Genomic DNA, 68,326 nt, shown 5'->3' with positions numbered 1-68,326 from the left:
CTCGAGACTCAAAGAACCAGTTTTCAGTCGCCGGCAAAGAAATCCAGCAACTTCTGGGTGTCAAACTGCTCGTTTTTCACTTTCGATCAAAAACCCTAAGGTTAGGCTCTTGGTTTGGTGAATCTGTCCTCCTATTTTAGATCTAGGGTTCACAATTGGCGAGTCCACTTTTTCACGCAAGGGTCCGACCCAGATTTCGTGTCCGCACCCGGTCGCGTCGTGTCGACACAGGTACGGCTGGGTGTTTGGCCGAGTCCGAGCTTCGCAGTAGAAAACTACAGAAATGTAGTACTCTTTATTTTTGCAGGTGGGAATTTGTCAGATTTGTGATAATGATTGTAGATTATGTTAACTGTTGTGCTGTTAATGTTGTCATTATTGGCCCTCCAATATCCAAGGGCGTGTTGCACAACTGATTCTGTTAACTGCTGTGAGAAAATTTTAACTTCTAGAAGATCATATTTTTATGTGATGAGTGAATGCAGGCAACTGATCTTGAGGTATCAGGATAATACAGTGTAACCCAAGAGAGGGATTTGGGCAATCGGTTGATTTTACTGAGGGAATCCTAAATTGTAATATCATATTCTGAATCTGGGGTAATTGGGACTAGGAGAAATGTACCATGTGCCCTAATATGATTGCTGATTGCTATCGTGACTAATAGTGAGATCAGCTGAGGTAATCAAATTTGAAATCTTGGGCATGAAAGAGGAAATTGAAAGATGATTAGAAAAGGTAGATTGTGCAAGAAAGAAGGAAGTAGAAGGGATAAGAAAAGATTGAAATGTTAGTAAAATATAGAAGAAGTTGCGTTCTAGTAGCCTGAAAATAATTAAGGCTGCTCTTTGATACTAATTTGGGCTTTATAGTTATTTATGTTATCTACTTTTTTATCTATCTACTTGAGCTGTCAGTCTGTCACAATCATTAATTTTTAGATGCATTTTGAACATGCATGCTGCCTATATGTTGAAGTTGTAATGTAAATTTCAGATGTTAACTATGTTCTTACAAACATAGAAATTATATTACAAGTACCATGTCCCAACCTGTGTCCAAAAATCCAAATTTATTCAAACCCCTAGTCCCCTCCCATGTCCCAATGTTTATGGGTCATGGTGAGTCTAACACCATACATACCCGCATCAATTACATTGTTCAAAATAGAGGGCAGATTATCTGTGAGGGCTTAAAAGCATTTCTTTTTGAAGTCGGATCATAACGAGGCTGGAGCCAAACAAACCTTGATAGGCCATGGGGACATGGGGTGATGGAATTTTGTACTATGGAATGGTAAAGTTAGTTTTGAGGTGGATATTTTTTGTGTGACTAACACCTCACTATTGCAGAAATCAAGGTTATGCTGATGAGGCCGCTGTTATGCTAACTGAAGATGCCATGTGTAAATCCGGAACTGGAACTGAGTTTGATGTTGGTGGTCATGGTAAAAATATTCTAGAGAAAGATGGAGCAGATCTTGGGTCGGGAGCACCTGCATGTGAGATGGACTCAGTACAAGTAAAGGCTAATTCTCAAGTAGTGAAAGGTCGTCAAAGTCAGAGTGGTCCACTCGTGCCTGGAAATGTGGTAGGACAGACATCCACAGAAAGGGGTCGTTTTTGCGAAAGGTTGGTTTCAATTTCTTCTAAAATATTGATGGTGATGCCTTTCATAAGGAAAGGGAAAGGAGAAACATGTAAATAGTTTATTTGCTACTTCGCTTCAACACGAAGCATAAAGCGTAAATACTTATCTTGATGTATTTCCTCCATTCTTTTTCAATGCAACGTTTAAAATTTTACACAATTCACACTTACTATTTTGATAATCTTTTGTGATTTATACGTTAAGAAAAATATAGTCATGTAGGATCTTGCTAGATTTGTCTCGTTATAAGATTTCAAAATGTCAAGTTTTTATAACTTTTACAATATTAAAGGTATAAAATGTGCATTGGCGAGCGTGATTATTCCCAATGTTGCAATTAAAAAAAAAATAGTAAGTGTGAATTGTGTAAAATTTTAAATGTTACAATATTCCCTCTATTTCGTTTCGATGTTTTGCTTTAATTCTTTGATTTCAGCTATTTACAATTTGAGGGAATATTTTAAATTATTCCTGATATGTATTATAAGAATAAAAAATATTCATGTAGGGTCTTGTTTGATTTCTCTCAATGTGTGCTTTAAAAGTAACTTTTTTTTTTTATTATTATAATTTTTACTAATCTTTGAGATGTAGATAGGCAAAGATGTGCATCAACTTACGTGTATTTGTTTTGTGTAATCGTAATATTATGTTAATGCCGAAGCAACTTTTTTTTGAAGTTTTTAACTTTTCATTTAGAAGGGGTTTGATCTATTTTTCTCTGAAAACCTGGGGCCTTGTATATCTTACCAGGCAAATTCCATCAAGACATCATCTGTGAACATACATGTTTCATTGCCAAAAATACTTGACTACTAACATTCATTTACTTGTATATAAAAGTAAAACAGCATTGCGTATTAAAGGGTCAATATCTATTTAAAGACGAAAAAAATAAAAATAAATTTCCCTCCCCTCACTTCTTCCTGCCTAAGGCACCTCTTATCACTTCCCCTACCTTCCCCATTGTCATTGGAAGACCAGTACTGCGTCCCATCAGTGCCGTTAACTAATTAATAGGCTTCTTAAGATAGAGTTAAAGGAGTGAAAAGAGAACTTTATTTGATGATGGAGATGATTATAATTGAGAGATCAAAGAGATAGAGAAATGAGTTTCAGGGGTTTGTTTCTCAATGGCATTGACTTTTTTCTGTTAGTGTGGGTAATTTGTCTGTTAAACAACCACCTTCAGGGTACCAGAATGTATTCAATAGGGGCATTTTGACTTTTTTTGTAAAATCTATAGGGTACAAATGGGAAATTCCCCTTAAATTTATCCTCTTGCTAATCCACAAATTGTATCCATCTTTTCCCTCCTATGAGCTGTATGTTCATACAACCTTTGTACGTTTCAAAAATTGTTTCAGCAGTGTAATTGTGCTGCATGTTAGTTCATATTCCATTTTTTTTTTTTATTTTAAGTTTTGCAGATTTGAAACTCTGGAATATTGGTTTTGATCAACAGGCCTGAGAATGAAAGTCAATATATAGCGGAGAAAAGTAACCGTGGTTCACGCAGAGCACCAAGCTTTAGTGGCCCACTTATGTTACCAACACGAGCTTCAGCAAATAGCTTGTCAGCACCGATTAAACCTTCAGGAGGTGACACATATCTTATAAGCTTGCATTTTTTTGTTAAGGAAATGTTTTGCTGGCATTTTTGTGCTGTAATCAATATCTGCATTTATTTTCCTGCAAGTTTGAAATATTTGTGGCTCCAGGATACAGAGAATCTTTAGAAGAAAAATCGAAGGCGAATTTGGTTCAAATAAAGGGCCGCTTCTCCGTAACATCAGAAAGTTTAGATGTTGTTAAGGTTAGGATCCACAATGATGCATGGTCTCTTTTTAAATGTGTTTGCTTCTGACACTTATTATTTGTTAGGATATGACATCATCTTCTTCTGCTCGGAGATCATCACAGGTAAGTTCACTCCATTGTATGACAATTTTTATGACATTGATGTGATGCCTACCTAATTTTTACCCCTCCTTTCCAGGGATCGCCTTTGAGAAAGTCAGCAAGTGTTGGCGATTGGATTTCTGAATCAAAGCAGACCGTAAGTCTCATATATTTGTATCCTGATATTTTATGATATTTTTTCTATTGCTTTCGAGTTTTTCAAGAAAATATGTATCAGCTATGCGTGCTTTTATGAATACTTTAGTATACGTTTTCTTGTCCATTGCTGACTATTTTTGTTTAAAAAACACAAATATATGAACAAAATAATTGGAGGTAGAGTTCTATTAATATTGCTTTTTTAGATGATATTGGTTTTGAATTATTTTACAATTATATGGCTTAGTAAACACTTAAGCTTAATTTGATGGACCTTAGAAATAACAGTCAATCTCAGTATAAGCTGTATCTGAAGCTTAATTCTAGATTTTTAAACATGATGACCTAGATCTGTTGTTTTCTGTTCTGTTTTCCATTATTAATCATTTGTTTTTGTTGAAATATTGTCAGATAACCCGTCAACCTTCTGGAGACATAAACAGTGCTAATGTGTCTGCATCGCTTCTCTTGCCTCACCTTCAAAATCTCTTTCAACAGACTGCAATCCAGCAGGTAGAGGATGAAAGTGCCCTGATTTTTAATCTATCATTAGTATTACACTATTACCTCCATTCTATAATTTTGGATGCATGTGATGATTACCACAGTTACCACTTCATCTCATGTCTTTGTACTGGTTTAATTTTTTCAGACTTATTGTACATTGGTATTACCTCCATTTTTTGGTTGTTTGTTCCATTTGACTTTTTCTACAGTTTCTATTTCAAGCATTTGCGTATCTTATAAAATATTATAAAAAGTTGATATTTTGAAACTACAAATCTAGCTGAATCTATCAATATCCCAAGTGAATCTGTCATTTCTTTAATTCTTCGAAGAAAACCCATGGTCTAACCTTCTTTCTGTATAAGTGGAATATATTAATTGGGACAAACAAAAAAGAATGGAGGATAGTTAATTTTGTGTAACGCTCATTAACTTGTATATTTTTAATCAAAGCACTCTTATAGAATATTCTTTGTATATAAAAAAAAAAAAAAAAAAAAAAAAAATCAGAAAAGCTCTCTTTCTTTTTTCTTGCTTTGGGGGTAGAATCATCATAAAATCTACTCTGTACTAAGAGCTCAACCATTGTTTATCTATTTATTTGTACTTGAAAGCTGAAAAGGCACTGAAACTTGTTTTTTGAATAATGATCAGGATCTGATATCAAGCTTGTTAAATAGCTTGCAATCAACTGAAGTTGAAGGTGAGTGCAAATTATGCCAGATGCTTCTTGTATAACTACGTATTGGCTATTGTGTGAGGCCCTCTTAATCTGTTTTCTTGTAGGTTGTCAAAATGGAAGGCCTCCAACAGTGCCACTATCAGGAAGTCCAGAAAATGGAAGTGTAAGTTTTGAGAGCTATTTTATTGTTACCCAAACTTCCAGACTTTTGGTGGAGCAAATTTTATTCAATTATGTTGGAACCTATGTTAATTATAAATAATGTAACCCGTGCTTTATAGTTTGCTTTCATATCCTTTTCATGCTGTTACAAATACTACATCTGTTCCTTTTTTAATGTTTCGCTTTCTGTTTGCATCCATTCCTTTTTGTTTGGTACACATGTACATCCCTATTTTGGCAAAGTTTTCCCCCTTACCTCTCCTGCATCATTCTCTTTCCTATTTGTGCCTGCACAAACTGCACTCAAGTACTCGACAGTAATTTATTTCCTACTTTTTCTTGCATTAAGCCCACTTACAACACTCTCTTTCCTACTTTATACTACACATGCCCCCTCACCTAAAGTAGTGATGTTTTTCCATAAGATGTAGCACAAATCACTTAAGAGCAATCTCATGCTGTTCCTTACTGTATATTTGTATGTCTGGAGATCAAGTAGCCACTCTGATATGATATTTGTTGACTAGAATGAGATGTTGCATCTCTCCTTCTACCTGGGACAGCATGTATCTAGCAATTATGAAGCTGTTATGTTATTAAATTATCTATGTGCAGCATAAATTTCTAGGATCTTTGATATCTAAACAAAAAATTTCTTTGCCTTGTGTTATCATTGTTAGTTTCTAATATCATATTGTTTACAGGCTGAGACAGTCGCTTCAGAAAGGGAACGATTACTTCTTAATAAGATATCGGACCTTCAAGCCAGGTTGAGTGACCTCTTACGAATTTCATTGTTTATAATGTCATTGTCCTCCTCTTATATATATTTTCAGAAGGCTTTTTTGTATCTGCCTTATTCGACATGTTGTGCAGGATGGCTAGTTTGTCTGAAGAATTAAATGCCGAGAAACACAAATATGTGCTGGTAAGTTATATTTTGTTTGTAGTTTACCCTTCAATTTTGTTTGTCGAATTTGGGATTAGCTGGGTGTGATATTAGTATATAACTACTCCCTCCGCGTTTAAATAAATGAAACGTTTTCTTTTTGCAGCCGTATTTAAATAAATGAATCGTTTTCTTTTTTAGTAACTTCTCTCTATTTTTTTTAATAATATTCTCTTTACTTTCTAATAATTTTTTACTAACTAATGGTCCCCACAAAACCCCTTACTTTTCTCTCTCTCCTCAAACTTATACCGCACTACCTATTATTTTAATAAGTTTAACTAACTTTCCTAAAACTCCGTAAAAGTCAAAACGTTTCATTTATTTAAACACGGAGGGAGTAGTATTTTAAAATTACCCTCAATCTATTCCTTCAAGATCTTCTTAGATAGTAGATATTGTAGATAAGATACCTAGGAACGGAGGGAGTATGGTGGACTCCTTGTACCTTTTGGGTTTTGGGATAGGATAGTGAAAGTGGATTAGAGTTGATAGTCCAAACTAGGTTTCAAGTAGCGAGGCAAGCAAGAGTTAGGGGGAGTAAAGCTACCAAATACAGGTGCAACTACAGTCAGAGGCTTCATGGAATGGAAAGAAGATCTTTGTGGAACATGAGTGACACCCAAAAGGGAACGTATAGTATGCATGAGGCCATGTAATTTGCTCTCACTCTGTAATTTTTACTTCCTCTACTCCAAAAATTAATTGACATGTTTTCCTTTTTTGGGAGGTTTCTTTTTAGCTGACATGGTATTTTCAGCAAGTTTTGTATGGTAAAACTTCAATATCACCCCTCACTCCTTAATTCCTTTTTCTTACAGCCATTATCATGGCTTATTTCCTCTCTCTTCCCTGATAGACACAATTACCCATTTTCTATGTCCTTCCATCTCCACTGGATTTCTGTCTATTCTCTCTGTACCTGACTTCCCTCTTCCCCTCGTCACTGATATTCTCTCTCTTCTTCTTTGAAGAAGCATTTTCTGGTGGTTAGGGCGAAAATTTAGATCAAGAAGACTGAAAGCACCCAATCTTTTCCAAAACTTGGGACCAAAGTGACTGATCTTTGTGTTCTCTACCTCTACCACCACTGTTGTTTCTTCCACTTCCAACATAGAGAATAAAAGCTCACCAAGGCTTTGAGCATCAAAGCCTATAATTATTGAATATAGCCCTTTACAAATGCAATGTGTGCTTGAGTTTTAATTTTTTTATATTTATTTTGGCATGATCAATAGCAAGCTTTACTACCAAAAAAATACCCTAACAAAGAATCTAAGATGATGATATGTATCCCTTACTTTTAAAAAGTTTGAGATAACTCTTATGAATAGTGTTGGGATAATTTATACCCCCCTAAAATGATTATTGGCTTATTTGCCCTCATTAATGATAATTGCCTCTTTGGTTACTTTGGAGCAGATTATGTTAGGTTAAGAGTGTGCAGAAAGGGTTGTACACTGTTCGTTGAAAATATGAGTTTTTATGTATTGATTAATAAAAAAAACTTCAGTAGTTGTGCTTATAATTGTTTGTTATTCAATTTTTTTTTAAAGGTTATAGAGAAACAACTGAAAAGTACTTCATTATATAGATAATGCCTCCTTTCCCTGTTCAAGTGGCCATGGCTTTCAAAGATGACTGTATTCGCTTTGGTGTGGTGATTTTGTTACCACAAATATGGCCTTCTGTATTTACTGGTTGTCTGTCCTTGTGAGTTGCAATTGATGTTGTCAGTTGGAGCTTTACTTTTCACAAAACATGTACTTTTGACCCCCTCTGTCGATTCAGCCTGTATTCCTCGTGCATATTGATGCTTTTAAAAAAATCATACATTCATACCTAGACGTGGTTTGTGATATTGTTCTTTATTATGCTATCTTAAGCCTGGACTAATTTTATTTTAAACCTTAGCATTCTTTTCGAGTGATGATTTTGGAGACGACTGATAGTTGGTTGGGCTCATTGTCCAAATTATTATGCTAGAGAAACCAGAAATTTGGAAAGTGACAACTATTTTTCAGTGTTTGCATTACTTATTTATGGCATTGTCTATTTCCTCTGGTTCGTGGTCTCTGGGCTGTGACTGGGTGAGAACTGAGAAGTCCTAGGCTTTACTGAATAATGAAAATGTGCCCCCTTTACTCTCCATATTGCTTCTTCTCCAGAATCCAGGAGTTTTATTCTTGCTGGTCTAATCATTCTGAATTGGTTACAACTCAGTTTCTCCTATTGTTTAATTTTTTACCTGATGAAATAGCCAAATCTCATATTTGGCTCATTGCTCTGGCCTGGGCAGTAACTGAGTGAGAAGTCCCTAGGTTGTGATGATTCAACTGAGTGGCGGAATTGTCATGCAATTGCTGCTAATATTTATTTAAGTACCTTGGGAAACAGCTGTTGAATCGCTATCTGTATCTTTCAGCTCATTGCTCTATTGTAGTTGTAATTATACTGAAAGGTTTATATAATGCAGACTTGCAGAGTGCTTCTTTGACTGAATGTAATTGATCGCTCCATGGAACATCCTAATCTTATTAATTAATGGTGTATGCTTGTTTGCATTTCAGTTGCAACAACAGCTATCTGCAGTCTCCAGTCAAGAAGACGAAGACAGTATCGAAGTGGATACTTGAGGAAGCAACGTTAGTTTCTTGTACAGTGCGAGTATAGTGTATATTCAGGTAATAGGTCTTGAGCGCACAAACCTATCCTTTGGCATGCTACAAGAGTAACTCAAGCTGGTGCCTTGTTTTGGTGAATATAAAGAGAAAATAGCTGCCGGTCCTCCTATCTGGGTCTGGTTTCCATCCTTAGCTTAAGTGTTGTATCCGAGCTGCTTTTCGCAGATCCCTTGGCTTCTTGGAAAAAGAATGATGACGACGACAAATGATGATAACTAAAATTGTATTCTTGATTTATTTGTTCAAGGGATCTACAAGAAGCTGATTCTGTTGAGTCTCAGTCTGAGAGGAGTGTGTATAGGCTGTTTCAAATACTCGGGGTTTGGCATTGATTTGTATTTTATTAAAATTCTATTTATTTTTTCTTCAATGGTTTGAGTAGAGCACCATATTGAATGCCTAGGAAATTAGAATAAGTTTTATGTGTATATTTTATATGGAAATTCTACCTACACCATTGTAGTTTTTTTTGACAATTCTATTTGGTACCAGAGAGAGAGATAGAGCCAGATACCCCCTTCCAATTTAACATTCCAGTAACTTTTCAAATAAGTGCAAAGTTGGAATGACAAACCGCCACCACCACCCTCAGTGGCAGGCTGGCAGCCACCATACCGCTTTTTGCTACTCCCTTATAGATTTACCCTCACCTCAAAAAGCTCTGCAAAACCCTTTTTCTTCCACCATTGTTCAACTCTACCCGAACACTAGTCGATTTTTCCCTGCAAATCCATTTTCCAAATTAACACTGCATAGCCTCCCTATTGTAACAAATTTCCCCTCTACTCAATCCTAAGAAGCAGGTTCTGTATGTTAATGGTGGGTGCCGGTGGTTCCTTCAGTTCTTCCATTGATGCTTGTTGGCTTCCTGGTATATAGGTATAAGCTTTTGAGATTGGTCCTTTGGGAGTTGTGTAATGGTCTTTACTTTCTACATGATCAATGTTATTATACTTTGAGGTGACTTTTTGACCGCTTCCATGGTTATCAACTTCCATGTTCCTCATCTGTAAGACATTAATCTTGCACATTCAGCACCTCGTTTGCAAAAAGCCAAAAACTACATAAATTTGGCAATTAAAAGTAGCCTCTTGGTTTGCAACTTTGTTTTAGGACTAAAACAAGGCAAAGAAAGGTCAAGCCAAGGAATAACATCTTAGTACATGGTAATGAGGGGTGAAGTTAAAGCATGAATGGTAGAATGAGATGGTTCTTGGGGTCCTCGAGGAACCTTAGAAAGTAACTCGATGCCTAATTTTGATTCGCCTGAACATGGTCTTTAAATGTAAAATTTGAAGGTTGTGATAAATAATCGGATCATTTCTAAAGATTTCAGACTAAGGGTAAGAGACTTAATTGATGGCAGGTCATACATTTTAAGGTCATTTAATGTTGTTAGAAACCATATGTAGTCAGTAATTGGTTACATACGACTTGGAGTAGCTTTAACTTAATGAAAGGAGGCGTGTTCAAATAAAAATTATCTTATAAAATTAAAGGCAAAGCAATACTCTAATATATTCCTAACTTGATTAATTAATAAGGTAAAGTGGATGTTTTCAACAACCCAAATGAAATGATGTTATACTCTTATAGGTTCTTGTGGGGTTTATGAGAATTGAAAAACACCTCATTCTCTTTTCTTTTAGTGCTTGCAAAAATCGAAAATTTACCAAAACTAAAGGGTATAATCCATACATTCGAGCCAATTTTGAATTTTTTTTCAAAGTTGTGAATATAGGATTGCCCACTGTGATGGTGAAAGTTTGTTAGGAACAGTAACATGCCTGTCGATATATATATAAAACCCGGTAATGAGCTTGGTTCAATGATATTTCTTTTTGTTCCCTTAATGTGCTGGAAGACAAGAATGTAATTGTGTATTATAGAGCAAATTTTTTTGCTAAAGGTAAAGATTTAGTATGAATTTTATGCATGTACAAGAATATTTTTTTAATAATTATAATTTCTGCAATAACTAGAGGCATCGCTCGAGTTCAAAACTAGTTTATGTCAAAATGCTAGTCACATGCCATATACGGATTTACGTTATTATTGAATCACTTAAATTCTATTTATTTTCTTTGTCTCATTTTAATTGACAAATTTCCTTTATTGGATGTCACAAAATATACTCCCTCCGTTTTTTTTTTATTTGCATCACTTGTATTTACACGGAGTTTTAGGAGAAAGAATTAGATATAATATAATAATGTGAGTGGATGAATAATTTATTATGGTAAAAGTAATATGAGGACCATGAAAGTAAAAGTATGTGAGAGAGAGTAATGGGGACCATGGGAGAGAGAAATGATAAATTATTTGAGTTGGGTTTAAGGTAAGAGAGAGAAATAATAAAATATAGTATAAAGTTACTATATATAGAAGTGATGCAAATAAAAAAAATGCATAAAAAGAAAGTGATGCAAATATAAAAAAACGAAGGGAGTAATATATTTTTTTTCAAAACAGCAATTTGATAGCATGACAATTGTTGATTTGATTTTAATATATTCAATTCGGTTAATCAATATCTCAGTGGACTATATTTCTTATAATTCATAGACATTGGTCAAAATGAGAAGTGTTAAGTCAAAATGTATCACCTAATTTTCCGCTATATAGCAGAAATTATTTTGTTTTCCAAAAAAGAAAAATAAACATTAAAAAAACCCCAAGTAATCAAATTCTCCGGCAACCGTCGAAAATGAAATATGAATTCAGAACCCTCCTGAGTCCTGAGCATCCTAGGCAGCTCCAAACTCCAAACAAATGATCCCTCTCATCCTCACTCTCTCTCCTCCTTCTTCACTTTCTCTCTCCTCTCCCTTTCTTCCTCCTTCCGCTCTTCCTACACTCAACCATGGCGGACTTTTGCTCACTCAGGTATTTATCTCTTCATTCTCCATTAACACTTTTTACAGAAATATCACCAACTTTTAAAATGGATTTTCTGAATTTTCTTGCAGAAGAAGAAGCAGCAGCTATTGAAGCTGAGAAGAAGAGGAATATGTAGGGCAGAGCTACAGCAAGATGCGCCTTTTGCAATTGCTATCGGCGCGTGTGTGTTGAATTCATTGCTATTTTCTGACACCGCCGTTTCTTCGCCGGAGGATGAAGACGCCGCCGTCAGCTCCACCGATGCTAGGTTTACTGTTATGACTATCATTGGTTTCATCCCTTACTTCAATTGGTTGGTAAGCTCTTTTTTTCTATATTTTTTTGTGTAATTTTCTGCAAATTTTGGGAGCTTTAATGTTCATTTTAATGGCTGATAATGTGAAATTGAATGTTGATAGAGTTGGATTTTTGCGTTGATGGATACTAGAAAGCGGCGCTATGCTGTTTATGCACTTGTATATTTAGCCCCTTACTTCAGGTTTGTTTCCTTACTTGGTATTTAAATTAGTGCAGCTCGTTCGCTTTTAAATTGCTTGTTCCGAATTTAGTTGTCATGTTACTAGTTCATATTTCGGATAACACTATTTATCAACATTATGGATGGAGGGAATAATAAAAGTATTTGATATTTTATGTTTGGCTTGGCTTTGGAAATCATTTTCCCAACATTTATATGAGCTTATTGTGTTATTGCTAAATTAAGTTTGTAAGAAATGGTTTTTTCATCATAGTTTTCTAGTTTACTAATGAGTAGTAGTAGCAATGGTGTTAAACTATATTAGTTGGCCAGTTAACTTAGAACCTCATTAAGAGTAATACACCCACTTATAACTATGTTCTCCAAGGTTACACTAGCCTCTCTGAAATTTTGCTCTGAAAACAATAGGTTAAAAGAATTATCTGGTGCAATTTTCTTAAACCGACCTCTTGCTCCATGAATGAGTTGAGGTTATATTGGCCTATTTTCATCAAGGACAAGTGAAGAAAAATTGTGAATGTTCTAATCTGATGATTATTTCGGGGTTTGTAGCCAATGTAAATATGTACTTCGTATAAAATTGGAATAGTGTCTCACAAGTGTCCAGAATTTTTGCTACAGAACCTATGTGCTCTCATGCTATAAAGTAGACTATCTAGTATTAATCTTTTGAGGACCAAATATCACAATATAGTAAATATTGTGGCCATGATTGTTTATGCATTTCCTTATATTCTAGACCTTGATTGTAAATATATGAAAACTGTTAGCTTTGTAGCCTTTGTTGTATTTGATACTTCATACATTCTTACAATCATAAGGGCATGTGTTCTTATGTACATAAATTTTCTCTTTGCAACTTAACTGGACCAACCTCTCACTATCTCCAGAGGAGAGTTGGCTGCCAATTGCAAGCATTGTTCTCTGTGTTATCCATATACAGGTATTTTGTGATTGTCTAAGTGTAGTTAGTAACAGTTGCTTTCTCCTGTTGACCTATGTCAACAATTCTGGCATATCTGTTTTTATGCTTAAAAAGTTAGAATCCACAATAACATCACCCTTCCACAGCCCTTCCCACTTTTTCCATTTTGCAAAGTTCTGTTTTGTAATTTATATTTTCTGAATTCATTGCTGGTATATTGAGTGAGAACAGGAGTGTGCCCATATTGTAGTCACTTACCTTGAGTAAGAATGCTTTGGTTATTGCAGTACTAGCATGGTTCTAATTTTTAAATTTCTTTACTAATCGACCAATGTCTCCATTCACAGTTAGAAGCAAGTATCAGAAGTGGTGATCTTGATGGTTTCAACTTCTTTAATAAGGCAGCAAAGAGTCGTGGTTTGGCCAAGAAACATGATCATATTAAGCATCCCGAAGAAATGCAAGAGGAGGTGGCTACTGATATTCTCACTCTCTCCAACCCTGAAGCTCTATTAATGGTGTTATTTATTTATTTTTAATTATGTTGGGTGTCTCCAAAGCGATTTCTTATAATTCTTAATGTTTATTCTTACTTCTGACATTTATTTTAGGCAAGAGGACAAGGAAGCATGAAGTTACCATTGGGTCAGCAGTCTAGGGATGAGATTAGAAAATGGAGAGTCACTAGAAAGCCTCCCCAAGATATCGAACGTGTGGGTGATGATGCTGGTGATCAAGATGATAGAATGCAACACTAAGGAAAAATGGATGATTAGGGATAACACACAAACTTCTTCCATAAATAAATATGAGCAGGTGATCTGAAGACTGTCCGACTGGGTAGGTGCAATCTCATGTGCATCAAGACATAAGACTAAGAGAATAGGTTGCCGATATTGAGTAGTGGTAACAGGCATGTGCTTTTTATGTGCAGGCATTTTCGGAGAACTATGTAGATGCTATTTTCTTGTATATTTAAGTCACATTTCTGTAGGAAAATACGTATTTTTCATGAATATGGCTCATAGTTTCTTCCTGTGATAGTTTTCTGCTGTCATATCATTGTATAAGTAAAATGTTTACTGAAAGATAAATTTGGTCCTTGCTTTCTGGGCTTTGACATGATCTTTTGTTATTAACTCTTTTAACTGTAAATAACAATTTTATCATAGCAGATAGAAGTCTGTCTAAAATATAGGCCTAATTGCAGGACATAAAGATGAATTAGGCAGGTGCAAGCACCTTGAATTGCTTCTTGCTGTGCTTGTGGAAAATGATTAGATTCCAAAGCATAATAATAATTGGCTGCTGTCAAATATTGACAACATCCATCTGCTATCTGGCTTCTGTGCAACAACAAAAATGCAGATGAATGTGAATTCAAAATTTCTTTTGCCATTCATGGCTTCTGCTCATATACTACAAGTTTCGATGGTTTGGACATTAATAATCAAATATTCTCAAATGCTGAAGATCTACAGCCTCTGAAAAATAATGTGCTGTTGCGGGTGACATGAAGTATAACATTGTCAAGTCATTTGATTTGTTCCTCAGACCTAATCTTTCTTAAGAGGAAATGGACTTACAAACCTGGATTTAAAGCAGAAATCCAAACTAACAGCAGCAAAAGTGAAAATAAACAGATCCTGGAACACAAAGAACGCGCCATCCGCAGCATGTGATAGGAAACTTGCCGAGTTGAACTCTAAAGGGGATCCTCCACTCAATGTAGCAAGACCTGGCATAAGAGGAACAAAATTCTGAGACTTCCTTGAAAATCTTATCATCCACACTAGTAAATACTAAACATGTCAAGTAAGTACCTTTGACTACAGCAAAAGCTCCAGCTGCTCCGGTTTTAAGATGAGTATCATCGATATCTCTTCTCACTGCATACCGGAAAGTGACACCAAACAATGCACAACTAGCAAAGGTGACTCCTAATTGAAGCAACAACTGAGGACTGTATGTCACCCTAGAGAGATAAATTGGGACAGCAGCAAGGGTTCCAACCAATGCACATACTGAAGCTGCTTTCACTGATTCCAACCTCTCCTCATATCGGGTAACCTCACCCTTCTCCCCCAAAGCTCGTTCCGCTTCTTCAACCATTGCTTTTGCTTCTAATACCTCCTTCTGACACTCTGCAACCTTAAAACAGTTACACTGTCACAAAAGAGTACAGCAAAATTTCGCAAGCAGTACAGTCTGCGCAGAAATGTCAGGTAACTCAGGTTCATAACAGTTATATTCATTCATATTGACAGATTCTTTCCTGACAAAATTTTCAACTAATGAATAATCAAAGCAATGCAGCAGTAAATATAAAAGAGTGAGACCTCAGCTGCTCGAGTTTCGAGTTGATCAATGTATTTCCTCATTTGTTGAGCTTCAAGCTCTTGCCTTTGAATATCAGCAAGTTCTTTCCTAGCAAGCTGTACTCTTTCAGTAGCCTTATTAAGTTTATCCAACATTTCCTTGTTCTCTTCTCTATCAAGCAATTCTTCAACTCTTTTGTCCACTATATTAGATAAGGCATTCTTCAAGCTGCTGCCGCCGTTTCCACCACCATCCTCCTGGTTTCCCGGGGTGGAACCCGCCGTAATCTTTGACTTAAATGGCGTATCGCCACCGGTAAATTGTCTGCTTAAGCTTAGAAAACTCGGTATGTTTCGCCGGAAACTATGCAATGAAGCTTTAGAAAGAGAGAGACTGAGCTTTGGGTGTAGAGCACCTGGCAAAGCCATCCCGGTTATCTTTGATTTTTGACGCCAAATGAGCGCAAACTTATCTTGTGTGGATTGAATGACTGATTAATAGTTTCACCAATTTGTTTCCGGCGTTTGGGTTTGAAATGAAGATGTGGTGATTACCCTCTTATCCAAAATAATTGCTACAACAATTTTGAGTTACATAACCATTTTAAAAATAAAAAGGAATTGTTAAAATTACTCCCATTATATTGGTTTTGGTAATTCATGTTTGATGTGTTTTAATAATGGAAAATTTGTTAAAAACCATCTTATAAAAGACAAATTTTGTTAAAAATCATCTTATAAACTTTTTTTTGTCAAAGCATATCTATTTAAAATTTTTTTTTGTAGAGTCCCACCACTCTCCGGTTTCCGACCTTTGACTGTATATCCCGGCGTTGACTTGCACGTGCAAGTCATGTGACCTCCCCTTTCTTATTTTTTCCCCTTTTCCTTCCATTCTTTCCTCTGTCTGCTTCTCAATTCTCATTCCGTTTTCCCAATTGAAACTTCACCATTGAAGCTCAGATAACCAGCTCAGATCTTGCTCATGAAAATCGCATCAAAAGCAAACGGAGAAGCAATTCAGGCAAGTAATCCCACTTCTCCACCTTAATTCCAGAAGACAAAAATTGATGAAATTTAGATTCACACAAATCAATTGTTCTTTGAAGAGAAAGTAGTAATCTGGATTTCAATTGTTAAACATCAAGTACAAATTGGGTTTACCAGCATTAGAAGTAGATAAATATTGGGATAGAGAAGAGCCATTTCGCTTGTTAGGGTTCCGGCGACGAGCAGAGGAGCAAGAAATTGGGATGACGGAGCTTTTGGGTTGCCATTGATGTTGTAGTTGAGGTTGGAGTATGGAGTATGAGACTGAGAGGGAGGTTGGGGTAATGGCGGAGTGAGGTTGCGGAGTTTGCCGCCATTGGAGGTGGAGGAGAGAGAATGCGAAGATCGGTTAGTTGTTGCTGTGGTGTGGGAAAGACGTCAAAGGGAAAGAAAAGGGGGAGCTTAGTAGAAGTCAACGCCGGAAACTCAGTCAATGGTCGGAATCCGGGGAGTGGCGGGACTTAACAAATTATTTTTTTTAAAACAGGTGTGATTTGACAAAAAAAAATTATAAGATGGTTTTTAACAAAATCTGTTTTTTATAAAGATGGTTTTTAACAAATTTCCTTTAATAATTGTTTGAAAATTTCAAACTTTTAATAATCAAAGCTGTTATAAACTATAAAATCTATACTATATATTAAAGGAAAATTTGTCTGGGACAACCTTGTAAATTTTTTTTGGCAAAGTCAGATCTTAATTAAAAAAAAATTTTGTTAAGGCAGACCGACCCCCACTTTCAGGCCATTGACCACCGAATTCCGACGTTGACTAACACGTGCTCCTTATTTCTTCTAATTACACCCCTTTTCCCTCCAATTTTCTCACATAAAAACCCCTCTTACTCTCAATTGAATCAAGATCTGAAATTTTCCCCCAATTTCGAATTCCACTTGGGCATTCAACAATTCAAAGCTCGCAAAGTGAATCTTCTTTCTCAATCAGGTGAGTAATTCCATAACACTTGTTCACTTTTGTGAAAGTTAAAATTCTAGGGTTTTGATTTGGGGTTTGTTTGTTGTTTAATTTCCAAGAAATTGGTACCCAATATGGCTCGATTTGAAGAGAAGAGATGTGGATATGGGTTTCCAGTTGCTAGAAGACTTCATGGACCCATGGAGAAAATTTGTTGCTTGCAACTTCTTCAACCACGAAACAGGGCAAAGAGGTTGTAATACATTTGAATGGGTGGACGAGGATATACTAGATTGGCAGAGAGATGTAACTAATGTGCTTATAGCAGAAAAGCATAGGCTTTCCACTAATCAACAAATTTTATATATTCCAAGTTGAAGATAAGATGATGGAGGTCTTTATATTCCTTAGTATAACTATATAAGTATGTGTCATAAAATAAAATAAAAGTATAACTATATAAGTAACTAACATATGAGCGAGATCAAACATAATTTATCATGAATACAAAATATGATTTATTAGTACTCATGTGAAGAAATAACCCTAAAATGCAATAATTTAGGCTAATAAATCACAATTAGTCTCCTTGTCTCAAATTTGTAATAATTGATCATTTAAATACTTATTACTTTTGAGTTTTGACATTTATAATTTAAAAAATCAATCGTTACATAATTAAAGTAATGAATGAAATTTGAAAGTTTTATATATAACTAGTTTTTGGCCCGGGCAATGCCCCGGGTCATTATATGTATATTATAAATGAGGTTTATAACAAAAATTATGTGATAAAATACAAATATAGATTAAATTAGTTACATTTGTTATAAATAAAGTAGTCTAGTACAAATAGTATAAAAATATTTAAGTAAGATAAAAAAGATAATTTCACAAACAATGGAACAATATTGGTGTCTCGTGATATAATTCATTGACTTGAAAACGAATTTTCGGCGCCACCAAGGTGCTCAATTGTATTTGTCGGCACGTTTCCTAAGTTTTAACACACCACTTCCACACAAAGTCACTTTTGGGTGGAATGTTTGAGTCAAGTAGCTTATGCCCAATAGAGAATGTGTATAGACTACTGTGTGGATGTATATTTGAAATGTAAAAATCAGAAAAAAAAAAAAAAAAAAAAAACCTTCTTCTATTTATAGAGAAACATGAAAGAACATAGAAAAAGAATCCCAAACATCAAAGGAGTTTGGGAGGTGAATAATCACCTTAAACATCCTATTAAATGGGGGGTTATGAGAGTTACTTATCAAGATAATAATGGTGGTGATTAATCATCTTAAACATCCTCATAAATTGGGGGTCATAAGTTTGAACACTGATGCTAACAATTCATTATTTTTTTAATAAATTGTAGTAATTGTATGACATGGCGCCACATCATCTGCCTAGTCATGATGACACATGACGGGTTCATGTCTTCTCATTGAGTTTTAATATATATATATATATATATATATATATATAAATAATAGTACTCCGTACTTCATAGTAAATGAAAGATTGAGAGTTTAAATCAATTAAAGAAAATTATTTTTTTTCATATCATAAACTCTATTTAAACACCTAACAAATAGGAAAAAAGAATTGTAATTTAAATTTAACATACAAAAATAAAATTTGTTTTTTTAAACAAAATCATCCAAAAATAATAAAAAATGTAGTAAAATTAGTTTAATCAAATTCTTAAAGATAAACCTAGATCTTTTCCTTTCAAGGCGAAAAAACATATTTTATTAAGTTTAAAAAAAAAAAAAAAAAAAAAAAAAGCTACAGTATCTTTTCCAATCTTCTGAGTTATGAGCTTCTGATTCACTAATTTATTCATACTCACTCTTCACAGTGAGCGAGTCAGTCAACTCCTTTCTGAAACAATGTCAACTATCATCTCCCCTTATTCTTCTCTCCTAACTCTCCACCCTTCTTCCAATTCCAAATCTCAACCCCAATTTCAATCCCTAACTTTCTCCAATTTCTCCCCTTCAATCACATCCCAAAGTCACCCCCAATTCGCCCCATTTCCAAAAACCCTAACCCTAACTCAACCCCCAAAACCCCGACTCTCCGCTATCTCCGCCACCGCAAACGACGCCGCTAAACCCACCGAAACCCTTAAAACCCGCCTCAAAAATGGTGAAACCCTCTACGGTCTCTTCCTCTGCTCCTTCTCTCCCACCCTCGCCGAAATCGCAGGCCTCGCCGGCTACGACTTCGTCGTCGTCGACATGGAACACGGCTACGGCGGCATCCCCGAGGCACTAACTTGTATCCGTTCCCTCGCCGCCACCGGAACTCCGGCGATTCTTCGGTTACCGGAATCCACCGCAGCTTGGGCCAAAAAGGCCCTTGATTTGGGGCCACAAGGTATAATGTTCCCAATGATTGAATCCCCAAAAGAGGCCCAAAAGGCCGTCTCATACTGCAGGTACCCGCCCAATGGAGTCCGTGGGGCGGCCCATTCAATAGTTCGGGCTTCCGGGTACGGAATCGACGCGGGGTATTTAGGTAATTGTGAAGATGAGTTGCTGATCATGTGCCAGGTGGAATGCGAGGATGCGATTGAGAAAATCTCGAAGATCGCAGCCGTTGAAGGGGTGGATTGCATTCAGATGGGACCGTTGGATTTGAGTGCGAGTATGGGGTATTTGTGGGACCCAGGGAATAAGAAGGTGAGGGAGAAGTTAAGGAAGGCTGAGAAGGAAGTGTTGGAGGGTAAAATTGGAAATGAGAAAAATGGTGGGGCCTACTTGGCGGGGTTTGCTATGCCGCATGATAGTCCAGTGGAGTTGAAGTCACGTGGGTATCACATGGTGTCGGGTGCAGTGGATATACTGTTGTTTAGGAAAGCTGCGGTGGAAGATGTTAGGAAGTTTAAGATTAGTTTGGAGATTGGTGATGGTTCGTCTGATGATGATGATCCAACGGCTGAGGGTGTCGATGCTGATGATAAGTATTGGAGTGAGTGATTTTAGTTTAATTTAATAACACTGTTATTTTTCTTGACTGTCAATTGTTTTTGATTGAGGGAGTAAAATAATGAGTTTGTTCAAGGTTAAAATGTCATTGTATTAGATTAGTGGAGTAGTAGCTTTAGCTTAATTGGACAAGTTGTAAGTAATTGGAACATGGCAAAATAAAGTCCGATTTTTTGGGTTACTCTTTCTGTTTCTATTTGTTACCGTATGTATTGTTTATATCTATTATATGCATACGGACATTTTTTTTAAGACACAATGTAATTTGGAAGAAAAACTGTTGAGATTAGATGATAAGCCCATCTTTGAGATGGGTTATCATGATTCCAAATAATAAACACTAATTTCATCTTCGTTGAGGTTATTTTTTATGCTCATTTGTAATTTGATCTTGATGGAGTTTAAAAATTGAAAGATAGTCCTATTCAGTTGGCAGTTACCAATTGGAAATTCTGTTGTTTTAGAGTGAAGGTTGTTATCAAGTAGTGTCATGTCTTACATTTTGTCCAACACGAAATTTGTCATCTTGATAGCAAATGAAAACAACATTTTCCTAATTCATATCACCAAGTTGTGCCAAGTGCCAGTACCATAATTTTCTTTGTAGTTGCATATGACATACAATGTACATTTTTCAGAGTGCTTACCTGTAACCTCAATTTTCACAATAACATAATGCATGCTTTGAAATTAACATCACTTTCAAGCTCCTTGAGTGATATTAGTAGGATTACCTCCAGAACTCTATCCACAAAACAACTAGTAGTAAGAATGGCTACTTCAGTTTCTCCTCAAATTCCCTCCATCAAATCGCGTCTTAGAAAGGGGGATTGCCTGTATGGTCTCTTCTTTGATAGCTTCTCTCCGACTATTGCTCAAATTTCTGGCCATGCTGGTTATGATTTTGTTGTCATTGACATGGAGCACGGCTATGGTGGGATATCGGAGGCGCTTTCTTGCCTCAACGCCCTTGCTGCTTCTCAAACTCCAGCTATCCTCAGATTGCCTGAGTGCTCCGCCATGTGGGCTAAGAAGGCTCTTGATTTAGGTCCGCAAGGGCTCATGTTCCCTATGATTCACACCCCCGAGCTGGCCCTAGAGGCAGTCTCTTACTGTCGCTATCCACGGGCTGGTATCCGAGGAGTGGCACATCCCATCACTCGAGCTTCCAAGTATGGTCTTGACCCAACATACCTGGACTGGTGCGAGGAGGAGCTGCTCATCATGTGCCAGGTTGAGTCAGAGGAGGCTGTGACTAAAATCCAGGAGATCGCGGCCATTGATGGGATGGATTGCATCATGCTTGGGCCAACTGATCTGAGTGCTAACTTGGGTTACATTCGAGACCCTGGTAACGAAAATGCTGTGAAGATGGTTCGGACAGTGGAGAATGCAGTGTTAGGCATGAAGCCTAAGGGTGACAAAAGGGTTTATCTAGCTGGGTTTGCAATGCCGCATGATGAACCTAGTGAGCTCAAGAAGCGTGGGTATCATATGGTTTGTGGCGCGGTTGATATCTTACTCTATAGGGATGCTGCTGTAAAGGATGTTCTCAAGTTCAAAACTGCAGTCTAGATGAATACCAATCCGAGTATGTACTACTGTAGTAGCTAATAAAACTAATGAACTACCAGGAATACCAATTTTACAGTTATTGCTTTTGTTCATTGGATTGTATGTATGTAAAAGTTAATTGTAGTAAGGTGTAATATAAATGTTTTACACACCACAGTCTTACCTGCAAAACTGAATTGAACTGACATGCGAGAGGAGATCCCTTACCAATTGTTCTCGCGAATATATTTACAATTGAAAAAGTATGGATCCAGTTGAGGCTGAGTTTGATATGAGCATGCACAATTAACAAAGTGACTACGTGAGCTGCCTCAATGATGTTCCGGAGAAACCCTCATCAACACTTAGATTAGTGTCAAGAGTTCAAGAGTAAGTATAAAGGAGCCCATATTAACAATGTTTGTACTCTGTTATTGTATGCAAAGAAGTGCTCATAATAGACTTTTAACAGGCTCTAGTAATAATTTGACTTGAATGTTAGGTCTTTTAATAATTTCCTTACATTCATTACGCTTTAAAGCTTGCCATGAGAAAAGGGACCTTGGAATTTCATTGTACCTTGCTAAAATGTACAATGGTTTCAAGAATCAATATACTATGTTGAGGATTTTCACCATACAATCGGTTCGGTTGCACTTTACAAGAAACAACCGACAGACCGAGATAATTTTTTTCCATGTTCTCACAACAGTCACAAGTAATACGAAGTGTACTCCATACTTTGTAAGTTAGTACAGTGGTGGATCCAGAATATTCAAAATGGGGGTTCAGTTTTTTTTTTTAAATTATGTAATCCAAATGGATCACGTTGATTAATATAAATTGTTTCGGCAAAAAATGAGCAAACCGGGCCTTAAAGGGCTGCTTGTGGTTCTCGGATTTGGGCCTTAAATGGACCTGCAAAATGAACCCCGACACCCGGGGGTGGACCCCGGGGTGAGCCTCCGACGCCCAAGTTAGATGCCAAACAATGTGTGTTTTGAGAGGAGTTTAGGGAAAATAGAGTGAAGGAGTGTAGTCATCTTAGTGTAAGAGTGACCCCCCTTTTATCTTTGGCCCCTTGAGAGGTATTTCTAGTAGTACATGAGATGGTTGTGTGAACCCTAGTAGTACATATGTAGGCCATTATGAGTCATATTAGTGCATTAGGCTTATTTGGGGTCATTTAGGCTATTTGACGCCCTTTGGCCTTATATGAGTAAAATTACCCTTGACTGAAATGAGTATGACCATTTTAGCACCCAAACACTCATTTTAGCACCCAAACATAAATATTTCAATATTTTTCAGTATTTTTGCTTTTTATTTCATATTTAGCAAGTTAGTCTATAGACATCCTCCGTTCATCGTTCATTTAACATTGCAACATGGGGGTAATTACGTTTCTCAAGGCACAATTTAAACCTTAAACAACTTTAATTATATAATAATAACTATAATAGTAATAGTAATCAAGACAAGTCTAACAAAAACTCAAGTGATTAAAAAATTTTCTTTTCCATATTATCTTTATACATTATCAGTAATTATGGCCAAAGTTTATAACGTTCGACTCAAAAAATAATCACAATATGTTGCTATAGAAGAGTGTGTGAATATGTAGTGTAAAAAGTGCAAATGTGTATTTAAAAAAACGGAGATATGTGTAAAAATGGGAGTTAATGTATCATTTACCATTACATACGAAGAAAATGTATGATTTTCTTAGAACTTAAAAATTTCTATTGTCTGATATCATCTTTTAGGAATCAACTAACTTAAATCCCGTACAATGCACGGTTGTTAAATACTTTTGAAAATAATATTATAACAATTATATAGATTGAATGACTCATGTATTAAATGGTGTACATGTAACATGGATAGTTTAATATTTTTTGAAAGGAATTATATTTTATATAAAACAAATATCATAATTTAGATATAATTATTGATTTATTTTTTTATTTTAAGAAGGTACTTTTGGAGGGAAAATTTTTAATGCAATATTGACAAGTGTTTTTTTTATTCGCTTTTAGTATTATGTAATTGATGATTTACTTAAAATGGGAGAGCAAAAACTAGTATATGAAATAAATTATTTTTTAACTTACCTTAAATTTCATAATTTTTATGCAAAAAGGGGATGCAAGTACTCCCCTTCAAGTCTTTATAGATCCGCCAGTGAGTTAGTATGAGCAATGCTAGACTGCTGGTTGTATCATAGTCCGTACATAAATTACTTATAAAAAATTTGTTAAAGGTGCAAAAAAGTCCTAAATGTGAATGCCTAAAAGGTATACTGGCACATCAAGCAGGAGCAATAAATAGCACAGCGTCGGTGTACAGTATACAAAATTATTGAACAAATGTCTCCCATAAGCATAACTCGTGCAAAGATGACAATGTTACTGCTAAAATTAAGAGAGAGGATCTTTAAGCAATGTGCTTTGGTATACACGCTTTTAATTGGAAAACAACTAACGCGGTGGAAGACACCACCAACTAATAACGAATTAATCAACAAAATTAAAACTAGTTTGATACATTGATTACTAGGGATATTCTTGTAATCATACCAAAGCTAGTATTTATTAATTTTAGTTGAACTTTGGTCTTTATGAACTACAACTATATTATGAATTGAATATTTATTAATTTAGTTGATTTTACAATTTTTCAATGATTGTATTGTTGCTTCAAAAGTACAATAATAAAATGTAAAAAAATTTACAGTGTACAAGAATTTTATATTTAAGTAGGAGTTATATTAATTTTGAATATTTGAGTAGGAAATTTACATAAGCTTTCAAACTAAAAGTAATACAAGTATAATTTTAGAAGCATTTGTAGAATGTGTAATTACTTTAATTAAAAATAATACTTCATATTTCAATTTTTTTTTAGCTAACTATTGTGTCAAAATCGCATCAGTAAGTCTATTATTGTCTTTTTTAGATGAATTTTCGATTATTGTCTTTAATGAACACCCCTATAATTATGCACTAATCTAGTTACAATGTTACATCACTTACATGGGTAACTTGGCTCCTTCCCTCACTCAATCAACAACAAAATTAACAATGCTAATTAATGCTTTCTATTCAAGCCAAAGAAAAAAAATAAAAATGCATGAGATAAAGTATTTATGAAGCCAATATCACTTTAATTCTAATTTTCATAAATTAAAATCCTTATAAACTAATTACACACCAATTTCTGTTCATCTTTTTGCCTTTTACACTCCATCTCTCCTTTCATTTTGGCACTCTCACACTCACTCTCACAATAAATTCCCAATCTCATTCTCATTCTCTCTTCTACTTTCTCTCTCCTCTTTCTCTCTTTCAAGAGTAAGTGTATTGCAGAAATCAGATCAAGAAAAGCTTAGCATTAACAATGGAGATTTTCTACATTCTGGTGTTCGGTGCCATGGCTGCTGTTGTTGCAGCATTAGAGCTCAGCAAAAACAGCAAAGATCGCATCAATACTTCCTCTGCTTTCAACACTTTCAAGAACAATTACTTGCTCGTTTACTCTCTTATGATGGGTATCTTTCTCTCTCCTCAGATCTGCCTCTCTTTCCCTTCACCCCCATTTAATTTTTCTTTAGTATTTTGAATGATCATTTTATATTCTAATTTTCAGATCTTGAATGTAGAATTGTTTCAATTTTTTTTTTAATTTTGAATGATTATATGAAATGGGTTTTATAGATTTTGTCTTTTGATATATGCAATTGATCTATTATTGTGTGTTTTTATGCTAATTTTTAAATAAATTATAGTAAGACATTCTCTGATTAGATTTGGTGATTGTCATTTAGGGGTATATTATATATGTAGATTATTATTTAGGGCTGATTTAATTTGGAGTGAAATAATTGAGCTGATTTTAAATTATTGGCAACAGCTGGGGATTGGCTACAAGGCCCATACGTGTATTATCTATACACTACCTATGGTTTTAGTAAGGGAGACATTGGGCAGCTTTTCATTGCCGGGTTCGGATCGTCCATGTTGTTCGGGACGATTGTCGGATCCCTTGCTGATAAACAGTATGATTTTCGTATCCCCATTGATGGTGTTTAAGTTATCATAACCTTTGTTGATGGTTTGACTGATTATCGTCGGTTTTTTGTTTTCAGGGGTCGTAAGAGGGCATGTGTTACTTACTGTATTACTTATATATTGAGTTGCATGACCAAGCACTCTCCACAATACAGAATTCTGATGGTTGGGCGTATTTTGGGAGGCATTGCCACTTCCCTTCTGTTTTCGGCCTTTGAGTCGTGGCTTGTTGCTGAGCACAATAAGGTGCGAATTGTACTGTCATTTTGCTTTGTAGTAAAACTCAAAACTTGCAGTTTGTTCAAAAAGTATTAGTTTTTGGATAAAAAGTGGTAAATTGGTAATTATCTTTGTTTAGCTGTTTTCTGGAGAGAAGTGTGATTGCAATTGTGTATTTGGTTAGTACAAATTATGAGCAAACTGTTGTGAACCAATGAGCTACATGCTTATATATTATAATTTCTTTGATTTCTTTGATTGTTAATCTTAATCCTTCTGGGTTTATGCAGAAAGGATTTGAACAGCAGTGGCTTTCTCTGACTTTCTCCAAGGCCATTTTCTTTGGCAATGGCCTAGTTGCCATTTTGGCTGGATTATTGGGCAATCTGCTTGTTGATACTTTTGGGTTGGGTGCTGTTGCTCCATTTGATGCTGCATCCTGCTTCCTTATCATTGGTATGGTAATCATAATAACTTCCTGGGGTGAAAACTTTGGGGATTCTTCAGAAAGTAAAGACTTGCTCACGCAATTCAAGGGTGCTGCTGTTGCTATTGCTTCTGGTAAAGTGCTATTTTCTTTTCCACAATCTAGTTCTCTAGTTTGTGATGCATCATGATCAATTATGGTTGATTCAGTCAGTCAATGTGAAGGATTCTTGCGTATAAGAGACGTATTATTGATATTGCTATGCACCTCAAGTTGCTATTTATTGCCGTGACTGGTGTGTGAGCAGTTTCTTATTTTGGGTCTTCATGTGTCATAGTAGTCAATGATGGCAGATGCTTTATTCATGTATGGCTTCTATTATTTGTTAGGGGAGGAAGAAAGTATTCTTTTATCTATTTGAATGCAATTTATATCCCAGTCAAGCCTCAAACTGTGCATATTATTCCTGAATCTCCTGACAGCAGCAACTCCATTACGGAATAAACTAAACTAATGTCATGACACTTGACAGTATTAGAGAAATGTTTTTTCTTTCGCTATTTTCATCACATTGTCAAAATCAATTGTGAATTTTGACTTCTGTACCAGGGATGTATTCTGCTTGTGATTTATCTTCACTCTAGCCTGTTTGGTAGAAAGTAATAAAGTTGCATGGTAAGTATCATCTCAATGTGCATGGTATTGCAACCTGGCAACCCCTTCTCCAAACTTCTACTGCCCTTATTAAATTTTCAATACCACTTAACACCTCCTATCAAGTGGTAGTGAATTTTAATTAAATTTATATAGAAGAGAGGTAGTTGGGGTGATGTACAATTACCATGGGCATTGGCAGGGCTTTCATCTTAAAATAAACCATACAAATGCATTCCCATTAACATCGTTTATTAACAATTACCAAAAGCTCTGATAATTCTTCTACTAGTTTTACCCAACTTTTTATGTGGAGGACAACGCAATTACCAAGTCTTTTTGAAAGGACCTTTCTGCTATTCAAAATACTGTTGTGTACATAATCACTGAGATCCCATTATTGTAACAGGAATCTCTCTGTATTAGTTTAATATTGATTGATACCTTAAAAATCCAAATACGGTTCCTGGATAAGATTACCAAAGGGCATTCTTCATATCGTGCCTGTTATGATGTATTGTTATTTATATGATCATGGCATTCATGTCTTTTTCATTCTGATTCGCGAAGGGATTAGTGTGAATAAATCATATTTTCCACCCATGCATTTTCATCCACAAATCGAAGGAGTTGTTTCTGATATGAGTTTGACATGTATAAAAAGAAGTACAAAAATTTGGAATACTTGTTTTTACCATTCTGCTCCTCTTTGCTTTTCCCTCAGCTACCTGAGTTGCCAGATCATCATTTGTTTATTTTGCCCCCACTCCCCCATGTACGACTTGGAAGTGACTTCTAAATTCTGCTAATTTGGTAACAGATGAGAAAATTGCGTTACTGGGTGCAATACAGTCCTTGTTTGAAGGTTCCATGTATACATTTGTGTTTCTATGGACTCCTGCTTTGAGCCCAAATGATGAAGATATTCCTCATGGTTTCATTTTTGCAACATTCATGTTGGCCTCAATGTTGGGAAGCTCCCTTGCATCACGATTGCTGGCCCGTTCTGCCAAAGTTGAGAGCTATATGCAGATTGTCTTTACCATATCTTCTGCCTCACTCACGCTCCCAATTGTGACCAGTGTATGTTGTTTCAAAAAAATGTTTTGTACTCTATAGATTTCTGATTTCTCGTCTTGTATTTCTGTGATAGCCTTTCTTGCATGTATCTAACCTTGGTGATTAATATGTTCATGAAAAAAGTTCCTGGTAGCACCATCCAATGTGAAAGGTGGAGGTATGTCATTTGCCGGCTACATCCAGCTCCTTGGTTTCTGTGTATTTGAGGCTTGTGTGGGGATCTTCTGGCCATCAATCATGAAGATGAGGTCACAGTATATTCCGGAAGAGGCACGAAGCACAATCATGAACTTCTTCCGCATACCTCTGAATATCTTCGTGTGCATTGTGCTGTACAATGTAAGTTGGGCCTTGTTTCTTTTAGTTTTCACTTATTTTGATGGAAGGATGAGTGCTAACAAATTTGTTTTGTTTTGTCAGGTTGAGGCATTCCCCATAACAGTCATGTTTGGCATGTGTTCCATTTTCCTCTTTGTGGCATCCATATTGCAGAGGCGGCTTTGTGTCATTGCTGATAGTCAAAGACCAAGTGAGTTGTAATTTAGGTTGAATTTTTTCCCCCAGATATTCCTGCCTTTGCTCACAATGCTTGATGGTGTTAGTCACTGGTTACTTTACATACTGAGTTTAGTGCAATCTTGAAGTGGTATTTTTCAAATTGAATTTTGTGCTTAGAGCTTTATTAAAGAAGAATGTATATTGCTGCAGAGCCACAAGAATGGACAGATATGAAGGAGAGGGATCCAGAAGACGAGCCATTAAATGCTTGATTTACTGGTAAAGTTTGAAGATTGGGCACATTTCACTGCAAGTGATTCAATGTTCGCAGTCTACGTACTTTTTGTTAAGAAATAAGATTAAATTATACGGAGTAATTCTTCAAAGATGACTAACGAGGTGAGTCAATGACAAAAACTTGATGGTCGTCATGGCAACTTACTGGTATACTGTGGACAAGGTTGAATTCTTTCCCGTGTTGCTGCTGCAGACCCCGTCAGAGATATAGTTGGCATAGCTGGTAACTGGGCAAGAATCTGCTTTTATTTTTGAGTAGCTTAAAATGATTGAGCATGTTGAGTAGTAATAGGTTTCCAATTCTTCTCTTATATTTCCCATATTGTATACCTAGTAGTCCAAAGTGTGCTTTATGGCAGTTATTTATTTGTTTACTAGTATATGCCCATATGTATTCATAGAAGTAAAATGTTGATGGAACCCTTTTTCATATTTTATACTTTCTTACAAGTAATATATACAAGCATGTCTATTGTCTTCTGAGGTTGCATCACGCCGTCACTTTGTGATTATTGACATTAAGATTTAAATCAATGTGACTATTGTGGAACCTTTTTATTCGTCATGGCTTATTATCAGATCTAGCCGTTGTTGCTTACTGTCAGTGTCTCTAAATGCAGGTCTTTGGAAAACTTTGCCCCCAAAGTCTGGAAATTATAGTCATATACCCTTCCTAAAGTTAATGGAAAATATATTTAATAACGAAGGGAAAGTTGGATGATGCTAGAGTATTATTGAACAACAGTTTTTGTGTGTGTGTGTGTGTGTTTTTTTTTTTTTTTTTTTTTTTTTTTTTTTTTTTTTTTTTTTTTCTGGGTCAATTGTGAGAAGCCATGTGATTTGGCACATGAAATATGCAATTTGCATTTGCTTTGGATAATACACTGAAACATAATGCAAGATTGGAACTAGCCAACCTTAAGGGGTTACTACCAAGCCAAGCTTAGTCTAGTGGAAAGGAGAGCACCTTTCAATCATGAGGTTGGGGTTCTATCCCCATTAGTGATAATTTGGGGGAGTGAGATTCCCTTATCTTCCCCCACTCTTCTAAATTGTCTAGCCTGCTAACCTGGGTCGGGAAAACCTGTGAGAGGTTTCGACCCGGTAGGACCCTTTTCTTTACCAACCAGAAAAAAAAAAAAAAAAAAAAAAAACCTTAAGGGGTTACTTCTCTCGGTAACTTAGAAAACTACTCCCTTCGTTTTTTTTAAGTGTTACACTTACCAAATCCGGTCGTGTTTTAATAAGTGTTACACTTCTTTTTTTGGCAAAAAGCTACATTAAAATATTATATCTCTTTCCTCTCATGATCCCCACCCAAACCCATTACTACTTTTTTTTTTTATTTTTATTTATTTTTATTATTATATCTCTCCTGTCACATTCATTATTTTTCAATAAACTATTATCCCCACTTTCTTTTACAATTTTTTAATATTCCAACTATCCCACTTACCTCTTATTTTATTTAAGTCAATTAAATTGCCTAAAATTATGCGCCGATCAAACTGTAATACTTAAAAAAACACGGAGGGAGTACCTGACTAGCGGCAAACCATAATGTATCTTTCAACATTGAAAAGTTTCCAGAGACTCGAGTATATCCTAGACCGGTCAAAATGATTTTGCATCTAATGTAATGAGCTTAGTAAAATTCTTTTTAGACGTTTATGTATTGTCAAGTACTAGATTCTCGAAGATGACATCTAACATTCAGGTCGCGCCTAAGCCCTGGTGTAGTGAGGCCAGAAGACTATCAAGGGCAATCCTGTAATGGACCATCCAACTCCAATGCCATTTTGCAACAGGTTGCCTTGGTGAAATGGTGCAGTAAAAAGATAGATTTGTACCATGTATTCTAGTTTAACTTGACTCAATTGTTAAAACTTTCCTACTTGACTACTTGAGCATCCCTTGTTTGATAAATCACTTCCCATGTTAGCTTGCTGTCTTTGAAGGATGCTAACCCAATTGGCCCATGTGCAATTATCTAGCTTATTATTGATTAATTTCAATATCTAGCCTTTTCAATTCAAGAAAGTCTTTTTTTATCCTTGCACTCCCTAATGTCTTTCACTAGATCTAGTCTTGTGAAGTTTTTTTAAAAAAAGTCAAAGCTGAGTAAGGATTACTAATTTACTATCACTCCATTAGCAGACTTCCCTAATGCATACTAGGGCAAACAGGAGCCGAGTTTGAGCTTGATGAACTAAAAATATTTAGGCATGGCTTTTAAATCACCTCGACTTTGATTCATGTTACAGAATTTTAAACTAACCTTTTGACGAATTAGATAGTACTTTTAAGTCTAGAGTCAGCTCAACACCGATTCAAACTCAACTCCGACCAAGCTGAGCTCGAGTTGCTCCTGATCATACTAGACTCGTTATTACTTATTCAACGGATCCATGCCAACATTATTGGAGCATAGTCAGAATAGTAACCATATCATAATTAATCCAATAGAAGGTGAAGGGTATTTATGTCAAACAGCTCACGAGTAGTGTCTTCTTTTGAGAAACCAATCTGGCCAATCGCTGGCATTTCTGCCTCCTAAATCCCTTAATATAAAAATGCAAGTGTTATAAACACGAGAGGATCGAGTGAGAGAATATTAAGCAACTGTACCTTATTTTTGTAAAAACTAGAGAGTTTGAAACTTGATAGGAGAAAGAAAAAATGTTGAATGTTATGAATCCAAAGTGCTTATTCTTCTACACTTTGCAGCTTCTAATTTTATTGCAAGCCAAAGTGTTCTGTTTTCAGCACAAAGTTGGAGACTTAAGCGCTTGGAACATCCCTACTGCTGCTAATCCAGATGTCTACATCAAATGGTCCAATAAAACCAGTTTCAGAGTCGGCGATTCTCTAAGTAAGTCCCTATACTACTCCCTCCATCCCTAAATTATTTCGTACATCATTAGGAACAACATTTAGAAACAAATGAAACATTTTCATTTGGTACAATTAAGAATTAACTAATTCCAAAAATGATTTCTTTGATCCTCTCCCATAACTAGACGGTCTATTAATCGGAGAGAATCCTCGCAATGCTAATGTGAATAATACTAACAATACAATGTTGTGGAAATGCAGTGTTTTTGTACCCACCAAGCCAAGATTCAGTAATACAAGTAACACCACAATCATACAAAACATGCAACATAAAAGATCCAATATTGTCCATGAATGATGGAAACTCATTGTTCAACATAACACAACCTGGAGATTTCTACTTCACAAGTGGAGAAGCAGGACATTGCCAAAAAGGCCAGAAACTTCACATCTTTCTTGATGGAAAAGGCGCTATCGCTTATGCACCATCAGAGGCAGAAACTGCAGCTGATGGACCTTCTTACCAACAAAATTTTGGGTCTATTCCAACTGCATCTGCTTCTTCTATCAGATTTTCTACAGTTTTTGGTTCTTTGATTGTTTTTGCAATCTGGGTTCTTGTTTAATTCATCTAATCAAATACAATGAGGCATATTCTTCAATTTTTTGTCGGTCGATTCTTTTTTTTTTTGTATAATTTATTATTGGACTTAGGGTCCTACTTTTGATTTGTATTGATTCTTTTAATGAAATTGTTATAGTGCATAATCATGCTTTGTTTGTGTGTTTGTCGGTGTAATGTCTGGTTTAGATGTATGTGTAAAATACTAAAATGGCTAGTTTTTAAACTCGATAAAAATGAAAACCACAGTATAGTGCGAAAATTTGAGAATGGAGAAAAAATAAAGACTGTATTTTAATTTCATTTTTATTTTTTTTATCATGTGTGTATGTATGAGACATTTTGATTTCCAAATACAGAGGTGTTTTAGATGAGTACGTGAAAGTCATTTGATTCATGGAGCTTATGAAGGACATTATTTTAAACTTGGATTATGGATTTATAATATAGTCAAATAAGATGAGAAAAAAAAAAAAAAAAAAAAAAGAAAAAAAGTCATTCTATACATAACAATAAAATAGTAACTAAACAAGATGAAATGAAACTTTTGACCACTAGGTAGGTTGTCTAATGATGGTAAGACACTTCTTACAAACGCTTCAGTGCTACGTAACTTTAAATTACTAGACTAAGGGCCTGCTCTGATTAACTGAAATGAACTGAAGTGAACCGAATACTCGAATAGAGTTGAAATAAATTGTTTATGAGAGAAGAAAATTAAAAACTGAACTGAACTGAACTTAAGCTGAACAAAACAAGCCCTAAATCTCATTTATGAGATTTTAGCAAAGTAACTACAAGTAATTAATAATAGGAGCGATACTTCCTCCGTTTCTTTTTAGTTGACACATTTCTTTAATCACGTTTGCCAATACACATATTCAACCGTCAATATCTTAAATTATTGAAAAGCAAAAATTATAAAAAATTGATATTTTGAAAATATATATCGTACGAATGTAACAAGACCCCACGTGACTATATTTTTCATTACGTATATATCACAAAACACGGTCAAAGGAAATTGTGTGAACAGTGCTAAAGTCAAAACTTGTCAACTAAAAAAACTGAGATAGTATTATTTATTTGAACTTGATCTCATTTGATAATATTAAATGTGCTTAACATGAACAAGGTTATACTCGAAAATATTCCAGCAATGATTATTATACAATATACATTGTGTATTAGTTATAGGTTTTACCAAAATAAATTCACCTTATAAATATAGTGCTATACACTATCAGAGGCTTTTACTCCAATATCTCAATAAACTGTACTTTGGAACATCCTTATTTCATTATAACTGATTTGCTGAAAAACGATCCTTGGTCAAGGATAATGCGTGTACAGCCTTAGTTGCTCAACATAATATCTCAAAACCGAGTAATGTACAACAAAAATATTTCAAGGGAAGAGATGGGGAACCACTTGGGCAAGGATGCTAAATAAAATTATCAAATTTCTGTATATCGAGGCATCTCCTTATCTAAGTAAATTTCTGGTATTGCTCACACAACCATCTACTCTGTCAAAATACTACCTTGTAACTTAATAAAATGCTTTTCAAAGAACACAAACTACTAAAAATTGAGAGAATGAGACTAATCAGCTTTTACCATCTCAACATCTTGATTAACCAGAGGCTTATCTTCTGAAACATAATTTATTTCTGTAGCTGCAGCCTGAGTAAAAGACTGTGGCGTGAGTGTAGTTTCAGCCCCTGAAAAGGGTGTTCTTGGTTGATCTACATCCAAAGTGGAACTCCTTGGAGGTGATAGTGGTTCGATCTCAACATCTGGATATGCAGCTTTAAACCTAGCTCTTAGTCCTTCATCTACCAAGCGATTACCACTGAGCTGATTTCCAAGTGACAACCACCTATATTCCAAATTGAAACTATTTGTCAGAACAATAAAGATAGCAGGCAATATTGTTATTATAAGCTGAAAAGTATTATAAACACAAGCCAACAAATCATAGGCTTAATACCTCGTAAGAAAGCACCTAAGAGACTCAACAGTGTACTGGTATCAAATAACCCAAGTTACAGGAGAACACCCATACCCAAATCCCTAAACATCTATATGAGGCTCAAGAGCTATTTATCGTACATTTATTTCTACAAGGCCTCAAAAATAAACTAGTTTAGTATAATCTAATATATGAATAAAGTCTGGTATCAGGCAGCTGAATGTTCATAAGGAATCATGTTCCAGGCACTGTTTTCAGGATTGAGATCCTATGATCTGAGGGATGAAATTGTATGATTATTTGTGCCAAACTAAGCCTATTCCTTAATACTACAATAGATATATATTCCACAGACGTGCTTTGAGAAAACATCCGTTGACTGCTGATCAACTGACCATTGCATATAACAAAAGCTCAGTTGACTAAGAAGTTTACCCTGCATGAGTATTATGCATGCGAGCAAAGAGTTCCAGTTTCCTAGTCCTTGGACTTATCCTCTCAAGCAATGGATACATCTGCATATATACAACAAATTACAACATAAAAACACAAAACTAATATGAAGTCCAACAAGTTAGTTAAATTTCACATCAAATCACCTCATCTGGTTTTCGACTAGTCTCCCGAACCTCTGCTACAAGTACATCAGTGTCAATGTTCCTATTGACCTCAGGGTTTCCTTTTATTCCAACGAGGCAATGTTCTTTGCTGTGATTAAGCCAATGACCAGTGCGGCCCGTTCTAATAATTCTCTGAAGCTGATTAGTCTTCACCCAAATGATCTCTTCAACACGTCTATAGCCCCACAGGTCCAAACTGCAAGAAGATCAAAAGGATCTCATTCCAACCATTTGCAATAAAAAGTGCAAGAAAATATGTAAACATCTAGTCTTTAGGTAAAGACGTCAGCACTTAAAATGCCTATCATGGAAAGAGTTACTCTTCTAAAGCTCTATTTAGCATAACTAGATGGAAAAGCTGAAAGCTGAAAATGTAACCAAAATTTTGCTAAACGAAAGCTGTTACCCTACCAGAAAAAAGTTATTACAAAAATAGTCTTGATACTCTTGAACTAACTGAAATGGATAGGACATGAAACGACCTATTTACATTGATAAAAAATACACACGACATCATTATTCAAAAAACCCAAATGCTTCAAATGCAGCTTCTGTTCTCAGCAGAGTAAGGGGGAGTAATGATGCAGCCTTACCTCTGCTACACAACAGAAAGGTTGTTACCGATTGACCTTTAGTCCCATGGGCTGTGGTTTTCTACTACTCCACACTGAATAAGAAATGTAGATAAAAATGACACATATGTATTTATTTAAAGAGGGTTAAAACGAAATTAAAAAATGCTGACTAAAATTTTAAAAGCTACTGGAGAAGCATTTTTATGTGAATTAGTTTACTACACCTATATTTTATCCACTCAAAGACAAAAGACAACTATACTTACAAGAATATTTTATCCATCCTAGCCAATGAGTAACAAAATATCCTCTTAACATAAAATAAATCTTATGATAAGAAATTAGAAGTTCGATACAAACAACTAATACAAGGAACAACTTGACCACATGAAATAACAGCAATCCATATATATGGTGGGGGAATTAACAGGTACATACCATTCACGACCAAGTTCCATTGCACGTCCGGTGACCCATAGAAAAATCAAACCATCAGTCTGCAGTGCAGGAACATTAAGAGTACGCATTTCATCATCAGCCATTGTCCCATATGGCAACTCCATATGAATATCCCATGGAGGATCAGCCATTATAACTCCAAATTGTCCCAAAATGTCCATTCTAAAATTCCGGATATCACAATTGATCCACTGTGGTTCACCAAGTTCTACTGCTGAACAATAATGTGCTCGCTGAGCCTTTAATGGTTTGGATGGAGGAAGAGCTGCAGTCCCCATCATCATTGGTGATACATCTGGAGTTGGGTCAAGCTCATAGTGAACATATTTGCATGTCTGGAACAAAAACCAGGTACAGTCCACATGAGCTCTAAACTACAAATTAGACTATAGCTATACCAAATATTTGAGGCAACTTGGAAAGGAGTGAAGAGATTTACCTTCATGTGTCGGCATGTATCAAGAAAAGAGCAATCTCCCAAATTGATATCTGTATGTGGGGCAATTATTCGCCTAAAATGAACCTGAGAAACACTCAAAAAAGATTAAGGATAAAAAATTGTTGATACATGGGTTAATAACATGTCACGTGACAAACAAAATTCACAAATCCATCAGAGAGAAAACATACATCTTCATTAAATTAAGATAGTATTTTATATAGTTTATGTGAAGATAGGAAATCAATATATTCTTGAGGAATACTTGTATTAAATAGAACTATACTACATCAAAATTAAACTAGCACTGTCTTACTTTCATGAAACCCTTTTACACCTCTTTAAAATAATTTTGTTTGAAACCTCCTCAATTATCTCAGCCAAGTACATCTGAACTGAATTCATTAGCCCCAACTGAACATATTATGACTGATCTAACTTATACTTAGCTGTAAAAGGAACTTACCTGAACTGAATTACTCAGAACTAAAAATTTTATTATGATATCACAAGACCTTAAACTGGACTTTATCAAAGTATATGCCTAGGTTATCATACCGATCCCACCCTAGCCATCTACATTAGGGCTACCACCACTTTAGTCTAGCGCATCCATTCTTGCACTAGTGATCATGCTAATACCAAGTCATTGAGGTCAATGTTTCTACCTATGCCTATGTGTAAGTATGCTGTATGTGTGTGTTTCATAGTTCATTGGCGTTGGCCTCAAGGTGAGAAGTTTTAAACAGCTGCAAGATTTGTTGAATTACACAGTTAGAGAGAGAGAGAGAGAGAGAGAGAGAGGGGGGGGGGGGGGGGGGAACATAGATTCTTAACCACCAACTTGGGTCAGCAATACATCTTAAAGAGCTTGTGACATAAACAGCACAGCAGCACAACTATCTAATAAAATGAACACAGAGCAAGCTACTAAGAGTACCTTTTCACATGCAATATATGATCCAGATTTTTGTCGACAGTCCTCTTTCGTCAAAGAGGCACAATACTCCTTAAGTTGAGGCCCACCCTTTGTCTTAAACTGAAACAAGGCATCAATAACCACAAATCATAAGTCAACCAACAAGGAAACTTTGTAATTAGATGTCAGTATTATTGACAAAGAAAAAACAATCAGAAAAAGAAATAACTGCACACAAAATCACACTAACATAGACAGCATAGATCTTAAGGCTTAGAAAAAAATCCTCTGGTATCAGATTCCTTTGGCAGCACAGTAAGGGATGATACAAGCATTACAATATGATTAAAACAATTGGGCATTTACACATTCATAGGGGGGAAAAAAGTAATATAGATAGCAATGTTTAGAAAAACCTGTCCAATCCAATATATCGATGCAATAAAGGCAAATTTGGTACATGGTAATAGATAAGAGTTAAGTACAGTAGTATACTACAAGAAAATTCTCAATCCAATGTTCATGGTGATGCTTAATTTCCCAAAATTGTGTTTTACTTCATATATGCAATAAGGACAATAAAACCAAAAATGCAGAAGTAAAAATATACCCACAGAACAAGTAAAAATCAAATATACCTTGGCAGCCACAGCGGTTTCTTTAGCAGTAGGGCGGTGAATGAGGTCCAAGAGCTCCTCTCCAGTCTTAGACTTCTGCATTTCCTTAAAAGACTTCTTATTCAACAATGCTTCAAGATCCTTCATTACTTCCTCCTCCGAAACCTGCTTGACAGGCACACCAGAATTACCCCCACCCATTGGCGCATTCGGCCCGAAAGGCGGCCTATGCTGGGGTGGCACACCCATCCCTCTATGCATCCCCATCATACCCATCCCCCTAGGACCACCACCACCTCTATGACCCATCATCTGCCCGGGAAACATCGGCGGCATACCCTGCATATGAGGATCACCCGGCCACATTTCCGGCATCCCAGACCTCGGCATTCCCCTAAACATCGCCGCACCCTCCTCGCCGCCATCCCCAGGACCATCACTAACCACAACTTTATTAGCTTCAACAATGTCATCACCCTCAGGTAACTCTCTAGCAAGCCTAACACTATCAATATTCATAACCATAACCCCAGATTTCCCACTCACCCCAAATTCATCCAATTCAACACCTCTATTATCCTCCGCCAATGACCTCAACGCCACTTCAACCGCGCAAATCGCACCCAACTCACCGCCAACATCGCGCAATGCCGCCTTCTCTACCGTCGTCACTTTCGGACAATTCTCCAACTTCCGAAGCACCGTCGATGAGTCAATCGCATCCCACGGCTTCCTCTCCAACAAACAACGCGCAACCATTGATCGAACCACGGATAACGGGCTTCCAGAAGAATCATCTTCCCGGCGAGCTGGAGGGTCCGATTTCAGGACCCGTTTAGGAGGCGGTTTGGCCCGATTATCAAGTGGGTGTTTTTTGAGGTGAAGGTGGCGAGGAGTTGTAGGGTTAGGGTTTGGTGGAGGAGAGAGAGGGGTGAAAGGGCGGTGATTGAAGGTGGAGATTACTTGAAGAGAGAGATTGAGAGAAGAGACGAGGTCAGGAACTAGGGTTTGGAGTGAAGCAATGAGATCTTGTTGCTCTTTGTGACGAGTTTCGATGCGAGCTTCGAGCTGTTGACGCATCTCTTTAATGGCGGATATGTCGTCGCTGGAAGTGCTCTCTGCTTGCGTTTCCATTGTTGCTGCTCTCGTAGTCTCACTGAAACCTGGATGGGGTTTTGCCTCCTTTCTTCAAGGATGAACAATCGAACATAAACCCACTATTTTTGGTTATGTTTTGAATTTTATGCGGGAGGGTACACTATGTGTTTCTATTACGGAACACGACATCGTTTAACCAATAAGTGTTTAGATCACTTAGTAAGAAATTGTTCACCTTAACTAGTTTCAAATTCGAATTTGTGGATTCCAATAATGCTTATTGGGAGAGCTTTCCTTCTAAATGAAGTCTAGTCCAACTCAAATTCAGATTAGTCAGAGTCTAATAGGCTCTAGATTATCGGATATGCTTGCATAAAAACACACAACCATATGGTTTTCTCAAGCTACAACTTAACCCTTGCATTAGTCACATACGTAAAAATTACAATACTATTTTTACAACATCCTACTACAGTTACACCAAATATGAATATGAGATGCCAAAACTTTTTAGTAAAAACAAACTCTTTTATCCACATTTTATTTCAAATGTTGTAAAAAAACCAAGTAACTTTTCAATATACAACATGAATATTGCTTCACTAATGAAATTACAAAGAATCGGTATTTTCTTACAATTTACATTGTACATGAGACTAGCGGTATACAACAGGACAACCTTGAACCATAACACCTTTCTCAGTTGGACAAGATGCATAAGGGCACCCATCAAGATCATTTCCCCACCAGCTAAGACTCACCTCCTCCAACCCCAAGCAAAGGTACAATGCCACCCCCATGAAAGCTAGACCAGCATCTAGAGCACCCGATAGCAAATAGTTATGGCGCTGCCACCAGTCAGGAGCATACCTAAACGCGACATATCCTGAGAGAAAACCTACAAGAATCCATGTAGCGTAGTTCACTGCAGTTGCTGGTGGCATCATCCCTGTTGCAGCAATTAGGACTGGCATGTTGATAAGCCTAATCCATTTTTGGTTGGGAAAGGCCTTAGTAGCCAACCAAACAAAGACTGGAGCAATGGCTCCTCCTAAGAAAAACCAATTAATTGCCTCATAGATGCCTTCATCTCCAAAGATCCTGCGCGGTCCAACCAAACCCCATATGACTGAGGCATCGTAGAACACTGTGTCACTAGGGCATGTCCACACGGTATTTGTGGCAGTTTTTTCACAAATATCCGGGATAGTTTCCATAAGCCACCAGGCCGTGCCAAGATAGACAAAGGCAGAGATGAGAGTTCCAACTACCTGTAATAAAAAAGCAAGCACGGATTAGAGTACTTAAATAATCACTAGTTACGACTACCTGAATTAAGAATACAAGTACAGAATACAGTGCTTAATATATAACCACTACCTAGTTGAGATTTAATATTGTTATGTGCCATAGGAAGAAAATTTACCTGTGCCATGAACATTGTTCTAGGAGGAATTTTCATATAATGGCCAAGTTTGAAGTCTTGCAGGAAGGCAATAGCTTGAGTCATACTAATGTAGCCATAAACCTTGAAGCACATATTTGCTACCGGGTATCCAGGGTAGATGTATCCGATAATATACTCCGTGATGATGTTCAAACCAGGACTCTGTACATTGTTAATCATTAAAAATCAAACTAGAACAAAATTATCACTTCTTACATCCAGAACATGCACATCACATTTACAACTTTAGAATGACCCAGAAATATGTAAGTAATGCCTTAATGGGTAGAAAATTGATATAGCAGTAACACATACAACTATTATAAAGGACAATGTGACAACTTATTCCTAATGGAGTTGCTATGTACTCCGTTAGTCCAATATATCATGTTGTTATGACTCTTAAAAGCAAGCATTTCTAATTAAGTAATTGTTGTGTACTATTTCGGATACATTATATTGGACAATAGCATAAGGTCGTAATGCATAATTATGCATCTTATAATTAATATCAATGTATACCTGATTTGTGATGGCAGTTAAAATTCCAATAGGAAGTGTGAAGATGAAGGCAATGCTGCAAGCAAGCAAAACACCCCACCATGGAAGTTGGAGCTGATCTTTGTAATACTCACAAGCAAATATGGTAGCTGCAATATTAACCACCAAGATAACCCAAAACCACCATTCGGGAGCTTCCTTGTACCTTGCCATCAACTTTGTATGTATGTCCCTTTTCTTGTCTTTAAAACTTGCTCTGCTTTGATCCCATATTTCCCTATATTTTGTGTATAAATGAGCATATATTGTTCCACTTTAGTACTCTCTTCGCCGAAATATGTCACAAACTCACTATATCTCAACCTCTTATAATACACACCTTAATATAATTATGAAACTCTACCATTTGCAGTAGTTGCATACCAAAAACATTCATTCATGATCTAATTTCTTAGGAATTGTGACAAGACTGGCAACTTGTTTTGAACATCATCATACAATAATAACAATATGCTCTATACATGACTATTAACTTAAGAAGAATTAAATGTTTGTAATAATGTAGCAAAAATTTACAAAATATGTACATACCTGCCATGGAAGAGCGCAACATGTACAATAGTAGCACTTAATGCGGCGAAACCAACTCCATAAGTCATAGCAAAGAAGGTGCTAAGGTAAAGAGGACCTTGTTTGGCATAAGCCTCATGGTTGATATGAAAATTGGAGTCTACTATAGCAGAAATATTGTATATTGATCCTGATGCTGTGAAAAGACTATCTGAAAATATAGGGAAAGTTTTTGCTTTGTAAAAGTTAAACCAATAGCTAATTGGAGTGAGCACATACATTACAAGCACAAATCCAGCTGCCACATTGGCAGTGGCAAACCATGGGCTTGCAAGTGGGCTTCCAAGGTAGGATGAGATAGTGGACCAGTCTAGCCCAAATGCCGTGATTCCGAGCCCATATAGACCGGATCCTAGCTGTTGGGCTAGAATGGATTTGGGCCAAAACCAGCATATCCAGGAAAGGGAGGTTAACATTTGGAAGAGGTAGCCTGGGAAGACATAGTATGCAAAGCTGCAAGTAAAGGCTATTAGGAAGAATTGGGTTCGAGTAAGACCGCCTTTGGACCGTTCTTCTTTCTCGTGTAATGCCCTGTTGCATAGCTTTGTGTATATTAGCTGATAAAACAGATAAAATGTGAAAGGTTTGCAAATACAAAGTTTAATGTCAATATAAGTATGGAATTTTAGTATACCTTGTGAACTTGGATCATATTGTTAAAGAATTGGGTTTAATCCAAATAGAAAATTAAAGTGTCAAGTAGTTAATTTAGTTAACATTCATATGAAAAATAATCAAACTTATTCTTAAAATTTTGATCATGTTAAAGCAACAATATAATCTTATGAGTACAAAATACTTGGTAGTAATGTAAATAGCAGTCTAACGAGATTAGACATCACTTTGTTTGTAAAAGTAGTTAAAGAGAGGCTAGTGAAAGTGGATCATTGTTGATCGCAAGCCAATGGGATGCAACTAGACAAATTGCATGATTGTCAGAATTTGTTTAACTCGCAAGGGCCCATTAATCGTGTGGTTCATGATTCACGAACACGTGATTCAGAATTTCAGATTCACATAGACATCAGACATGCACTGGCCAAACTTGTTCGGGCCAGACTACACAACATTTTTTAGACTACTTCCTACCTCATCAAAAAAAACTTCAATTGTCAAATATAATCACATGAATTGTTGTTTTTTTGGTTATTGTTTAGAGAGCCACGGAGGCGGGAGATAAAAATCGATCACAGTATCGATTGAAATTAAGAGGAAAACTCTAACCACTTGAATTATCTCTCACGCTCACATAAAACATTATTAGTTCTATAAAACATGTATTACAAAATTTGCATATTAAGCTAGTACTTCGTACTAATAATATTCATGATATATGCTTAGTTTTGACTTTTAACACTATTTATTTATTCCGTATATCATAATACATATATCCAATAGAATATAAATGGTGACACATTGGCATAATGGAAATAAATTACTTAAAACATTTCTAAATGTCAAAATCTATGACTAATAATAGCGTGTGACATTTAAAAATTAAAAACAAGTAGTTGGCAAATAATTTACCTGAATAGGGAAACTTGGACAAGATTGGCAGGCCACCACATTTCAGCCGGCTCAACCAGATAACGCCGGAAAATTCCAGCCCATCCAAATCCCAACACCTACCAATCCATCAAAATGATGAGTATATCAAAAAACCACAACCTTTCTAATTAATCATTCATACTATCAATTAATTTCTTCACTATTTAATAATAACGAGTTACGTATTATAATATCATACAGTAAGCAAGTTGAATAATTACTTGTAAAAATCATGTTGCGATTAATAAGGAATACTTTAATGTATCTAGTACATATTACGGAGTAAATGTATTTACCTGAGTGGTAAGAATAACGATCAAGGAAACAAAAAACGTAATTTGTTTCTTGTAAAATATCTTAACAACGGTAACAACATGAATGGCATAAACACTTCCAGCACCAGCATTAGCAAAGATTGTTATAAGCACATGTTCCTTGACATTAAAAGGGCCCGGATTTAATGAGAACTCCCAACGCGTCCCTCGTAGCAGCGGGCGGCTAGGCAACCTAGCCGCCATCCACTGACCGAGAGGGACGACGGCTATTTGAGCCGAGATGGCGGTTATACTTAGAGGCTCCTTACGGTACCAGAAAAACTGGTTCAAAAATGAGAGTACAACACAAGACAATGTCCCTAGGGCCCACATTCTAAAGGTTAACACCGGAAGGTCCGGATCGTCTGTGGTTGGGACCGTCATCGCCACCTGCTCCACCGGCGAATTCTCTTCCTTTGATGATAGTAATGGATCATGTACTCCACTTTGACTTTCTTCTCCGTCATCTTCTTGTATCTTATCTTCTTCCGATGAAACTACGAATGGAAAAAACAAAGTCAAATAATAATATGTTCGAATAAATAAACCAACAAGTATAAAGACGAGAAAAGATGGTAATTATTACTTAAGGGGGTGTGAATATTTGGATCTTCCATATGTGTGGCAAGCTAACTTGGTAGCTTGCAGTTCTTTTCTTTATTTGTTTGCTTGGATGTTGATAGAGTAGAGATATTATTATTGGAGTAGTTTTGGATATTTTATTACATTTTTTGTAATCAGAGAAATGCCAAAATTGATGCCATTACTATTATTATTGAAATTTGAAAGAGCAGGAGAATAATTATTGCTAGTAATTTGACATAAATGATGGAAAGAGGTTAGATGAGGGTTGTTCTTCCGGGTGCATGTTGTACCACGTGACATTAAAAGATTGACAAATTTCATTTTTAACTACTGTACATCTTTCAGGGGTTTGTTTCATTTGGTAAAAAGGTACTCGTATAAAGTGTGAAAATGATTGTTGATTTTATGGTAAAATATACTGTGGTTTAATTTGATTGTACTTTTAAACTTCGCATCCTTGATTTACAATTTATTGGGAGTTTTTACTTCCCATGCATGATACTTGTATATTTTTGTGTTGGTTAATTGGGGTCATTGTCTCAAGGTTTTTTTGTTACTCTTGATATGATGATATCATGTCAAATTGTATTATTCTCACATATGTGTGTGTGTGTTTTTTTTTTTTTTTTTCATTTTAATTAAGTCACACGTGATGTATCTTAAGGCTAAATTTCACCTTATGTTGATTTAATCTACTTTGGTCCAGATCTAAAATTAAGGTTAGTAAAGATTTCAATAAACTAAGGGTTTGCTTCTAATATTAGGCTTGGTATTAACTAAATTAAACTAATTTGGTGGTTAAAATAACAAAATATAATTTAATTTCATTTCAATAGAAATTAATATTATCAATGAATGAATCGTGTATCCAACTAAGCTTAGAATAAGTACACTCAACAACAGCCCCTCCATCTCTAAAGAGGAAAATTTAATATGAAAACTATAGATTAGATGAATATAAATAAGGAAATTTTAAAAAAAACTCCTACTAGTATCTATTTTTCAAGTATCAACTGGAATAGTTGACTTGTTGACATTATTGGATCCGTAGAAAATGGTCCAAACATGTAAAATTTACACTACCTAACAAAATTTTTTTTTTAAAAAAAACAAAATAAAATTGGCAGTACGTGGCCATGGTGATGGGGTAAGGTTTTCCATCAATGAAAACAAAAATATCAATGAATTTGTTGAAGACCATTCGATTTTAATTCGAGTAGATATTTTGATAAGATTGACACAAATTAAATGATTCATTAACTTTTGAATCTTAATTAACCCCACAATTACGGCCCAAAGAGAATCTAAAATAATCATGATTCCAATTCACACATATCATCGTGACTCATCAGTATCTCGAATCTAGTATAGTACAGTAGTATCTCTTGTAGTCTTAATTTTCACTACACGTCTCTTTCACCTTCATTCTTATCAATATTAAGACTATAGTCTATAGAGTGCCTTCTTGTAATTTGCTTCTTAATGATTTGTTGTTTCAAAGAATTACACAATTAGTTATTGGCCCTAACATTGCTCCACATCAATATACTCGTGTGTAACATATACTCTGTATGATATTAAATGTATTTTACTTAATGATTTTTTGTGAGAAACTATCTTTTAAAAGCAATTTTTTTTTTTTTGAGAAACTACTTAATAAAAAAAATGTTGTAAGAAACTATCTATTAAAATAAAAATATTGTAAGAAACTGTCTATTAAAGCAAATAATATTGTAAAAAATAATTATTCGTCGGATATTCGTCTTTGACTTATTTTTCCGACGTTGACCATCCCAGCAGGTCAATGATTTGAATTTAACAAATTCTTACTTTTATATCTCCCTAATTCGGTGCCCAATATCCCCATTTCATCCTTATATTCGGTTCCACGAGGGCTTGTGTTGATTTTGGGATGCTTCAAGGTGGTTTTGGGCCTGTAGTTTTGAGGTGGATTTGAGTGTTTTGGTGGTGGGTCAAAATTGTACAGTGATGGGACGGTGGTAAGGAAGGTGGCATTGTTGGTGGGGAATTAAAAAAAGGTTTTAAAAGGTCATGTGATCGGCAAGGGGGTGGTCAACGCCGGAAAAATTAGTCAAAGGTGAAAATCCGGTGAAAAGTAGTCTTTTACAACATTTTCATTTTAATAGATATTTTCTTACAACATTTTTTTATTAGGTAGTTTTTCGCAAAAATACATTTTAATAGGTAGTTTTTGAGAAAAAGCCCTTTACTTAACAAAATTATGGTGTATAATTGTTTAGCAAAAAAAAAATGCGTGCGCACAAAAAGAAAAAAAAAAAAAAAAAAATTAATAATGTGTATATGATATCTTAGCTTACAACAGGACAACCTAAAACAACTACTCCTTTCTGTGTAGGACAAGAAGCATAACGACATCCATCAAGGTCATTTCCCCACCAATTAAGACTATGATCTTCAGACCCTAAGCAAAGATACAATGCTACACCCATGAAGGCTAAGCCAGCATCAAGTGCGCCCGAAAGCAAATAATTGTGGCGCTTCCACCATTCAGGAGCATACCTGAATGCTACATATCCTGACAGGAATCCTACAAGTATCCATGTACTGTAATTCACTGCAGTTGCTGGTGGCATGGAAGCCGTGGCGCCGATTAAGATAGGCATGTTGATAAGCCTAATCCATTCTTGGTTAGGAAATGCCTTTGTAGCCAACCATACTATGATTGGAGCTATTGCTCCTCCTAGGAAAAACCAATTTATAGCTCCATATATGCCTTCGTCTCCAAATATCTTTCGTGGTCCGACTAAGCCCCATATGACTGAAGCATCATAGGAACACTGTGTCGCCGGGACAAGTCCACACGCTGTTTGATGAGGTATTTCTATCACATATATCTGGAATGGTTTCCATTAGCCACCATGCTGTGCCAAGGTACACTAAACTCGAGATCATTGCTCCTACTACCTGTATACGGTACAAGTAGTAAATTGGAAGAATTTTATGAAACGAAGGGAGTAAAAAAGAAGATAAGTCGTTTTTGTCTTACAAGTGTAGGACAGGACAAGTCATAGGGTGAAATATAAATACCTGTGCTATAAACATTGTTCTAGGTGGAATTTTCATGTAATGTCCAAGTTTGAAATCTTGCAAGAAGGTAACAGCTTGCTTCATACTAATGTTTCCATACACCTTGAAACACATATTTGCAACAGGAAATCCAGGGTAGATGTATCCGATTATGTACTCAGTGATGATATTCAAATGTGGTGACTACAAATACAGAGTAATATAATTACAAATCAAAGGATCAGTGTATATATAATAGAATGATACATAAAAGTATACAACCATGATATTGTATACCACAAAATTTGTGTAAAAAGCGTTCTTACTTGATTTGCAATGGCGGTTATAACTCCAATTGGAAGTGTGAAAATGAAGGCAATTGCACAAGCTAGCAAAACACCCCACCATGGTAGCTGAAGTTGTTCTTTGTAATACTCGCAGGCAAAGATAGCTGCCGCGATGTTTACCACCAAGATGGCCCAAAACCACCCCTCTGGAACTTCCTTGTACCTTCTCATAAGCTTTAAGTGTATGTCCATTTTCTTTTCTTTAAAACTTGCCCTGCTTTGCTCCCATATTTCCCTATGTATTTTTTGAGGGAAATGGGGGAGTGGGATGATCACATCAATTATTTAGATCATGTTCTCTTTAACTTAAATTAGATGTCTAGGAAAATATTAATCAATAAATATTAAGATTCAAGTTCAATAAAATTCATATAGTGAGATATGACGATAGTTGTCACATTACTAATTCAAATTTAAAATTACCTGCCATGAAAGAGTGCTACATGCACAATGGTGGCACTTAGAGCGGCGAACCCAACCCCATAAGTCATGGCAAAGAAGGTGCTAAGGTAAAGAGGACCTTGTTTCCCATAAGCCTCCTGATTGAAATGGAAATTGGAGTCGACAATAGCTGAGACATTGTAAATGGAGCCTGATGATGTGAAGAGATGGTTCGAAAAAATGGGAAAGGTCTTAGCCTTGTAAACATTCAACCAGTAGGTAATTGGGACAAGCACATACATGAGAAGTACATATCCAACAGCCACATTAGCTGTGGCAAACCATGGGCTTGCTAGGGGGCTTCCGAGATAAGATGATATAGTGGACCAGTCCAAACCCAATGCACCTATTCCAAGCCCATGTAACCCCGAACCAAGCTGTTGGGCTAGTATGGATTTTGGCCAGAGCCAACATACCCAAGAAAGGGAAGTCAGCATTTGGAATAGGTAGCCAGGGAAGATGTAGTATGCAAAGCTGCATATGAAGGCGATAAGGAAGAATTGCGTACGAGTAAGACCGCCTTTGGGCCGTTCTTCTTTCTCGTGCAATGCCCTATCCATTTTAATGAATATTAGTCAATCAATCAACTTCAATCTTTGTTTTCTTTTGTGTGTGTGTGTGTGTGTGTGCACAGTGCAGGTGCTCGTGTATGTGTACACATGTAAGATTGGTTTAGAGACAACATCAAGTTTAAGCACTCAGGAAATCTCTATACAAATCATACAATGCCTAGGTAAACTGTTTTAGACTATAGTATATGCAACATTATTTACCTGAAGAGGGAAACTTGTACAAGATTAGCCGGCCACCACATTTCAGCCGGCTCCACAAGGTAACGTCGAAAAACACCAGCCCATCCAAACCCCAAAACCTGACTAGTAAGAACAACAAGCAAGGACACAAAGAAAGTAATGTGCTTCTTGTAAAAGACCTTAACCGCGGTAACAACATGAATTGCATAAACATTTCCCGCCCCTGCATTAGCTAAGATGGTAATAAGAACATGTTCCTTCACATTAAAAGGACCCGGGTTCAGGGTAAACTCCAACCGCGTCCCCTGCAGGAAGAAGTGGTTGGGGAGCTTAGAAGCCATCCAATGCCCGAGTGGGACAACCGCAACCTGAGCAGCAATGCCAGTGATGCTGAGAGGTTCTGTCCTGTACCTGAAAAACTGATTCAGAAATGACAGCACCACACAGGAGATTATCCCAAGCACCCATGTCCTGAATGTCAGGACTGGCAGGTCAGGGTCGTCTGTCGTAGGGACCGTCATCGCCACCTGTTTCACCGGTGAATCCTCCTGCAGGTCCGGTGCTGTTGATCTGACTTGATGATCAAGTCTTTGACTTTCTGCATTTTCTTGATCTTTCTGAACTGCATAAAGTCAATGTCTGAAACATGTAAATATGAGAATAAGAGATTATAGAAACCTGAAAAAGGGAAATAAATAATTTATAAAATGAAAAATTTAATGTATATAACTTTTTAATAGAGGATTCATACTTAAGGGTGTATTTAAATTTTCAATTGTATCATCCATCTTTAGCTCAGAAGTACGTAATTCTGAATTCAGAAAATTGATATGGATTAACTACTTATTCATTTATTATACAGTAAAAGAAAAAAAAAATAAAGATCAATTTTTTTGATTAGCAATTGACAAAGTGGATCTACAATTTGAATTGTCAGCCTAGATTATTTTACTACTATTATGAAGTTTTAGCATGGAAACGTTCTCCACTCCGTTTCAGTGTACCAGAAACGTTTCGATTTTTCGAAATGGTAATTTAAGCAACACCCGAAGAGAAAGCAAGATGGGTAGCGAAACGTATTTTGTTTGTCAATCATCATCAAAACGTGGTAAAATGTAAGTGAAGTAGTACGCCAATGTACTTAAAATAGGTTCCGGTAATATCTAATAAATTTAGATTAGTAAGAGATAAGTAAGTTTTGATAAGTAAAAATCACGTAAATATAATGCACTCTTAATAGTACTCCATTATTGAATATTTTTGATCGGTTGGTGATGATAAAGATTGCAAACGAAAACAATCCATCTCTTTGACTACGAGTCATGACTACATGAGTTAACACTTCTATCAATTCTCGGGGTTGATTTGGTACTTAATTATAACCGAAAGAAAAATTATTCACCAAAATATAATTAAAATAGTCTGTCTTAATGAAAAATATCTATGAAAGTAGTGATTATATTGTGACCTCGTATAGTTTTTAATTTGTGGACTTGTGGTTAATAATTGCAATAGTACATGTATAATACTTACGATAGTTGCAATAAAAACGTTGATTCATTTATCTTAGGTTCACCAAAGCCGTTAGCCGTTTGTTGCTGCCTTACAAGGTTTTGCTCATGGAAGTGGCTTAGAATTAGCTATGGTACGTGCCATTTTTTGACATCGATTAATTACGGTACCTTTGGTTTGTATAATACACAATTGATATCTATATTACCCTAATTACTAAAGGCCTATACTCGTATAAAATTGTGACATTATCATGTCATACGAGTATAAAATTTTGACTATCTAGTTTGTTTTATGATATAACTAAGAGCCTACTACTCAATAAAAATATAACTAAGAGCTTTTTTTTTTTGATAGTTTTTCAAGTGTTAATGTACTTTAGCAAGATTCACGACTTTCATTATTTATTGTCTGAATTATTAATTAGCTATCTAAATGAATTTAAAATTAGCTGTCTGATTTATCATGTCATATGAGTATTAAAAATTAGAGTAATTTGTGTGAAATAAGAAGTAAGAAATTAGAGAACAAAAATAAGAAAAAAGAACACTAAACACAAGTTTTTACGTGGTTCGGTCAATGTGACCTACTCCACGGGCGGGGACGATCATTCAATCTCTTTCACTATAGTAATGATAGTACAAGATACATCAATTTAGACTACGAAATCGATTGCATCCATTAATTTACACCTTCATCGATCACCCTTTTACTTGAACTTGTTATCAACCGATCGTCCTCGTTGATGGCCGTTTCAACAATTCATCTTGACCGTATGTGAGTAGTTTCTGTAGCCTCAACCAACTACTTGATTCTGCACTCCTCTAAAATCTTTATTAAGCTTTTCCTTTTGATTTCTTAATGTTGTAGGTTGTGTAGGAAGATCATTCAAACCAATCAAACATATTTTCTTTCTTCCATTTTCATATTTCTTGTACCCTTGTTGCAACTTCCGCTTTGTATCTTTCAACTTGTTGGAATATGACGTGTCATCCAAGGAAATAGGTTTAGGTTTAGGTAGTGACGATGATGATTTTGGTAACTCTTGAAGATAAACCCTATCAACCCCTTTCACACCCAAATTGTCGAGGAGAACTTTCATCTCTTTGCCTTTTCCATGACGGCGTTGAAGATGATGTCGTGATACTTCTCAATCAAGAACACTATTTAGTGCTCTTCTCACTCAAACTAACAACTTCGTTTATTCTTTGCTTCATTGAAACACTACTAAGAACTTCCTATGTTTCCTCTATACCATCGAATTTCCTTGACGTATCTTCCCATATAGCGGCTAGGTCCATAGTCGTTTCTTCCATGGCTATGTCACGTAAAATTTAACAAGGTAATTTCACCTCAAAGATATAACAAGAATCAAGGGATAGTTTTCTCTCCGAGACTTCTCACTAATAATAATGAGTGACTAATAATATGTGATAGTTTGTTAAGGGTTTAAAGAGTATTTATAACAAGAGAAAATTAAAAATTATTGTGTAATGGGGGTTATGTAGTTTGTAAAACAGATTTTATGGATTATATTTTAGTAAAATATTATCTCATGGTAGATTGTTTAGGATATAATAATCATTTAAAATGTATGGATTATGATCCTAATTAAGTCTAACATATTTTTGGAAAGTAAAAGAAATAAGAAAGAATGTTAATCTGTAAGAATTATCAAGGATATCATATGGAAGAAAAGTTCAAGAAAGTGTTAAGGACTTGATGAAATATTAAGAATGGCCGTTATTTTTTTTTTTTTTTTTTTTTTTTTTTTTTTTTTACAATAGCGAAGAAAAACTTGCCGTTATTATGCACCGAACAAAGAGTAAGCTAACATCGTAGAACAAATTTTATGGCTTAGATTTTAGTAAAATAACTAGGTTAGATCTCGTGCAATGCACGGTGATTTATAGTTATAAACTAAATTAGTCCCGTGCGATGCACGATAAAAAATTTCTTTGAAATAAATATATTTTATATATGTATCGCATATGAGAAAAAAAAATATAGAAACATAACCATTAATTGCAATGATATTTAGATCTAAATAATTTTGAAGATAGTAAAAATTTAACCAAATTATGTAATAGGAAGTACTCTTAAACCGAGAGTAATTATATTTGGAAGCCAAATAGTTTTTTTTATAAATCCATAATAATGTAAAAAAAAAATAAACAGAAAATAACATATTATAATAATTGTCTTCAAAAAAAAATATACTCCGTATATATAATTTAATAATTTAAGGTTAAAAATAAGGTTTCAAAAAATAAGTAAAAAATAAATTAAGAATATGATGTCAGCAATTGATTTAGGCGGGAAATTTTTTTACCACAACTTGACATCTGTACAATTTAAATAGGGGATGATGTCAGTGGTTGTTACTTTAATTTTATTTATAGATAGATATCTCATGGTAAATTGTTTAGGATAGAATCATTTAAAATGTATGGATTACGATTTTGATAAACAAGCCAATAATATATAATTAGCTACTCGAAATGTGTCACTCATATTTGTAAGAAACATCGCATGTTACTCAAACAAACATATTTCAAGGCTAGAGAATAAGCTAAATAATGTGTAAGTCCTCTCTTCCACAGTAATAATATTAATAACACGAGTACATAACAGTATTTTTTTTTTTAAAATAATTTCACAAATAAAGGGTATGTTTACTTTAGCTTAATTTCAGTTTAGTTCAACTCCAATTAGTTCAGTTTAGTTCAGCTCCTAATTTCCTTCTCTCATAAAATTTTCATTTCAGCTATATGCAGTTCAATTCAGTTCAGCTCCTAATTTCCTTCTCTCATAAAATTTTCATTTCAACTATATTCAGTTCAGTTCAGTTCAGCTCAGCTCCAATTAGTTCAGTTTAGTTCAGCTCAGTTTAGTAAATGTGAACAAGCTCTAAATTAAAGGTGATAAACAATTTTGGTCGAGTCGTAACATCAAAATTCATGTCCAAACCCGCAAAAAAATGACAAGTTTGTCAAGCTTTTTTTTTTTTTTTTTTTTTTTTTTTCAAGTTAGATTCAAATTTTTTTATCTTTAAAAAAATATTTTTTGAAATCCTTAAATCTAATCTTTTTTTGGGGTGTAACTGATCACTGATAATAAATGAATTTTATAAATAGTGTCAAAAAATCAATTAAATTTCCGATATTTTTTAAATTGTATATGGGTCGGGCCATAGCATCATTGAGCTAGAAGAGGCGCCTGTCGGCAAATTATGATCTTCTGATGATTCACTAATTTCTCATTCCCTACATTTCTCCTGGGTGTTTTTCCCCAATACAATTGACATATCTTAAACCCTAATTTTCTCCCTCATTTCTCGCATAGATAACTCCTTTTGTCAAGGTTTGTCTTTTTTTCCCTTCAAATTTCATTGCATACTATCCCAATTTTTTCAACCTTAATTTAATTCTCGATCATAATACTCAACATCAAATTCATCAGCTGGAAAATTGGGTTTTTAATATTGGAATTTGTTCATCATAATTGAAACTTCGATTTTTAATTAGTTCTATTTCTGTTGATTGGAGATGTCTGAAATGTATAATTTTGCCCCATTTAAATTAATTAGGCCTTTTTATACTAATACTGATGTATGATCATTTCTTGCTCTGTCTACAATAGTTGCCATTGAATCATTGATCAAAGAAAGATTAATCAAAAGCAATCTTTAGGCCTTAACGCCCTCGAAAACTCGAAAAGTAAGTGAATTCATGTGCATTTTCCTAAGGATTTAGGAATGATCTTCTATAGTTTGGGATATTTTTATGATTCTCATTGTCATGGTTGTGTGCATAATCCAAATTATGGGAAATTTGAGGGTCTCTTGTAGGTTTGATGGCGGAATTGATCGGTCCAAGGGTTTACAGTTGCAGCAATTGTCGAAACAATGTTGCACTTCATGATGATATTATTTCCAAAGCTTTTCAGGTGAAGAAGTTGATAGATTATTATATGCTCTTAGCTGCTTTCTTTGTTTGATTAATTTTGGTGTGTTATAATACAACTACAATCAGAGAAATGGACCAAAAATATCATAATATTTGTATTTGTTATGTTCCTTAAACATCATTGTGTAGTTTGAGATTTTATTCTGCCTTGTCGGCCATAAAGTTGTTTGGAAGGTTGTATTACTATTTGCCATCATTTTTTATTTACTAGAATCTCTGTTGAGCATTTTTATGGCCTTAAATCATTTTAAGGCTGTGTTTCGTTTCGAGGTAAGTTTTCTGCCGTGAATAATTTCTTCCATGGAAGGACTTTCCTTTGTTTGGTTGCTAATAATGAGAAACGAAAAGAAGGGGAGGGCAATAGGAAGTAGGTAAGTATGAGAAGAAATTGTGGCATTCATGTTGAGGTAAATCCTTAACACCTCTTTGTAATTCGTTTCTCATCCAATAAAATTGTTCACTCATCCGAACAGGGAAATTGGGAAAAATATTTCCCTTCCTGGTTCCTCTGCTAGCAAACACAGTTCAAGTTCTTGCTCAGAAATTGATTTTAAAAAATGAATAAAAATTGTAAATGGTTGAGCATGGAAATACCACATCTGATTACAATTTCATTATCTTCCCCATCTAGTAAGATGTGCATTTGCGATGAAAATTTATAAATCCTTCTGAGTTGCTGTTGGCATCATATTATTCTCACTATGTAGCTCATCAATATGTTCAAACTTCTGCTGAATGCACCTCTGTTATGGGACAATTAGGCAAGGGGATAGGATAGGATAAAATAGGGCATGGTTTCATGTTCCACTATGTATATCAAGAATTTTAATGCCTCTGTAGTTCTTTACATCAGATACTGTATATAACAAGATGCAGCTATGTTTTTTGTGCTGACTGCTCTATCTGAATCATAATTCAGGGAAGAAACAGTAGGGCTTTTCTCTTTTCCCATGCTATGAACGTTGATGTGGGGCCAAAAGAAGACAGACATCTCATGACAGGCCTCCACACAGTTGCAGATGTTTCTTGTTCTGATTGCCGTGAAGTTCTTGGTTGGAAGTATGAACGAGCTTATGAAGAATCGCAGAAGTACAAGGAAGGCAAATACATACTTGAAAAGTCTAAAATTGTCAAGGATAATTGGTAGTTGTGATATTACCTTTGCCTGCCAGCGTGTTGATGTAAGTCTGTGGAATCAATGTCTACTATCCTGATGGTTGTTATCAGTTCAGAAAAATAGCGGAGACAACCGCATAATTATAACGTGTAAAATTGTCAAGATTTATTGGCAATTTGTTGTGAAGTTACATTGCTCTCTTCTCTGCATTTCAGTGTAATTTGGTGTGGGGAGGGGACAAGTAAATTGCTGTAGAGTTTGTAGATTCTTCTCAATTTTTATGTTCATCTTCACCAATTGATTTAAAATAATTCAATGTTAATCCTCATTCCTCAATGTGTCTTGCAATGATTCTATTAACGTTGATAATGTATGACGTGCATAATTTTCAGAACATGCCTCTTTTTGTATTTGTGGCCTTTATATCATCCTGAACGTTTTCGCCATGTTGGAAAAAATGCATCCAAAAATGCAGAAATGCCCAGAAGATCTCAGTTCATTTCAGGAAACAGAGGTCTTTTTTACTTGCTGAGCAGCTTTATTAAGAAATAAATACAGCATTATATACAATTATTTAATATTTGTGAGGTGAAAATTTAGTGTTCTGAATTCCTCACTGGCTCAAGTTATATAGCCTACCAGGAGAAAAAAAAAAAAAAAATCACTACCACTTGAATGAATTTAAGTAATCACTGCTTAGCAGAATTTTTAAATGGACATATATTGTAAAAATCAAGTCTGCTATCAAGTCTGCTCGTTGGCACCTATGTTGAAGAAAGGTTTTGAACCCTGTAGAGAATGAAGAAGGGCCAAGGATCTTCCTCTCAACAGTCCTTCTCGAGGCTCCACTCTCCCCCCCCCCCCCCCTTGAAAAAGTAAGGCCCCGTTACGTTAGCCTGGGCGAAGATAGAGATAAAGAGTAGAAGCAAGCTACCTTAGCTGTGCCAGGCACTGGACAGGGGTTAGCTCTGTAAATGTGTAGAGCCAAGTGTAGTGTGGTGTAGTAGTAGGCACTTCTAGGCCCCTTCCCCGCTACTGGATCACTCCAGTGCTTCGGGTACTACGGACCCTCTGCCATCCACATTGCAGCAAAGCCGTTTCATGAGCGGGGGGGCTAAGCGCAGTTCTTTGAATCAAACGTTGAATGAAATCGATTCTTTTTTAGATATCAAACTTGAAATCGGATAGGATAGACGGATAGATCTATCTTTCTATTCATATAGAAAAAAAAAGATATTTTTTAAGTAGCGTAGCAAGAGAAGCCCCAAATCCTTGATTTGGCTAGGAAAGACTGCACTGCTTTGGGCCCAGTAAGCGAAGGGAATGAGCTCGGCTGCTTCTCTTCCACACTTCTTTTTTTCTGTGTCCGTTCCGCATGCGCTTTGCTCTCTTCTTATTCTTCATTGGACGGTTTGGATGGACTTCGCTGTTCTTTCCCAACTAAAATAGAAAAGGCTGTATCACATCGAGATGTCGATTCGTTTTCCGCCCTCAATGAGATGGGGAATTTTGAACCTCCTATTTATTAATACTTTTGGGCACTTTATCTTTCTGAATTGAGGCCGGCTCGCGTCGTTCCAACAACCGGCGGGGAGCACCTCAGTATACGATCGTGCGCAGTAACTGGGAGTCCTATTACACCTAAGGCCAACTAAAATTCACCAAACCAGGGTTCATCTCATGTAGTGATTGTGGACTCGTACAAGGATATTGAGTAGACAGACGGTTGATGTATCAGACTCGACCCTATCTTTCGTAGCATGCATTCCCATCCGTGTCGCAACTGATTCGGTAAGCTACGTGTCCGGTGCACGGAGAACTGCCTTCGGTCTCCAAACTAACTTACTCGTGGCAACCTTCCGGCCGCCCAACAACCTATAACGCTAGTCACTACTCCCACTGGGGCTAGGAATTAAGCCCCACAACCCAAAGCGGCGAAGAACAAATAGAATTTACTACAAAAGCTAGCTAACGGGGGTATTCCTGCGTATGAGAACATAGTAATAGAGAAGGTAATAGCCGAAATAGGATTCGTTTTGGCTAGAGCGCCCAAATCCGCTATATATTTGACACGTGTTTGCCGTAATGCTAAAACTATAGCGAATGCATCTATCGTCATTGATGCATAAATAAAGAGACCAATTAGTAGCGATTGAATTCCTTCTATGGTTCCACATGAGAAACCAGTACGAATATAACCTACATGTCCAATTGAACTATGAGCTAGAAGTCTTTTTACTTTCGTTTGGGCCATGGCGGCCAGTGCTCCTAAGATCATAGAAGCAATGCTGCAGAAAAAGATTTGTTGCAATGTAGCTCCATAGGAACCATAAATAAAAACACGTAAAATATTAGCAGAAATAGAAATTTTAGGTGCAATAGAAAAGAATGTTGTAACCGGGGTGGGTGAACCCTCATAGATATCAGGTGCCCACATATATAGAGTCAAAAAATATATTGAGTCCGAAGGGGAGGGGGGTTTTCTTCGGGGCTCGATAGATGGAATAGATAGGGCCCAAAAGTTTTGAATTCGCCGCTAGGGAATTCACACTAAAGGGAACGAAGAATTCTCAACGAAAAAAGTGCTCTCTGAACCGAACGTGAAAGTTGTTTTCCATCAGACGGTTGTTCCCGTAACTCCACTCTCGACTTGGATTATATATCCAAAAAGGTCCGCTCTCGGCCATTCCACACGCTGCCTAGCAGAGGCGTGGTTATCTGAAGTGGATTCTCTCTTTTGTAGTAGATGCCGAACCTGCTGCTCTATTGACTAAGAAGGGGGCGGACGCAGCAGCTACATGGACCCCTTCCTTTCTGTTGTTGCCAGCGCTTTCCCGGGCCGAGCCGGAATTCTTTATTAAAAAGAGCGAGCAGGCAAAGCCCTTATATAATGCACTCTCTTAAACAATCTCCAACTAGTCGTATGGGGGGCAGAGTGCTTGTGGTAAGCTGCCTTGGATATGAAGAATTCCAAAAAAAAAAAAAGAAAAAAAGGAAAAAAAAAAGGCAATCCGGTATTTGACAAAGATCTTTCTTTCTATCAATAGATAGATGTGGAGGAACCCTAAACTAGAATTTCAGTCAGCCAACTACTACATCCTTCTTAGAAGCCCACCTCTTCTTGGCATATTCTATTGCCTCCTCCCTCTTCCTCGAGAGTTCAAGTATGCATTCATTGTATTGGGATTCAATTGCATCAAGCTCCTGCTTCAGTTCCTCGTTGCAAAGCTCTTTCTCTAGCTGTGTTAAAGAAGCCGTACTTGATAGGCTCAAACCATCAAAAGCAATACTGCATCAGATCACAATGAATACGTTTAAGAATAAAGTTAAACAAATCACAAACACCATAGCCATAGCAACAAGTCTAACAAATACAACCACCAATACCTGTTCGAGCGTTTACAGCCATCACAAGCATTTAAGCCAGGATCATGAGAGCATGTCATGGAATATTGTTCATCAACCGATATCCCCGAAACAAGTGATTCTCCAGAACCACGGTCTTCTCCATTTCCAGTCACCTCTGTGGGGACCTTGAGCATTCCAGATTTTGATAGATACTTGAGTGAGTCTAGGGCACTGCTTGAGCCAGATAATTCCTCTAGCGAACTGGTGAGATCAGTAAGTGAGAAATTAGAAGGCTCCCTAGAGTAAGGCACCAGTTCTGCAATCAGCTGCTCCATCAATTGCACTGCGGGAACCAAATCTTCCCCAGATAAGTCTTCAATCTCTTCAACCATCTCATGCACAATGGAGATGACGGTATCTTTCTGAAGGTTGAATATAAAATGAATATTCTTCAAACGACCTGATCCAAATAACATAAACTCAGTTTCCATCAAGAGATACTAGACTTCTCACAAAAGGCCAAGCTAGAATTTTAGCGTACCATTTGTACCAGTAAACACGAGGGTCATTGAGATTGAATTGTTATCCACCACCTCTCCTATTAACTTGAGGGTTTTCACATCATTGAAATTTAAAATTAAAGTCAAATGGCGAGGAGCTTCCCAGCTAAAATCACTCTTCTTGCCATCACCGTCTATATCCATAGAATGAGCTGTTTGAGGTCTGGTCAAACAAGCCGGTTCAACCATGTTCATCATCACAGAATGAGGACTTGGCCCTTCAGGAATTTTGGATACAAGAAATGGGTCTTTCAACAAATCCTCGGCTGATGGTCTCATGGAAGCTGGAACCAGACATTTCTCAATGAACTGCTTAATCTCCGGATTAGTTACTCTGCTAAGGCTTGCTGGCTTAACACCCTAAAAAATCATGTAGGAAAAAAAAGAGGGGGTTACAGCGTGGGTAATTATCAGCAATTATCATCACTTACAAGCTGTATGAAGTAATTGATGACCTACCGAGATAACCTTCTTGAATATTTGAGCTGTAATTTTGCATTCAGAATAAGGGTATTCACAAGTCACCATTTCCAGCATACACAAACCAAAAGAATATATGTCAACAAGTTCATTGTATTCCTCCTCATATAACTCAGGGGCCATAAATTCAGGTGTACCTGCACCAAAAAGACCCCACAGGTTACATACTTTTAACTATATGAATTGTTCAAGAAACAAAAAGCTTAAAATACAGCAGGACTTGGCGGTACCAATACAACTTCGAGCAGTAGGTTGCTGCATAACAGTTGCCAAACCCAGATCGCCAATCTTAACTTCCCCAGTGTTCCCATTGATAAAGATATTGTCACATTTCAAATCTCTGTGTATGATGCAAGGACTCTGACTGTGAAGATACTGTAAGCCCCGGAGGATCTGCCTTGCCCAGTTTTTGATAGCTTTCAGGTCGACAGACTTATGTTTTTTACGATACCTAAAAAATACAAGATGTTAAAGTAACAGCATAAAAAGGACACCCATGTGGATTTCTACAGAACAAAGAATCAACAGAAAAATACTCACTGTCTAAGATTTCCGGAGGTGAATAGCTCAGTAATTATGTTGATAGTCTTACTACCATCATCAACCCAAGAATGGTAGAACTTTATGATATTTACATGTTTCAAGGACTTCAACAAATGAACCTCTGAATACAACATCTCCAAGTGTTGTGGCAACTGCAGCAAATCATCAATGTCCACTTGATTCCAAGCAACCTCCATTCCATTGACCTCATCAAATGCCTTGTAACTATTTAAGATAACAACGAACATACATACGAAAATTAGGGAAAAAGTAAAGACATTTTCGACCCCTCACCCGAAGCAAAGAAAGTGATCACTATTAGCTATGACTTCAACTAATTAAAAATTCGAAAGTGAAAGAGAATAAAACATAAAATCAGAAGACTGAGCAAGGAATCATACACAGTCTTGAATGCTCCCCTCCCCAGGATTTCAGAATACTGAAGAGCAAGAGACAACAAGAAAAAAAACATCATCACAAATAAATAGATAAGGATTAAACGTGTAATAATCCAAAACAAAACAAAACAATTTAAAACACAAAAAATCAACTGCAAATTCACTAGTTCACTACTAACAGGCAATTACAATCGAAATAATTAAACAATATGAGTAATCATGGCATAAAAGGCATTATATTAAACTTATTTAGCAAATTTTATTAAAATCAAGGCAAAAGCTAACGAACGGGCGTTAGATAAGCTAATTGAAAATAGAAAGATTAAATTAAAATGAACATTAATTACACCGATCGACGCGTTATTTTGTAATGTTTTCCATATTAATACCATTTTAGCCTAATATTTTAAATGTTTATCCAACGCCCCGGCTTTTGTTGGTCGTTAGCAAGATCCTTAAATCAAACATATAAATCTAAAGCAAAAAACGTAATATGGATCAAGGAAAGCAATTAGGGTTATAATTACAAAAAGAATACATCAGAAATTACTACCCTAATCAACCAATAATAACAAATTAAGGAAATAATCGAAATGAAGGAATCATACCTTAATGTATCGGCCGGAGGGGTCCCTCTCAACAATGACGTCAATTTCATCAGAAATTGACGATGTCAAAGAAATTTTTAGTGATTCCATTACAGAAAGAGGAGAAGAAGAAAATTGAGAGGAGAGAGAAAGCAGAAAAACACAAAGGATCAAATAACTTCTTCAACTGGAATCGAAAGCAATGTAGCAGGTTCAGAAAACGCTTCGCAAGCGATCAAATAGGAGTCAAACGACGATTTGAAGCCTAGTCGACAAGCGAGTAAATCCATATTCGAAGAATCGATTCGTAATTTCAAAGCTCGGATCTCCATTAATGGTGTAATTCGTAACTCAGTCATACCAAACCTAAAATCACCATATCACGATCAAAATTCAAATGAATTGTAAGAATTTGCTAACCCTAGAATTAGAGAAGAACGATTGAATTGGAGATTATCTGAATTTTTAAGTTTTTTATTTTTTTAAGGATATGTGTAAAAAAACAAGCCCTAGAAACTGGGAAAAATAAGGAGCGTAAAAAGGGATGAGAAAATGTAGCAGGTATTTCCGGAAAATAAGTAAATCCGTTATATTTTTATAGTAGCAGGAGGGCGTCAGGTACGTACTCTGTCCTCAGGGCTTTTTTTTTTTTTTTTTTTTTTTTTTTTTTTTGAGGGGACTGTCCTCAGGGCTTTTTATTTAATTTGAGTCATAACATTCTTTGGACCCACGCAATTTTAAAAAGATTTCGTATTTCACGTATTTTTCTATTTGAATACGGACTACGGAGTATATCCTCGCATCTATACCCTTGTTTTATGTCAATATGGAGCAATATTGAAATTTAAATGCTTATTTATAGCCGTAACTCACATAACTGTCAATAATAGTGATTACAAACTTTCAACTATTTGAGATATGAAGCAAACTTAAATAAATAACTCAATAACAAAAAGAAGAGAAGTATTCTCATTTAATTATTACATTTTGACCACTATCCTGTCACAAGTTTTTTTAATTTTTTTTTTACTATTTGTAATGGATTGACTTTACACTAGTTATATATGCTCCTCTTAAACTAGCTTTCATGATTTATAATTAAGTAAAAAATATAATCACATAAGAACTTGTTAGATTGGTCTTCTTGATTTGTAATATTTTGATATCAAATGATTACAATTTTTACATGTATTGGTAATTATAGATAATAGCCATTAAAATAATACATTGATAAGCATGAAAAAAAAATATTACAATAAAAAAATATATATATAGAGGAAGTAATAAACTATAGAGTAATTTTCAAATTTCAATATATCAAAAATACTACCTCCATTAAATATTAATTAACGGATGTAATGTAATAGAGTATTTGTGCTATTTGACATTTCAGCAACTTTCCATATCACTCCACGTTCAACTAAAAGCATTACTCTCAAATTGTCAACGCTAAGTAGCTTTAGTGTTGGTTACATGGATAGAATTCCAAACATCCGAATGGAATTTAGCCACAAATCCAGTGCATGTGGCTCACATGTGCGTTCGTTATCCAATGCATCATTTGGTATCAACTCAAAAGTCAAATGACTCAAATCCAGCCATCATTTTGATTGCCACATACAACATCGTGCTAAAGTCATATGTGGAGTATACTTGTCGAATCATTTAACATGAAATTAAAACTGTATGGATATGGATGACATAAAATTTAGCTGCAGTGGGCAACAGCACAGCGTTGCACATCCTCTGCAAGGACTGTAACGCGTTACCAGAGACACCTTCCTTCACAAAGAGGAGATGGCTTTCTCTGTTTGGAAAAGACGACAAATCATAATGCATTTCTAAACACTTCTCCAGAAGCATGAGACAGATGGAATAAGTACAAAAGCTAACATTCCTTATTCTAAATCCACCTACTTGAGCCAAATTGGTGAGAATTTGGAAGAGAAAATACAAGGGGAAAGAGAAATACATGGGAATTATGCTCATCAGAATATTTGATAAACCAGCACTGAACAAGAGAGACTAAAGTGTTCCTCGCGATCATAATTCTAAACAATGTTGATCACAGAGAAATTTTTCCCTACAAGTTTGGTTCCACGAAAAGACTTGCCTGCGGATGCAAGCCTGCTTCTTTCAGGGTCAAAGAATGCTTTTCTGGACTGTATACTGTTCTTGGAAAATTGGAGACTAGATTGTAGCTTTGGAAGTTTGAGCAATCTAAAGAATCAACATAGTCATATAAAGACTGGATGGTTGCATTGCTGTGGAATCTCCTGTCTTTACGCTCTCCAGTTGGAAATCGCACCAATACCTGATTAAGTATGAAGCAATTATATTGAAGCTCTAAAAGTAAAAGATTCCATACTTAAATGTCAAACATGGTCAATGCAGGAAATAGAATATGTATTAAAATTGAACAAAAAGAATTGAGACTAGAACTAAAAGACAGAGGCCATCATATGCAAGTCATCCTAAAACTGAATGAATCATAACTGTATTGGTATTTTATAAGGACAAAAAATAGTTTTAAGGTAAAGATGGAATATTACTTGAGTAACATCAGGTCCTTTCTCAGGTTCAGCACCAAGAGACAAAGCTTTTTCCTGCTTTCTACGAGTCAAGGCAGCTTCTCTTTCAGCTGCTTCACGCGCTTCTCTTTCACGTGCCTCTTCTTCCTCACGACGTTTTCGCTCCTCTTCAGCCCTTTCCCTCTCTAGTCTCTCTTGTTCTTCTCTCCTCTGCTGTTCTCTAGCCTGAGAGGAGCATATGCGGAATAATTAGACAGCAATGCCAAATACATATCCAAGCATGCAGGGGTTGAATATTAATTTCTTTAGTACTTATCTTATTATTCCTTCCATCCAACTTTATAGTCACATATACTAGTTTATAATGTTTCAAAAAATTGTCACCTTTCCAGACGAAGTACTACAAACTATGGTACATGGACTCTTCATTTCACCTCAAGTACCCATGTCGGACTCTTGACACTCGGACGTGGATATGACACTTGGACACTTCACCTTTTGTATAAAGACATTTTTTTTTTTCACAAAATAGCCGAGTCAGACGCTTGAACACATACCCGTGTCGGACATGGGTACTCGAGTCCCATGTAACATAAACTACAAATGTTCATGCTTAAGTCTTCCAATATGATGCTTCTTGCATTAAGTAATGAAGAATGCAACCAATGACCCAACAATTATAGAGTTTTTGTAGAATTGTCATATCCAGAAGAGCTGCTATAACCTCACAGCTAATTCTGAACCAGAGGGTGGGGAGGGACACATTAACGGAGTTGCATATTCTTTCTAATCAATGCATATTTTCCTATATGTTTGGAAACTTCATAGATTTTTTTTCTTGGCTCCACCGTAGCCAATGTATGGAATATTAAAGCACTAAATTCTACTAGCAAGTTACAACCATCTCAGACAGCTGGAATAGTTCATGTTCCTCCTATTTGTATTGAAGCCTTTTTGAAACTACAAATTGGCAACCAAATTAATATACTTCTTTGTATACAGTGTTCAAATGACAACAGTTGATCAAAAGCACCATAGAAGCATAAATAATGTAGTTCCATGATTTGCTCTAATTGCCTCTCATAGAAAAACCTTGCACTCAAAACTATTAAAGAACTTGCTTTTGTGCAACGGCTGCATACTAACCGGACTATCAATCATTTTCTAATTTACATCCAAAAGTTCGAAAAAATTGCCACAAACAGTTATTAAGCTGTCTCCAGAAACTTTACAAGACACCTCCAAAGCAAGATTTGAGCACCCATTTTATGTAAACCTCCCTAAAACGCTCTCCAAGCACTCACATAGACCCAGTGTAACAAATAAAAAGATTAGGAACTCAAGTAATACAAAGTACTCCGTAAAAAAGTTGACGGCTCAAAGGCAACAAGACCAGCAACAGTAGGCAAATAAATACAACAGAGGCAGAATATTTTATGATACCTGGTCAGCTTCTAAGGCAGCTCTGTAAGCAGCATCTTGTTCTTCCCTCAAGCGCATGTTGTTCCTCCTCTCCTCTGCTTCAAGCCTGGCTGAGACAAGTACAGGTCCACTTTCTTCCAAAACTCTCTGTAGTATGGAAAGCATATCTTCTGGGGATCTTGGGCCCTCAATCTGCAACAGAACAAGAAGTTAGTAGGACAGTTTAGAAAAGGAAAAAAAATCCCTGAATCAGATCACTGAATACCAATAAAACAGCACAATTTTGACTAATTAACGTCAGAGTGCACACACAGAAAATATGGTTACAGCCAGGTTAGAATTACCTAGAATGAATGCTGATAATAATGAGACACAGGTATATATATGTAATGCACCAACCCACAGCCAAGTTATCTCGTCATTAGCCTCTTAAAATCACACAGCACAACATCACAATATGAGACAATATGCTCCACAACACACTCCATCGTCAAATCCAAAATTCCAATAATTACTACTCCCTCCGTCCCATAATATAGTTCCTGTTTGCCTATTTTGGAGATTCAAAATGTTGTTCCTATTTCTATTTTTGGATAGTATGTAAAAACCATTATACCATCACTTTTTTAACTTTATTCATTGTACTCCTAATTTACCCTTGAATTTTGCACATGCCTTGTACTTTTTTCCATTCTCTCTTTAACTTTTGTCTATGATTATACATTTCACTTTTAATAATGAAAAAACACAAATAGGAACTATATTATGGGACGGAGGAAGTAGTATATTCAATCTAGTCAAATACTACATAAACAAATTCTGCTATCAGATAAGCTGAGCTAAAACAGATACACCCAAGGACCCATAATCCGCACAACAGTAGGACAGACATAAAAACATCAATGACCTGGAAACTCGTTCTGAGTCACCAAATCACTGAATTCCACTGAGGTGAATGACTTTTATATAACCTGATGATCACAAGTGTTAGTAACAACCTTGTTTTCACGGGAATGTCGACTGCCTGTTTTAACAGAGATTCATGGTTTGTTACTAAGCAATTGTTCCCAAACGACAGCATGACATCAACAATTGCAATTCGCAAATCCTAACAAGATGCAGGCCATGGAGCAATAACAATATAAGCATCTCATAATTGAGAATCAAATGTCTGCAACCTTATGCCAGCCAGTCAAGATGACTACAGATAATACTTTTGGAGACCCACCTAAAAATCTTTAAAGATATGCATCTTTTACTCAAGTTTCAAATTCATTTTACTCTGCTCATAGATCAGAGATCACATCTTTACACTATCAAAATATTGGTAATTCTTTTATTGTTTTTTTTATTTCTATTAAGGGATGGAGGAGGAAGATTTTTGTGGATGATTATACAGAATAAACACTTTTGGTTCATGTAGCTGACCCCACTTATGGGGTTAAGGCTGTGATTGATTGATTGATTTCTAATACCTGATTTCAGTTGCCACCCATGGAACTCCCTACCTGCCATTTCATATCCACCATTCACAGCAGCCCTAAGTGTTGGCAAACCTTTCCTGGTGACAGATCAGCCTCAGAAACTCCACAACAATCAAAAGCCTCATGCTCAGAAGAAAAGTTCATATCAGACCTCAGAGCTTAATTAGACAACACCATCATTATCTAAAGTTCATCCATCCCCAGTCAACAATGTGAAAAAGTTAAAGAGGTCCAGATAGATCAAAAAAGATTTTGTTTCTAGGTTTAAGTTATGAAAATCAAAACCAAAAACATTCCAGCTCCCATTCTATTGCCTTCCATCCATCATTTCACAACAGCGGACCAAACCAGAGAACCATAGTCACACCAACCAATTGCAAATTGCTCAGCCCAACAAAAAGGCATAAACACCAGAGGCACCCACAGACACAGAGACGGCCTAAAAAGATCAAGACACTTCTATTGTGCCACACCAATAGACTAAAATACAATTATGCTATGTCGCTTTACATATCAAAAATCTATCTACAAGCAAGATGGGAATTGGAGACTGGTAGAGAAAAGAAAGGGAGTAAGAAACCAAAATAAACAAAAAACTTAAGAAGTCATTAAAAAGCCACGTCAAGACATTGGAAAAACATAAACTCAGTTAGCCAAATAGGTTCTTATAAGCAACCATTTGAAACCTGGAGTGACAATAGATAACAAACAACAAACTCCCTGACCATATAAAAATATCCCCCACCCCCCCCCCCCCCCCAAAATGTACTCCACACTTTCTAGCACATATTTTATTTGATCAATTACAATACAAAATTTGTACTCCGTATATTTGTATCCAACTCTAGCCCAAACAACCTCAACCACCCCCCCCCCCACTCTCTCTCTCTCTCTCTGAAAATTAGCAGATTATTCATATTCCTTGACTCACTATTAGTTCCACTTCGAAGGAAGGTTGCAAGAACAAAATTTCTCTTCAATCTCAAAATACAAGATAATTATGGAATTGCGGAATAGAGACTAGACTTTATTCTAGTGTTCTTTTCTGACATGCATCTTGATTTTTATTCAACAAATATCGGGCTACCTATCACCGAATTATAGATCCGCAAGGAGTAACTAATGATTGATCCATCAATTGTTTATCCTAGAGAAGACGAGAACAATTAATGGCAGAGGAACTTCAAAGTATTTGCAAAGATAACCCAACACAATGGCTATTAGTTGATTCACATGTGAAATCATGAACTGTTCTTGTAAAATAAAGTGCAACTAAGCACCAACATCTTAAGGTCGAAATAAGAAAATCAATTTCACTTTTCCCAAAACCCAAATAAAACATACCATAGTATCTCAACTGACAACAGCAACAGCATCCACTTCCCATTAAATAACCATGTCTCATTTTGATTTTTTGCGACAAATCCTTCTCACGCCAAAAAGATGTCTGCCTAACCTCCAACCCCATTTAGGAGTTAGCAACAAGCCAAATCAGCATCAACAAAGATCCTTCATTTGTTTCTCAATG

General features: G+C 36.0%; 12 protein-coding genes and 1 pseudogene across 13 annotated transcripts in view; 7 read left to right on the top strand and 6 right to left on the bottom strand.

The window, feature by feature from the left end:
* The window catches only part of LOC145567801 (uncharacterized), a 19,436-nt gene extending 10,371 nt beyond the window's left edge, over window positions 1-9,065 (top strand). The window contains exons 12-22 of the mRNA XM_081627183.1: window positions 1,353-1,631; window positions 3,116-3,252; window positions 3,372-3,466; window positions 3,535-3,573; window positions 3,650-3,709; window positions 4,123-4,224; window positions 4,873-4,921; window positions 5,005-5,063; window positions 5,767-5,831; window positions 5,939-5,990; window positions 8,582-9,065. Coding sequence (XP_081483309.1) covers window positions 1,353-1,631; window positions 3,116-3,252; window positions 3,372-3,466; window positions 3,535-3,573; window positions 3,650-3,709; window positions 4,123-4,224; window positions 4,873-4,921; window positions 5,005-5,063; window positions 5,767-5,831; window positions 5,939-5,990; window positions 8,582-8,647 — 1,003 coding nt within the window. The 3' untranslated portion in view covers window positions 8,648-9,065. The remainder of the gene's footprint in view (window positions 1-1,352; window positions 1,632-3,115; window positions 3,253-3,371; window positions 3,467-3,534; window positions 3,574-3,649; window positions 3,710-4,122; window positions 4,225-4,872; window positions 4,922-5,004; window positions 5,064-5,766; window positions 5,832-5,938; window positions 5,991-8,581) is intronic.
* A 2,361-nt stretch (window positions 9,066-11,426) lies between these two features.
* LOC145569263 (uncharacterized) lies at window positions 11,427-14,119 on the top strand. Its single transcript, XM_081628626.1, has 6 exons — window positions 11,427-11,581; window positions 11,665-11,892; window positions 11,995-12,075; window positions 12,943-13,017; window positions 13,347-13,469; window positions 13,611-14,119. The coding sequence occupies exons 1-6, from the start codon at window positions 11,468-11,470 to the stop codon at window positions 13,755-13,757; spliced, it is 768 nt and encodes a 255-aa protein (XP_081484752.1). The 5' UTR covers window positions 11,427-11,467; the 3' UTR covers window positions 13,758-14,119.
* A 243-nt stretch (window positions 14,120-14,362) lies between these two features.
* LOC145569262 (uncharacterized) lies at window positions 14,363-15,983 on the bottom strand. Its single transcript, XM_081628625.1, has 3 exons — window positions 15,339-15,983; window positions 14,823-15,150; window positions 14,363-14,737 (listed from the first exon to the last, which is right to left on the bottom strand). The coding sequence occupies exons 1-3, from the start codon at window positions 15,744-15,746 to the stop codon at window positions 14,556-14,558; spliced, it is 918 nt and encodes a 305-aa protein (XP_081484751.1). The 5' UTR covers window positions 15,747-15,983; the 3' UTR covers window positions 14,363-14,555.
* Window positions 15,984-19,082: 3,099 nt separating this feature from the next.
* LOC145569261 (uncharacterized) lies at window positions 19,083-20,459 on the top strand. Its single transcript, XM_081628624.1, has one exon. It carries the CDS (start codon window positions 19,178-19,180, stop codon window positions 20,267-20,269), a length of 1,092 nt encoding a protein of 363 aa, XP_081484750.1. The 5' UTR covers window positions 19,083-19,177; the 3' UTR covers window positions 20,270-20,459.
* Window positions 20,460-20,882: 423 nt separating this feature from the next.
* On the top strand, window positions 20,883-22,383 carry LOC145569260 (uncharacterized). Its single transcript, XM_081628623.1, has one exon. It carries the CDS (start codon window positions 20,954-20,956, stop codon window positions 21,851-21,853), a length of 900 nt encoding a protein of 299 aa, XP_081484749.1. The 5' UTR covers window positions 20,883-20,953; the 3' UTR covers window positions 21,854-22,383.
* A 2,674-nt stretch (window positions 22,384-25,057) lies between these two features.
* Window positions 25,058-29,642, top strand: LOC145569259 (uncharacterized). Its single transcript, XM_081628622.1, has 8 exons — window positions 25,058-25,382; window positions 25,745-25,889; window positions 25,980-26,148; window positions 26,412-26,682; window positions 28,023-28,285; window positions 28,406-28,621; window positions 28,703-28,811; window positions 28,991-29,642. The coding sequence occupies exons 1-8, from the start codon at window positions 25,232-25,234 to the stop codon at window positions 29,050-29,052; spliced, it is 1,386 nt and encodes a 461-aa protein (XP_081484748.1). The 5' UTR covers window positions 25,058-25,231; the 3' UTR covers window positions 29,053-29,642.
* Window positions 29,643-31,691: 2,049 nt separating this feature from the next.
* On the top strand, window positions 31,692-32,696 carry LOC145569258 (early nodulin-like protein 8). Its single transcript, XM_081628621.1, has 2 exons — window positions 31,692-31,949; window positions 32,174-32,696. Exons 1-2 carry the CDS (start codon window positions 31,757-31,759, stop codon window positions 32,536-32,538), a joined length of 558 nt encoding a protein of 185 aa, XP_081484747.1. The 5' UTR covers window positions 31,692-31,756; the 3' UTR covers window positions 32,539-32,696.
* A 1,197-nt stretch (window positions 32,697-33,893) lies between these two features.
* On the bottom strand, window positions 33,894-39,355 carry LOC145569257 (N(6)-adenosine-methyltransferase MT-A70-like). Its single transcript, XM_081628620.1, has 7 exons — window positions 38,159-39,355; window positions 37,542-37,640; window positions 36,602-36,685; window positions 36,142-36,497; window positions 35,108-35,324; window positions 34,944-35,023; window positions 33,894-34,415 (listed from the first exon to the last, which is right to left on the bottom strand). The coding sequence occupies exons 1-7, from the start codon at window positions 39,269-39,271 to the stop codon at window positions 34,139-34,141; spliced, it is 2,226 nt and encodes a 741-aa protein (XP_081484746.1). The 5' UTR covers window positions 39,272-39,355; the 3' UTR covers window positions 33,894-34,138.
* A 387-nt stretch (window positions 39,356-39,742) lies between these two features.
* LOC145569256 (oligopeptide transporter 7-like) lies at window positions 39,743-44,427 on the bottom strand. The gene is made up of 7 exons (XM_081628619.1): window positions 44,262-44,427; window positions 43,658-44,172; window positions 43,341-43,438; window positions 41,775-42,344; window positions 41,205-41,460; window positions 40,662-40,844; window positions 39,743-40,506 (listed from the first exon to the last, which is right to left on the bottom strand). Exons 1-7 carry the CDS (start codon window positions 44,290-44,292, stop codon window positions 39,892-39,894), a joined length of 2,268 nt encoding a protein of 755 aa, XP_081484745.1. The 5' UTR covers window positions 44,293-44,427; the 3' UTR covers window positions 39,743-39,891.
* Window positions 44,428-46,590: 2,163 nt separating this feature from the next.
* On the bottom strand, window positions 46,591-49,369 carry LOC145569255 (oligopeptide transporter 7-like; annotated as a pseudogene).
* A 4,173-nt stretch (window positions 49,370-53,542) lies between these two features.
* LOC145569254 (protein yippee-like At4g27745) lies at window positions 53,543-55,781 on the top strand. Its single transcript, XM_081628618.1, has 4 exons — window positions 53,543-53,723; window positions 54,003-54,079; window positions 54,211-54,308; window positions 55,248-55,781. The coding sequence occupies exons 3-4, from the start codon at window positions 54,216-54,218 to the stop codon at window positions 55,473-55,475; spliced, it is 321 nt and encodes a 106-aa protein (XP_081484744.1). The 5' UTR covers window positions 53,543-53,723; window positions 54,003-54,079; window positions 54,211-54,215; the 3' UTR covers window positions 55,476-55,781.
* A 2,738-nt stretch (window positions 55,782-58,519) lies between these two features.
* On the bottom strand, window positions 58,520-61,974 carry LOC145567800 (putative serine/threonine-protein kinase WNK10). 2 transcript variants are annotated; one of them, XM_081627181.1, is made up of 8 exons: window positions 61,383-61,974; window positions 60,778-60,815; window positions 60,374-60,601; window positions 60,064-60,284; window positions 59,813-59,970; window positions 59,335-59,713; window positions 58,833-59,253; window positions 58,520-58,734 (listed from the first exon to the last, which is right to left on the bottom strand). In XM_081627181.1, the coding sequence occupies exons 1-8, from the start codon at window positions 61,470-61,472 to the stop codon at window positions 58,527-58,529; spliced, it is 1,743 nt and encodes a 580-aa protein (XP_081483307.1). In that variant the 5' UTR covers window positions 61,473-61,974; the 3' UTR covers window positions 58,520-58,526. The 2 variants fall into 2 exon arrangements, with proteins under 2 accessions (XP_081483307.1, XP_081483308.1); XM_081627182.1 differs by lacking the exon at window positions 60,778-60,815 and having other exon boundaries at window positions 61,383-61,973.
* Window positions 61,975-63,237: 1,263 nt separating this feature from the next.
* The window catches only part of LOC145569253 (plant UBX domain-containing protein 10-like), an 8,091-nt gene continuing 3,002 nt past the window's right edge, over window positions 63,238-68,326 (bottom strand). The window contains exons 2-4 of the mRNA XM_081628617.1: window positions 65,336-65,506; window positions 63,914-64,117; window positions 63,238-63,675 (exon numbers count right to left, since the gene is read on the bottom strand). Coding sequence (XP_081484743.1) covers window positions 63,445-63,675; window positions 63,914-64,117; window positions 65,336-65,506 — 606 coding nt within the window. The 3' untranslated portion in view covers window positions 63,238-63,444. The remainder of the gene's footprint in view (window positions 63,676-63,913; window positions 64,118-65,335; window positions 65,507-68,326) is intronic.

The sequence above is a fragment of the Chenopodium album genome, chromosome 11 (genome assembly GCF_948465745.1).
Source record: "Chenopodium album chromosome 11, dcCheAlbu1.1, whole genome shotgun sequence".
Classification (NCBI taxonomy): domain Eukaryota; kingdom Viridiplantae; phylum Streptophyta; class Magnoliopsida; order Caryophyllales; family Amaranthaceae; genus Chenopodium; species Chenopodium album.
The sequence above is the reverse complement of the archived record's forward strand: the minus strand, read 5'-3'. Positions and strand labels throughout refer to the sequence as shown.

Bases quoted from the DNA above. Each gene is read 5' to 3' on its own strand.
- LOC145569257 (XM_081628620.1), bottom strand. From the start codon at position 39,271: ATGGAAACGCAAGCAGAGAGCACTTCCAGCGACGACATATCCGCCATT. The intron at 36,686-37,541 runs GTACTCTTAGTA...AGTGTTTCTCAG, and splicing joins CATATATTGCATGTGAAAAG to GTTCATTTTAGGCGAATAAT. The intron at 36,498-36,601 runs GTAAATCTCTTC...TTTTTGTTCCAG, and splicing joins ATACATGCCGACACATGAAG to ACATGCAAATATGTTCACTA.
- LOC145569261 (XM_081628624.1), top strand. From the start codon at position 19,178: ATGTCAACTATCATCTCCCCTTATTCTTCTCTCCTAACTCTCCACCCT.
- LOC145569262 (XM_081628625.1), bottom strand. From the start codon at position 15,746: ATGGCTTTGCCAGGTGCTCTACACCCAAAGCTCAGTCTCTCTCTTTCT. The intron at 15,151-15,338 runs GTCTCACTCTTT...AACTGTTTTAAG, and splicing joins TCGAAACTCGAGCAGCTGAG to GTTGCAGAGTGTCAGAAGGA. The intron at 14,738-14,822 runs GTACTTACTTGA...CTCTTATGCCAG, and splicing joins AGCTTTTGCTGTAGTCAAAG to GTCTTGCTACATTGAGTGGA.
- LOC145569259 (XM_081628622.1), top strand. From the start codon at position 25,232: ATGGAGATTTTCTACATTCTGGTGTTCGGTGCCATGGCTGCTGTTGTT. The intron at 25,890-25,979 runs GTATGATTTTCG...TTTTGTTTTCAG, and splicing joins GGATCCCTTGCTGATAAACA to GGGTCGTAAGAGGGCATGTG. The intron at 28,286-28,405 runs GTATGTTGTTTC...TCATGAAAAAAG, and splicing joins CGCTCCCAATTGTGACCAGT to TTCCTGGTAGCACCATCCAA.
- LOC145569254 (XM_081628618.1), top strand. From the start codon at position 54,216: ATGGCGGAATTGATCGGTCCAAGGGTTTACAGTTGCAGCAATTGTCGA. The intron at 54,309-55,247 runs GTGAAGAAGTTG...ATCATAATTCAG, and splicing joins TTATTTCCAAAGCTTTTCAG to GGAAGAAACAGTAGGGCTTT.
- LOC145567800 (XM_081627181.1), bottom strand. From the start codon at position 61,472: ATGGAATCACTAAAAATTTCTTTGACATCGTCAATTTCTGATGAAATT. The intron at 60,816-61,382 runs GTATGATTCCTT...CTTGCTCTTCAG, and splicing joins CCTCCGGCCGATACATTAAG to TATTCTGAAATCCTGGGGAG. The intron at 59,714-59,812 runs GTAGGTCATCAA...ATGATTTTTTAG, and splicing joins TATTCAAGAAGGTTATCTCG to GGTGTTAAGCCAGCAAGCCT.
- LOC145569258 (XM_081628621.1), top strand. From the start codon at position 31,757: ATGTTGAATGTTATGAATCCAAAGTGCTTATTCTTCTACACTTTGCAG. The intron at 31,950-32,173 runs GTAAGTCCCTAT...GTGGAAATGCAG, and splicing joins CAGAGTCGGCGATTCTCTAA to TGTTTTTGTACCCACCAAGC.
- LOC145569260 (XM_081628623.1), top strand. From the start codon at position 20,954: ATGCATGCTTTGAAATTAACATCACTTTCAAGCTCCTTGAGTGATATT.
- LOC145569256 (XM_081628619.1), bottom strand. From the start codon at position 44,292: ATGGAAGATCCAAATATTCACACCCCCTTAA. The intron at 43,439-43,657 runs GTAAATACATTT...ATGGATTGGTAG, and splicing joins TCGTTATTCTTACCACTCAG to GTGTTGGGATTTGGATGGGC. The intron at 42,345-43,340 runs GTAAATTATTTG...GCTATGCAACAG, and splicing joins GTCCAAGTTTCCCTATTCAG to GGCATTACACGAGAAAGAAG.
- LOC145569263 (XM_081628626.1), top strand. From the start codon at position 11,468: ATGATCCCTCTCATCCTCACTCTCTCTCCTCCTTCTTCACTTTCTCTC. The intron at 13,018-13,346 runs GTATTTTGTGAT...CTCCATTCACAG, and splicing joins TCTGTGTTATCCATATACAG to TTAGAAGCAAGTATCAGAAG. The intron at 13,470-13,610 runs GTGGCTACTGAT...CATTTATTTTAG, and splicing joins CCGAAGAAATGCAAGAGGAG to GCAAGAGGACAAGGAAGCAT.